This window comes from Hibiscus syriacus, unplaced genomic scaffold, assembly GCF_006381635.1.
Source record: "Hibiscus syriacus cultivar Baekdansim isolate YM2019G1 unplaced genomic scaffold, ASM638163v2 tig00110895_pilon, whole genome shotgun sequence".
In the NCBI taxonomy this organism is placed as follows: Eukaryota; Viridiplantae; Streptophyta; class Magnoliopsida; order Malvales; family Malvaceae; genus Hibiscus; species Hibiscus syriacus.
Genome location: NW_024062903.1, coordinates 233,854 through 305,942, shown reverse-complemented (window position 1 = coordinate 305,942; position 72,089 = coordinate 233,854). Strand labels below are relative to the sequence as shown.

At 33.7% G+C, this 72,089-nt stretch overlaps 5 protein-coding genes and 1 pseudogene across 5 annotated transcripts; 1 reads left to right on the top strand and 5 right to left on the bottom strand.

Annotated features, from left to right (window-relative positions):
- The first annotated feature begins 18,037 nt into the window (after positions 1-18,037).
- LOC120145989 (prolyl endopeptidase-like) lies at positions 18,038-22,111 on the top strand. The gene is made up of 12 exons (XM_039159668.1): positions 18,038-18,324; positions 18,433-18,652; positions 18,747-18,947; positions 19,035-19,105; positions 19,191-19,353; positions 19,599-20,192; positions 20,277-20,657; positions 20,755-20,830; positions 20,912-20,975; positions 21,220-21,355; positions 21,507-21,620; positions 21,847-22,111. Exons 1-12 carry the CDS (start codon positions 18,038-18,040, stop codon positions 21,910-21,912), a joined length of 2,373 nt encoding a protein of 790 aa, XP_039015599.1. The 3' UTR covers positions 21,913-22,111.
- A 2,016-nt stretch (positions 22,112-24,127) lies between these two features.
- On the bottom strand, positions 24,128-25,999 carry LOC120145913. The gene is made up of 5 exons (XM_039159622.1): positions 25,822-25,999; positions 25,368-25,484; positions 24,985-25,064; positions 24,496-24,904; positions 24,128-24,309 (listed from the first exon to the last, which is right to left on the bottom strand). The coding sequence occupies exons 1-5, from the start codon at positions 25,997-25,999 to the stop codon at positions 24,128-24,130; spliced, it is 966 nt and encodes a 321-aa protein (XP_039015553.1).
- A 2,136-nt stretch (positions 26,000-28,135) lies between these two features.
- LOC120145991 (phosphoprotein ECPP44-like) lies at positions 28,136-29,105 on the bottom strand. Its single transcript, XM_039159671.1, has 2 exons — positions 28,778-29,105; positions 28,136-28,688 (listed from the first exon to the last, which is right to left on the bottom strand). The coding sequence occupies exons 1-2, from the start codon at positions 29,027-29,029 to the stop codon at positions 28,305-28,307; spliced, it is 636 nt and encodes a 211-aa protein (XP_039015602.1). The 5' UTR covers positions 29,030-29,105; the 3' UTR covers positions 28,136-28,304.
- A 2,903-nt stretch (positions 29,106-32,008) lies between these two features.
- On the bottom strand, positions 32,009-33,205 carry LOC120145912 (transport and Golgi organization protein 2 homolog). Its single transcript, XM_039159621.1, has 5 exons — positions 33,123-33,205; positions 32,856-33,045; positions 32,568-32,774; positions 32,298-32,489; positions 32,009-32,164 (listed from the first exon to the last, which is right to left on the bottom strand). Exons 1-5 carry the CDS (start codon positions 33,203-33,205, stop codon positions 32,009-32,011), a joined length of 828 nt encoding a protein of 275 aa, XP_039015552.1.
- Positions 33,206-34,638: 1,433 nt separating this feature from the next.
- Positions 34,639-35,695, bottom strand: LOC120145990 (transport and Golgi organization 2 homolog). The gene is made up of 4 exons (XM_039159669.1): positions 35,597-35,695; positions 35,336-35,525; positions 34,856-35,254; positions 34,639-34,779 (listed from the first exon to the last, which is right to left on the bottom strand). Exons 1-4 carry the CDS (start codon positions 35,677-35,679, stop codon positions 34,654-34,656), a joined length of 798 nt encoding a protein of 265 aa, XP_039015600.1. The 5' UTR covers positions 35,680-35,695; the 3' UTR covers positions 34,639-34,653.
- An 8,717-nt stretch (positions 35,696-44,412) lies between these two features.
- Positions 44,413-49,028, bottom strand: LOC120145911 (annotated as a pseudogene).
- Between the last annotated feature and the right edge of the window lie 23,061 nt (positions 49,029-72,089).

The following is a 72,089-nucleotide window of genomic DNA, read 5'->3' as shown; positions in this document are numbered from 1 at the left end:
GTTGTGGCAAAATGGAATGACTGATGTGAAAATGGAATGGTGGTAGTGTGGTTGCAATTGAATATGTCGTGGCAAGTTGGATGAAATGTCATGGAAAATTCAATTGTGATAAGTGAAAACAAATATAAATATCAATGCAAAATAAAATGCAATTACTGGATTTAATATATATATATAGGGCTTTAGCTTTCTCACACGACAAGCTGATATGAGAATGAGTGATAGAAGTCACTAGGAAAGTCTAAGTATATTCTCTGAATGGTATTTCTTCTATGCCTAGCCTGCCCGACAGAGTCTACTGAGGTGCCCTATGCTATCTCTAGTAAGGGACTCGACAGATTAAAGATGCCCTGGGAAAACCAATTGGCGTAAACCCCTGTAGTGATCATATTGGTCCAGATAACAGGATATGTCTTGGCAATACCTTTTTACGACAGCATTAACATCTAACCTATCGATTTTGCACAACTCCTTTTAGTCGCATGAAATCCTAACCTTATCTCTAAGGTGGATTAGGCCTATTTACTACCTAGAACCCCTTGCTTATGTAGGTCCTCCCTAGTTTCTCTCGAACACTAAGGATAATTTGCCAAGGCATTCTCTCGAACCCTCAAGACCTTTTAAGGAAAGGTTACTCTCGTAGCTCCCACAACCTTAAGGCATTAAGTTTCATAAACAAAATAGATTAAAGCATAGCAAAGCAACCATTCATTGAAATAAAAACTTAAACATCCAAGTGAACTCCCACCAAATAGGATTAGTTCATATGGGGTTCAAAATAAACAAGCACAAAGCAAGTATCATTCATTCCTTACAACCCAATAACAAAATATGAAAGCAAAGAACTAAGGGAGGAGAGAAAGCCATCGACGTGCACTGCCCAATGCTTCCCTCGGCCACCAAGCACTGCTCCTAACGAACTGGCTCCTCTCGGATGCTCAGGACACCACTTCCTCCGACTTGTCAAGGAGAAATACCATGATAAGTAGGATTGACGGAGAAAGATGATACCTTCTCTCTCTAACTTTTTAAGCTCAAATCTGGGTGGAACCAAAGTCTTCAACAATGTGGCTTTATCCTCTATTTATAGGGGAAAACTAATCTTAGGACTTGGTGTTAACTTTCCTAGGAAACCCCAAAACCATGGTTAAGTTTCTTAAGAGTCGGGCTGAATAGGCTATGATACAGCCTGTGTAGTTGGCTGAGTGACCGGTATAATCCCGTTGCAGACGCCCAAGGATAGACATGATCTACAGGGTCATGCGGCGTCAGCAGCAGAACTAGTCCCTCCAGGCGAATCTTCAAGGTAGATTTCTCGGGCAAAGCTCTCGGAGAGTCGGATACAGTTGGCTTCAAAAATATCTTATCGTACTTTAAGCGCTTTCGAAATGCCGGTTGAACTTGGCATTTTCATTCTGCTCAACAATCTCCTTATGTCATGGCATTTCTTTTACTCTTTTCATTGCTTTCAAAATCTGCAATCATCAGACAAACACCTTGCCCATAAGGCAACACCTCTTTAAAAATAAAATACAGCGGCAAACTGAATTTCACCACATGCAACTAAATGCTTCTAAATGCATCTACATGGTCCTAAATGAGCTATTAGACACTCGATAACTTAAGTGAAAAGGTCCCAAAATGTGACCTTTTACGGAGTTATCATACCCACAAACTTAAGCTATTGCTTGTCCTCAAGCAATGGATAGTAATAAGCAAAACAAAAATACCATGACAAGTTCAGAAGCAGAATAGTCTATGGGATAAAATTTCAGCCCTCAACATATAGCTTCAACATGCTAGACTAGGTCGAGAAATCTAGTACTGTCCCCTAGGGCAAGATTCTTTGTGTGGGTGTGTGTGTGTTTGTATCCAGTCCATTCTTATCAAACTTAAAAAGTTTCTAAGCAAGTTTTCTTAATTTTCCATGACATTTAGAAATTTTTACTCCCACCTTGTTTTCTTTCCTTTATTTCTGCTACGAGGGGAGTCATCCCATCACTTTACCATCCTACACTTTAGGTGAAAGGGAGTATACCTTCCACCCCCTAGCTAGTCAGGTAGAGTCATCCCGTGACTACTTTCATTCACTCATATGCCATGGCATAGCGAAGTGTCCCTCTACAGATATGTCGAGGCATTTATTTATATCTTCTCTTCATTTCAAGATTTTTCAATTTTTTTCATCATTTTTAAGTGGGTTTTTCATTATTCAAAATTTTATGCCACAACATTTTAAGAATTCTCTTATAAAAAAATTCTAAGTTTCTCAAGCATGGAAAACATACAATCGTGTATTCAAGGATTTCAAAGAAGCAAGTCCTAGAGTTGGCTCTATCATCCTCAACCAGTCATGTATATTCTATCCTAGCCATCAAGATTCATCATCATCGGGCATCCTTAACTAATTCCAGAAAACTATTCAAACATTTACTAATGTAATGGCATATTTATTTTACTGATACTATTATGCAATGATGCGAGAACCCTACTTCCCTCAAACTTGAGAGAAGCATTGTCCCCAATACTTACTAAAACGAAAAAAAATGAAACTATATGCTATGAATGCAATGCAATGCAAGGTACCTTGACTTTAGGTGGGTAGTGGTGCAGCGGTCGCGTGATGAGTGTGCTTTCTCAATTTGGTGGGGCTAGAGTGTTCGGAGTCAGAAGCGGAGGCAGCCGAAGGAGTACTGGGACCTTCTGGGATGGTTGAGAACTGGGGCTCCTCGCGCTTAGCTGTCTTCTTCAGGCGGCGTCAGCTCCTATGCAAAGGAGCTTACTGTGGCATCTCAGATTGTGTCTCCTATGTTGACTCAGTGGGCTGCGGAATGAGCTCCATGAAGGCTATTGCCACATCTTCATCCGTCGCTTGATATAGGCAAATAAGGTCATCAGGTTGCTGGTCAGATTCGCCACTTGATCTTGGGTCTGCTTGGCTAGAAGTATTGTAATTTGTCGTGGCATTTGTGCATATGGATGGACATCATCAGCAATGTCATCGTTTGTGCCAACACCAATTGAGTCTTCTTTCTAAGTGGGTGCGACTTCTGTAGGGGCTTTACCATTGTCCACATGTTTGGGAGTCTGCACTTTCCGAAACATCTCAAATTGTTATGGCATTTTTGTCTCGTTCGATTGGAGCACCAGTGTAGAACAAAATGCCCTACATATGTAATAGTTTCGCCTTTAAAATATTTTTCCCTGACATTTCGGGTTTTTCACATCTAATTGTAGGACCCTTATAGTAGTCATATCTTCTTCAAAGTGCTCTTTTCCTGAAGTTGAATGGTAGTGGAATAAGATCTCCTTTCGCTCCTTTTTGCTATGGCAACTTGAAATCATTTGGGCAGCAAATTCATTGGAGAGGTTGAGGTCATCCCTATGCCAGTATCCACCATCGTGTATGATATTATTCTTTCCTAGGCTAGTTAAGTAAGGAAGCAAAATAACACTAACGAAGAAATTGACAATGTTAGCATACCACAAAATTACCGTGGAAAATAATAATTTCTCATTAGGGAATTTTTCCTTAATCTCCATTTCATTCCTTAATTCTTTTATAATTTCTAGCCTAGACAGATGATCAATCACTTGGGGTTTAGGATGAGTGAGTTTAATAGAATCCAAAGGTTCAAATTTCATACCTGGTCTAGCTATGGGTAAGCTAGACTGACTCATCTCCTTTGAATATCCTCGAGCTCCTCTTTATCTTCTTCATCAAGCTTCAAGTGACTATCACTGCATAAAAATTTGTTGCGGCAAAATTCTGCAGCTTTCCTTTGGTCATCAACTCCTACTGATGGGGGCTTTTCTTTTGCTGTGGAAATTTTTTGTGTGTCTTCATTGGTTGCACTCTTCGAACCCTCATCATTGTTTTCCAGTAAATATGAATCTTCTTGAAACTTCGAATCTTTGTGTACAGTCTCATGATCGGGCTCTCCGAGTATTACCCCCCCCAAACTTAGCATCTTTGTAGATTTTGGTGTCACTCCTTAAGGTGAATGTACCACAATGCTCCATGTCTTGAGCCTTAGTGACTTCAGTATCACTAGGAAGACTGTCATGTAGGCGAGACTGTAATGCCGTGGCAATTTGACTAACCTGACGCTCCAAGGCCCTTAAAGACGAGCTGTGACTTTGAAGTAAAACTTCTTGGCTTTTTATAGAGGTTGCATGGTCATGCAGCATGGTCTTCGTGGTTGATATAAAATCTAGCATTGTGGCCTCCAAGGAACTTGTGTTAGATGAAGATGGTACTCCCTCGTTAGAATTATGCCATGGGATATTCGTTTGAAAACCCCGGGAGTCACTGAAGTTCTGCTGCCTAGCGAGCTGACTAGCATTGATGGTTCATTGATTTCCCCAAGAGAAGTTTGGATGCTGACACCATCCAAGATTGTTAGAATAGAGGTGTTGTTGCCTCGATTATAGTTCTCTACATAGTTGATGGATTCCAGATTGGTCGGACACTCGCTCTCATTGTGATTGTCATGGCATAATAAACATGCTGAATTGGCTGCCTTTACTTATCTCACCTCACTTGGCCTTTGCAAATTCTTCAACATATTGGTGATAACAGCAAGTTGGGCTGACACTGTATCCTTAGAGTCTAGCTTGAAAGCTCCATTTGATTTTCGCCCAAGTCCAAGCCTTGTAGATGGAAATTGAAAATCGTTGTTGGCAATCCTATCCAGAATGTCAAATGCCTCTGCTGGTGATTTGTCAAGTAATGTCTCATTTGTCGAGGCATCTAGCATCATCCTCGTGGGTGTATTGACTCCATTGTAGAACATTGCAACTTGAGTCTAGTCGTGGAATCCATGATTGGGGCACTTGTGAAGCAAACTTTTGTATCGATCCCAGCACTCATACATAGACTCTTCATCGCCTTGGTGAAAAGATGCTATGGCATTTCTAAGATGGTTGTTCATATTGGGTTGATTATGCCGTAGCAAAATTTTTTTTCACAAGTCAGCCCAAGACATTATTGAGCCGGAAGGTAATCCATTGAGTCATGCCCTGGCGTGATCTTTCAAATAATATGGAAATAACTTCAATTTCAACACATCTTCATGCACACCTTGTTGTCTAAAGGAGTCACAAACCTCCAAAAATGTCCGAACATGTTACCTTGTATCCTCCTGAGAAGTACCACCAAACTGTCCAATAAAAGTCCAACATATCGAACATAATTGTTTGAGCTCAAAGTGGGTTGCCTGAATCATGGGTGCAACAATTCTAGGATTTAGGTCATCTATAATAGGGTTTAAGTAATCTCGAATAGACGAGGCCTAGCTGCATTCGCAGAATTCAGAATTGCCTCGACATTCTTATATTCCTCTTGACCAATTCCTTGATTTCTGATCTGATACATATTTTCTTGAGCACGTAAAATAAAAACCTGAAAAAGACAAGGAAAATTAACAAGTAAAACTATACAACAAATAAACAAGTAAAATAAAAATGTTTTGACAAAACAAATTAACTTCCAGTTGCCAATCCCCGGCAACGGAGCCAAAAACTTGTCTGCTCTTGTGGGTACTATAAAATGAGTGTGGATATATGTGCAAGTATACACAATCGAATAAGTAATACAGTGATAAGTTGAGTATCGTCTCCATAGGGAATTGGGGAAATCAAATAGGCTTGTCAAGACACTTTACTTTGTCACCTAAGTAAAGTTAGTGATGGTATGTACAAATGAGAATGTTGTGGCAAAATGGAATGACTGATGTGAAAATGGAATGGTGGTAGTGTGGTTGCAATTAAATATGTCGTGGCAAGTTGGATGAAATGTCGTGGTAAATTCAATTTTGATAAGTGCAAACAAATAGAAATATCAAGGCAAAATAAAATGCAATTACTGGATTTAATATATATATATATATATATAACTTTAGCTTTCTCAAACGACAAGCTGATATGGGAATGAGTGATAGGAGTCACTAGAAAAGTCTAAGTATATTTCTCTGAATGGTATTTCTTCTATGCCTAGCCTGCCTGACAGAGTCTACTAAGGTGCCCTATGCTATCTCTAGTAAGGGACTCGACAGATTAAAGATGCCCTGGTGAAACTGATTGGCGTAAACCCCTGCAGTGATCCTATTGGTCCAGATAATAGGATATGTCTCGGTAATACCTTTTTGCGGCAGCATTAAACATCTAACCTATCGATTTTGCACAACTCCTTTTAGTCGCATGAAATCATAACCTTATCTCTAAGGTGGATTAGGCCTAGTTACTACCTAAAACCCCTTGCTTATGTAGCACCTCCCTAGTTTCTCTCGAACACTAAGGATAATTTACCAAGGCATTCTCTCGAACCCTCTAGACCTCCTAATGATAGGCTACTCTCATAGCTCCTACAACCTTAAGGAATTAAGTTTCATAAAAAAAACAAATTAAAGCATAGCAAAGCAACCATTCATTGAAATAAAAACTTAAACATCCAAGTGAACTCCCACCAAATAGGATTAGTTCATGGTGGGGTTCGAAATAAACAAGCACAAAGCAAGTATCATTCGTTCCTTACAACCCAATAACAAAATATGAAAGCAAAGAACTAAAGGAGGAGAGAAAGCCTTTGACGTGCACTGCCTAATGCTTCCCTTGGCCATCAAGCACTGCTCCTAGCGAACTGGCTCCTCTCGGATGCTCAGGACTCCACTCCTTCCGGCTTGTCAAGGAGAAATGCCATGACAAGTAAGATTGACAGAGAAAGATGAGACCTTCTCTCTCTAAAAGCTCAAATATGGGTTGAACCAAAGTCTTCAACAATGTGGCTTTATCCTATATTTATAGGGGAAAACTAATCCTATGACTTGGTGTTGACTTTCTTAGAAAACCCCAAAACCATGGTTAAATTGCTTGAGAGTTGGGCTGAACAGGCTATGATACAACCTGGGTAGCTGGCTGAGTGACAGGCATAATCCTGTTGCAGGCGTCCAAGGACAGACAGGATCTGTAGGGTCAGGCGGCGTCAGCAGCAGAACCGGCGGTTGCAGCGCCAGTCCCTCCAGGCGGATCTTCGAGGTAGATTTCTCGGGCAGAGCTCTCGAAGAGTCGGATACAGCTGGCTTCAAAAATATCTTCTCGCACTTTAAGCGCTTTCAAAATGCCGGTTGAACTTGGCATTTTCATTCTGCTCAACAATCTCCTTATGTCATGGCATTTCTTTTCCTCTTTTCATTGCTTTCAAAACCTGCACATCATCAGACAAGCATCTTTCCCATAAGGCAGCACCGCTTTAAAAATAAAATGTCACGGCAAACTAAATTCCACCACATGCAACTAAATGCTTCTAAATGCATCTACATGGTCCTAAATGAGCTATTAGACACTCAATAACTTAAGTGAAAAAGTCTCAAAATATGACATTTTACGGAGTTATCAGCATGGCAACGACATAATTAAAGGAATTAAAAGTCCAGATTCAGGAGTTGTTAGATAAAAGCTTCATCTGCCTAAGCATTTCACCGTGAGGATCACTAGTCTTGTTTGTCAAAAAGAAAGATATGACAATGAGGTTGTGCATCGACTATAGACATTTAAACAAGTTAACTATAAAAAAACCTACCCGCTCCCAAGGATAGACGATCTCTTTGACCAGCTTAGAGGAGAGCGTGTGTTCTTGAAGATCGACTTAAGGTCAAGGTATTACTAGTTGAAAGTAAAGGACTTCGTTGTAGCAAAGATTATTTTTAGGAGAAAGTACGATCTTTATGAGTTTCTAGTAATATCGTTTGGACTTACCAACTCCCCGACGACATTTATGGACTTGATAAACCTAGTCTTTCACCCTTATCTGGATCATTTTGTAGTGGTGTTTATAGACGATATCCTAGTACCCCCGTTTGGAAGGGGAACATGATCAACATCTCTGCATTATTCTCCAGATTCTTTCAGACCATCAATTATATGCTAAGTTTGGGAAGTGCAAGTTTTGGCTCTCAGATGTGGCATTTTTAGGACATATTGTTTCAATAGACGACATTATAATGGACCCTCAGAAGATTCAAGCCATAGTCGAGTGAGAACCTCCCAAGAATGTATCAGAAGTGCTTAGTTTTCTAGGTTTGGTTGGGTATTATAGTTATTTTGTTCAAGGCTTTTTGATTTTAGTTACCCCGTTAACCAAAATGCTTCACAAGGGAATTCCCTTTGTGTGGGATGAGAAGCAACAGAAAAGCTTCGAGAAGTTAAAGATTATTTTGACCCAATCCCCATTTTTAACTAAACTAGAATCGGGTAAGGACTTCATGATTTTTAGTGACGCCTCGTTGAATGGTTTCGAGTGCGTCTTAATGCAGGAAGATAAGGTGGTGGCCTATACATCTCGGAAAGGTAAGCCTCCTGAGCGTAATTACCCCACCCATGACCTTGAACTAGCAGCAGTGGTGTTCTCCTTGAAAATCTTGTGACATTATCTCTTTGGTGAAAAGTGTTACATCTTCACTGATCACAAGAGTCTCAAGTATCTCCTCACCCAGAATGATTTAAACCTCAGACAGCACAAATGAGTCGAATTTCTTAAGGACTATGACTGTGTGATAGATTATTATCCGGGAAAGGCCAATGTAGTAGCAAACGTCTTGAGCAGAAAGTCAATGTCAGAGTTACGAGCCTTTTTGGAATGGTTGAGTTTATCCAGGGATGGTTGGGTTAGAAGCCGAGCTGTGAGTCAAGCCAGAGATGATTAGTGAGACTAAGAGATTATAGAGTTTAGATGAGCGGTTGAGGGCACGAATTGAGCAGGTTCGCCAAGGTGAGGCGTCGAGTTTTGAGTTGTGCGATGATGGTGCGTTGTACTTAAGTGGCCGGTTGTGTGTGCCCATAGATGCTCAGTTACGTAGAAAGATACTTCACGAGGCACATCACAACCCACTTTTAGTCTACCCAAGTAGCAATAAGATGTATTAAGAGCTTCAGTGATTGTTCTGGTGGTCTGGCATGAAAAGGGAAGTGTTAGAATTCGTCTCTCGACGTGTAGTATGTCAGCAGGTTAAGGAAAAACACCAGGTTCGCTCAAGGTTACTTTAGCCCATTCATATTCCTCGGTATAAATAGGATAGAGTGATCATGGACTTTGTGACTGAGTTACTGATGACTAGACAGAGACACGATGCAGTGTGGGTTATAGTCGATCGATTTACCAAATAAACTCATTTCCTCTCAGTTAGGATGAATTATACCTTAGAGAGGTTAGCTCAGTTGTACATCCGTGAAATAATGAGGTTGCACAGTGGACCCACTTCCATCATATCAGATAGAGACTCTTGATTCACTTCCCAATTTTGGAAGGCCCTTCATGAGTCCCTAGGCACCAAACTACACTTCAACACAACTTTCCATCCTCAGAAAAATGGCTAATCAGAGCGAGTTATTCAAATTCTAGAGGACATGCTCAGATGCAACATTATCAAGTTCGAGGGTAGTTGGAGACCACTTACCTTTAGTGGAGTTTGTCTATAACAACAGTTTTCAGTCGAGCATTCAGATGGCCGTATGAGGCCTTGTATGGGCGTAAGTGTAAGACTCCACTATGTTGGACAAAGCTTAGTGAGGGTAAGATAGTAGGTCCAGACTTAATTAGAGAGACATATAAGAAAGTTTGGTTGATTCAGGACTGATTAAATGAAGCTTCAAACAGACAGAGGTCCTATGCAGACTTGAAGCATAAAGATATTGAGTTCATAGTTGGGGACAATGTGTTCCTCAAGGTCTCTTCTTGGAAGAGAATACTTCGCTTTGGGTGCAAGGGAAAGTTGACACTGCACCACTGAACTGTTGTTAATTTCCTCCATGAACCAATCCACCGAACGTAAAAAATCCAAAATTGAATTTCCACTCGCACCACTGAAGCCACTTGAACCAATTATAAATCATCTTGAAATTTTTTCAGCTACCTGGACAAAATTAGGATACAAAAACATGATTGAACCTTTTTTTATTAAAATGTTGAGTTCGAATTAAATCAGATCAAAATATAAGATAAAATTATGTTATACAAGTCATAAGGTATTAGAAGTATCATGGAAACAAAAGCGTAGAAACTATTAAAGTGTTATTTATAATTCGATAAGGGCATAGTTATAACTACATGACTTATTATTAAATCAACTATATAAAGATGTTATGATTCTCAAGAAATATATCATCTCATATTTTATCTTACGTCAGGAGTTTATACTAAAGATAACTCTATCTTCTTCGAATCACAACCTAAGAAAGATTTAAAATTTTCAACTTATCAACTCATTTTGATACGTTTCCGAATCTAATATTTATTTAGTGATGATTTGACATAATTAAATCTTAATTATTTTTATATTTATTATGATTTGGTTCTAACAAAATATTATTTTGTTTTTCGTTCTTCCTATTGCATGCTCAATAAAAGTGTTTGTTGAATCTTAAATGATACATTTCACCGTAAAATATCTTTAGTGTAGTTTTTAGTGCACACCTCAAACAAATCCCATATTCAACCTTTATCTCGATTTAACCTCCATATTTTTACAACATTTATCACATCCATAATGAAACCTAATGCTTCTCCTTTGACTAATATCCCATTCAAATTTTCTTAAAATCCTTTGAAAACCATCAAAACTCTCATAAAACCATCATAAGTGACTCTTGACATTCAATGTGAACCACGGCCAAAACAGTAATGAAAGCAGCTTCCAAGACTGGAATTATAAAATACTAGAAAAATAATGTTGTATGTATAGAGAAATGCAATGAAGAAGGTGCATGAGGAAGAATGATAATTGTATGAGAATAGGGAGGTGGTCCGCATGCATCAAAAGTGAAAAAAAGGAGCTTGTAGCTTTGCCACAGTGAGCCAATAATCATGGATGCATGGTCACATATATAAATCCCAATTAATTATACATCCTAATTGGCTTTCAACCTCCTTGCAATAATTACAAGAAGTTTTAATTTTTTTCATTTTATACACAAACCAAACAATTTCAATGGTTAAAAAGAGGATTGTTATCCTTAAAGTCATGACTTGAGCACGTTTCCAGGATGCATGAACATTCAAAATCAAATGATTCAAAGTTTTTCAAACAAATATTATCTTATAATCATCCAAGCTAGTTTTCCTTGTAGGAAAGCAAAAAGAGTGAGAATAAAAGTTGACACTTGAAATATCAGAAGTTGCAGAGAACAAAGCGCATGAACCTTTTTTCTTTAGCAAAAGCTAGCCAAGATTAATGGCAGTTTTCAATTCTTCTGAACCAATCCATCCTGGATATTACCTGCCTGTGATACCCTTTTTCTCCCTTTCACCGATGAAATCTTTTTCTACCATTCTGAAAAAGAAGCAGACAAAAAGCCTGAACTACTATCTTGCAGTACTTATTGTTTATTGTAAGGAGAAAACAGTCAAAATTTCCATACGTTGTCATTCAAAGTTCATGAACTTTTCCTTTACAAATTTTTGATATGACATGGGTTTAATATAAGAAATAATTTAAGGTTGAATACAAGAACTTGCAATTGAGTTTGCTCTCAACGAGTAAATGAATGAACATTTGATAAATTATTCGTATAATATTCGTTTATATTGGTTTATTAACTTACATAAACGAGTATGAATAATATTTTTGTATTCATTTAATAAATAAAAAAACACAATTATATGTATATTTTTTTTTGTTTATGTTTACGAATAAACTTATTTATTTTTATATTTAAATATTGGCAAATGTAGAACTAAAGTGAACTTTGAAATTTAATCTTGAAGCCAAAGGAACTTAAGGACTAGTGACATTATTACACTATTTTCTGAACATTTATGAACATATAAAATGGACATTTCGTGGAAGTTAAACGAATATGTTGGGGGAACATATAAGAGAATATGTTCGTGAACTTTAAACGAACAAGTTTGTAAATGCTAAATCAACAAACTAAACATTAACACTTTAAAAATCAACAAATTATCATGACACAATCTTATTCGTTCAAGTTTTATTAACTTACACCCGTATTTATTAGGTATATGTACTCCCTCAGCATGGCTTGAGATGATATTGACATGAGATGGCATTTAATTGAGCATGCGTTTTGTTATACTATCATTTAATATAGTCATTAATATCCGTCTTAATGACAAATAAACAGTTACACACATTTTAGTTTGGTCACCAATTTCATTTTGCCGTGTGTGTAGTTTCATTTGTAGCTATCGGCAGTGCTGGGGTCTGCTGCAGTAAATTGTTTGACATAAATCCAATAAGATTGCATTTGGAAGGTTTTATCCGCAGTTTATATATCCAGCATCTACTTGTGCGGTGTTGCTATGATAAGTAGGTTAACACATCAAATTAGTAAACTTTGTCCGGATTTATCTAATCTCAAGATGAATTTTATACTCTAAAATTAATATAATCTTTCAAATATCATATATTCGAAGCGAAGAAGTAGAATCGGCTTGTGTTACTCATTCTATGGATCCTAAATGTTCCATTTTCCCAATGATTCAATCATGCTCTGACAGTATCTCGGTATGGCAACTGGTGTGTTCCTTTGGAGGGGCTGATGTGCAGTGATCATTGATGCTGCAATTTTCAATTTTCAAACAGATACCGATACCTTTTTTATCTGATTTTGTATACTTAGAAATTTCAAACTGTGTAAATCTGTAAACATTTAATTATTAGATATGGGTTGGGCATTGGGGGTAGATTTAAAGCAATAAATGGCGCAGTACTGTGTCATTACTAATCTTACACGTACATACATGCAAGTGTATATTTGTGGGAATTTATTCTCTCTTTTACAATTTATTAACCTTTGGAAATTAAAAAGGAAAATTTGACCGTTACAATACTAATTATTAGATCAGAACAAAATTACACACACAAACAGTCACTTTCATTTGTGTTTTTTCTACCATTGCTATTAGAGACTTTTTTAATCTTTCTCTGCTGCCATTAATTCTCAAATTCATGCTACTCTTGGATTTTGAAAAGTTTCAATGAAAAGAAATGAACTGTGAAATATGGTCGATATTCATCAGCATAGATGATTTGAGACAATAAAGCCATCATTTGATCAAACAAATATTCATATATATATATATTATGATAAGTTTCACATGGCAACCATTAGCCAAGATCATTTTCATCGTTGGGGGGAGCGGGGTTTATCCATTGAGATATACGTTTCATATAATCCCCAATAAGGTGAATACAAAGTGGAGGGTTTAGTTTCCTTTGTCAGTTCTATGTATAATGAAGAGTTTTTGTTCATCAGCAACGAGGGGGGTGAGATGATGAAGGGCAAGAAAAGACTGAATTAAAGGTGGGTGTTTTTTCCTCACCAATAACGAGGGGAAAAGGAGAGAATAAAATGATGATGATCCTTTGATTCTTCTAAATATACCCTTCATATAGGGGAATGAACCCATCACTCTCTTTCTCTCCCTTATTTACTGTCTTCCTTCATTGATTCTTAAATAGGATGGGCCCTTCGCTTTGCCATCAACAAGGGCTGGTTTTAGGCTATCATGGTGGTTTAGCAAAGGGATTCTTACAGAGTTTATTGGCATTCTGTCCACCTCCCAATCATGGAAAAGAAACACATTCTCTTTTACTTTCTGATCTGATCATCCATGGAGGTGGACATACTGTCAACTGAGCTCTGCTTGCTTCTCTTTGTAAAACCCTTGTGATGCATTTCTTCTACAATATCTCTCCCTTTCATAAAGATCCAGGTAAATACCAATATCTGTAGTTTTTGCTCTTTCCGTATGATATTTTTTCCTGGGATGAAAATGCGTGTATGGTAATGTTTGTGGCGACTTCACCCTTCTTGTTATCCATACTAGCCACATAACCTAATTTTCACTATTTATATTACACCAAAGGAATGAGAAAAAGGATATTAGAGTGAAACAAAATTGACTATCTGCTTAGTCTTCTGGTTATCTATACTAGCTAGATTATCTTTCTGTTTCTTATTCATTTTTCTTTGATTTTCTCTTGCAGTATGCTCAAGGGCTTTTATGGTTAGCTTCTTATTTTTGCTTGCATGCATCTGTATCAGGAAAAATGAATGATTAAACATTCGAAACCATTTGAAAATAGGAATGGTTAGTTTCTTGAAATAAATGCTTCTAATTCTAGTATACTACTGATATAATATTTGTATATATTCATGTTGATCATCAAATAAGTATGATATGTTCATGGCTTCATGCATGACTGCCACCAATTTCACAATATCAGATCATATCAACTGCACTATTCAATCTGTGAAGTTCTGATACAGCTATCTTTACTACATGATATACATATTTTCTACAGTCTCCCAAATGCTTTCGTTTCATGGTTAGAATTTTTCCAAAACGTTTTTACCTTTTAAGTGCCTGTAGGTGTTGAGGAGGAATGCGGTGTACTGGTTTTTCGGTGTTCACCTCTTCTAGTTTAGATGGAGAGTTTCCGAGTGTTAGAATAATTGAATACAACGATGATTAGTTGTATAGAGAAAAAGCCCGAGTAAGATAAAAAAGATATGGCATCTTATATCTGATCTTTAGTGTTAGTATCAAATATAGGGTTATGATAACTAATTGTAAGCTGATAGGATAAATTAATAGATATGAATAGCAGATTTAGCTAAGGAAGATCACAAATCACGTGGGTTTATCAAGAGCACATCAGGTTTATTAATTGCTCGAAAGACATGGACTTTTAGAAGTTTCAGAGAATTTCAGAAGATATGGATCTCCTAAAGTTAAGGAATTTCAGAGACCTCAATGCTCAACAAGCAGAGGAATGACAACAAGATGTTGCTTCTGGTGGAGATTCAGAGGAGATATAACCGTTGGTATATCACCCCCACCATATTGTCAATATTTTCACTCGTTTGATGCCTTTTCCTTCAATTTTCTCATTCTTGCCTTTCATTTTTGAACTCTGGTTATTTAGGTCAATATTAGGAGGTGTTTTGATGGGAGGATATTGGTCAAGGGAACGCAAACACTACGGAGTGCACCAGCGTGCATGCCATCAACGATTTTGAGGTTAATGGTGCGGTGGGGATGGAGCCACCAGACCATGAAGCAACAAGGATGGTCATAAATATCAATTAGTCAGAGTCGATCTGAAAGAACCAAGTAAAGTGATTGATGTTATACCGGAGGATGGAAAAGACGTGCTTGAGTCAGCATGTGTTGTGAATGACAAACAGATGATTGTTAGTTATTTGAGCGATGTAAAGTATGTGCTCCAAGTAAGGGATTTGGAAACAGGTTCCATGCTGCATAACTTGCCCATCGACATAGGAACCGTGTAAGGAGAACATGGGTGGACTGTCACAATACCCATCCACCCTGCTATTGACGCAGATCACGATGATCGTGTGCGATGTAAAGTATGTGCTCCAGTAAGGGATTTGGAAACAGGTTCCATGCTGCATAACTTGCCCATCGACATAGGAACCGTGTAAGGAGAACATGGGTGGACTGTCACAATACCCATCCACCCTGCTATTGACCGCAGATCACGATGATCGTGTCGTTCCGTTGCATTCATTGAGGATATTGGCAGTAAGTTTCTTCTTAGTAATTCATGTTGGTTCTACTTGTTTGATCCACCACGCGTAGGTAGCCTTTACTCGGTTTCTTTCTTCTTTTTCAGACGATGCAACATGTTCTTTGTACGGTCTTGGATAACAGTCCGCAGGCTAACCCGATCATTGAGTGTAAGTCCGCCGGCCACCGATCATAGAGTAACTAGTATATTCTCGCTTTTCGTGACGAAGAAGCGTCACTTTATATATATATATATATACTCTTATAAACAAGTACTATGAATCTCCACTTCTAGAACCTATTTCATTATTTGTTTTATCTTATTAGAATATTATACTGTATGATTATTAAGAAAGTCATATTAATTATTTTATTTTAATTAATAAGAATATAATATTCACTGTACGTTTATTAAAAATATTATTTACGTTTTTCGTTTTATTTGACAGAGATGTAAGCTTATATTATTTGGTTGTAAAATGTTAAGTTATTTTTATTTAATTTGGAAGACTTCCATGTAGGCAAAGACATGACTAATCATTCGACGTTTTTTCTAACATCACTCAAGGTTAAAATGAGAAATAAAAAATAATAGGTGAAAAATTGTTCAGATTTTACTCACGAACAAATAGCACATTAGTAAGAATAAAGTAATATCAGTGGTTAAAAGAATGATTATTATTCTTAAATGTTTCATATTCGAGCATCAACCGTTGTAGGGTATTTGAGTGGTTATTGTCAAATAATTGAACGTTTTTAAATCATATACTACCACTTATAATCACTTTGGATTAATAAAAAACAACATATTCATTATGTGTTGCACAATGATTTATAGTGCTTCAGCTTCTTTAACGAGGTTTACATCTACTACTTTAGCTTCTCACTAATAATTTATAACATATTCACTAATTTGTTCCTTCTTTTTCTAGGCTCAAGAGTAATCTTTTATAAATTCCTTAGTTTTCAACAATTGAATTAGAACTAAAACCCTTTTTATAAATGGACAAAAGATTGTGAACAATAAACCTTCAAAAGGTGGGTGTTTACGCAGTTAAGCTTATTAAACTACTATATTTATAAGAGAAAAGAAAAAAATAATAATGAAATAACTTTTTCTCTTGATATGGATTGTGTGTATAGGTGTTATAATATTCTTCAAGTATCTTTAACTTGTTTTTTTATGTTAGGATGTGTTTGTCATCGTTACTAGCTATTGGTAATTTAATTACTGTCCAGACCAAGGAGTATCGGTATTCGGAATAGGAGAATCAGTACTCTCCTAATAACTTTTAAATAAAATTGTCGTTTATGACCGTTGGGTTAGGTGAGTATCGGTACCAAAATTACTTATTGGAATCCTGACACCTTTGAAAATAACAAGCAGAATTGGTACTGCTATATGTGTATCGATATTTCTCTTACATTTGGTTTCGATACTGTAAGAACATTATTGGTATTATTCATGCATCGATAATGTAATCACAGTATCAATATTGCTTTACCAGAAAATTGTTGTGTTCAGATTTTAGTTTAATAAATTTTAAATTATTTTTGAAAATTTTGAATAAATTATTATATCAAAATAGATTTAAACAATATGTATAAACATTTTTTTTGGAGTATTTTAAATGCTATTTTGGTGAAAAGAAAGAAACGATATTATTTGGATAAAGTTGCCTATAACAATAAAAATAAAATATGATAGTAATATTTTTAAAATAATTTAATATAATACTTATTTAAAAAATTTAATTAATCTATAACATATTATACAAAAGTAAATATTTAAATCTAAATCATTCAAATAATAATATATGGGTTAAACTGCACTAAATACCATCAAACTTTAGATAATGCTATTTTGGTGAAAAGAAAGAAACGATATTATTTGGATAAAGTTGCCTATAACAATAAAATTAAAATATGATAGTAATATTTTTAAAATAATTTAATATAATACTTATTTAAAAAATTTAATTAATCTATAACATATTATACAAAAGTAAATATTTAAATCTAAATCATTCAAATAATAATATATGGGGGTCAAATGCACTAAATACAATCAAACTTTAGGTATTGTATCATTTATATCACTGAACTTTTAATTATGTCAAATATAATATTGAAATTTGATTTTCATTTCAATTAAACTACTGGCTTGTTAAATTGTTAACGGTCAGATCAAAACGACATAATTTTTATAATATGTCTATATTGACAATCGTCAGCCATTATCTATTATGTTGTTAAAGATTTAACAATTTAATAGTATAATTAAAACAAAATTTTAATACTATAATTACTAAAATTAAAAGTTTAATTATATAAAAATTCGACACCAAAAATTTGATGGTATGTACCCTAAAATTTAAAATGGGTACATATTGGAGAAAAATGGCGAAAACTAGTCTTCTCTAGGCGGCCTTAACCAAGTAAGCTGCTTTTGTTTTTTATTCCTTCTCCTATATATAGTTGTAGATGATTTCACACGCGAGCCACGCGATCCTTATCAGAGTTCCCCATTTTACGTGCCGTGTCGGAAACCTCGGTCCCAAATTACTTGCGAAAGTCTCAGCACGGCCAAAGACCTTCCATTTCCTCAAGCCTTCTTCTTCGAAGCTCCAAAAACCGTCTTTGTTCTCCACTGCTAGACTCATGGGCTCACTCTCTGCGTTGAAAGGCCCTTTAGATTATCCAATCGCTCGACGAGATGAATCCGTAGTTGACGATTACCATGGCGTTAAGGTTGTTGACCCTTATCGTTGGTAATACCTTTTTGTTTTCATTGGAATTTCCTTCGTATTTGCTTTTCATTTTATTCAATTTTCAGATCGATTGTGTTGAAGATACTATTCGATTATTTCCCTATCTAGGCTTGAAGATCCTGACGCTGAGGAAGTGAAGGATTTTGTTCAGAAACAGGTTAAATTAACTGAATCGGTGCTTGAAAAGTGCGAGGCAAAGGATAAGCTTCGCAATAAAATTACCAAGCTTTTTGATCATCCGCGGTATGAGGTCCCCTTCAAGCGAGGCAAAAAGTATTTCTATCACCATAATACTGGTCTTCAAGCCCAAAGTGTCCTTTACGTCCAGGTTCGTAATCCAAATATTCAAAAGGGGTTTCTCTTTTTGTATTTAGGGATTCAAGAACTGTCCTGATGTGGTGTCTTTGTTTCTTTTTTTCCAGGATAGTTTGGATGGAGAAGCTGAGGTATTGCTTGACCCGAATTCGCTTAGTGAGGATGGAACCGTGTCGTTGAGCTCATTATCTGTGAGTGAGGATGCTAAGTACTTGGCATACGGGCTTAGTTCCAGTGGCAGTGATTGGGTGACAATTAAAGTGATGCGAGTTGATGATAAATCAGCTGAGCCTGATACTTTATCATGGGTGAGCTAATTGAACTTTCAGTCTTATTTGTTTCAAGTGTCTGTTGATGATTATTCAGCTTACTTTGCAATTCAATTTGGTTCACAGGTGAAGTTTTCTGGTATAAGTTGGACCCATGATAGCAAAGGATTTTTCTATAGTCGTTATCCGGCACCCAAGTGAGTAATAATAATGTTTTGATTAGAGTATAGACTTTTTAGATTTTGAAAATTGAAATGAGGTTATTGTATATTTATTATGTAGAGAGGGGGAAGGTGTCGATGCTGGAACGGAGACCGATTCTAACCTTAATCAAGAGTTGTACTATCATTTTCTTGGTACGGAACAAAGTGAAGATATTTTATGCTGGAAAGATCCTGAAAATCCTAAGCACTTTGTGGGAGGTAGTGTCACTGATGATGGAAAGGTAAAAAGGGTTTCACGTTTGTGAAATGGGAATGCATGAATAACTTTATAGACAATCTAGATTAAGCTACTTTTAACTTAATTTCACTGTATTTTCATGTTTTCAAAGAGTTATATCATAATGCTTTTAATGAAACTACACTAATTCATTTTGTTAACCGTTAGAGAACCTGGACATCAAATGCCAGGAGAAAGTAATCTATTTTTGTTTTTCTCATTTTTTTTCCTTTTACTTTTGTTGTGCAGTATCTTCTCCTAACTATTGGCGAGAGCTGTGACCCTGTCAATAAACTATATTATTGTGATATGTCCTCGCTCGATGAAGGTCTTGAGGGTTTCAAGAAAAAGAACAGTCCTCTCCCGTTTGTTAAGTTAATCGATACATTTGATGCACAATATGAAGCTATTGCTAATGATGGCACAGTTTTTACTTTCCTTACCAATAAAGATGCCCCCAAATATAAAGTAGTTCGAGTAGATCTGAAGGAACCAAGTAACTGGTTTGATGTCATCCCAGAGGCTGAGAAGGATGTGCTTGAATCAGCATATGCTGTAAATGTTAATCAAATGATTGTCAGTTACCTGAGTGATGTGAAGTATGTGCTGCAAGTAAGAGATTTAAAATCAGGATCAGTGCTGCATCAGTTGCCAATCGACATTGGGACTGTTAATGGGATTTCGGCACGGAGAGAAGACAGTGTGGCTTTTATTGGTTTTACCAGCTTTCTTACTCCGGGTATAGTATACCAGTGCAATCTAGGCACCGAGGTACCAGAGATGAAGATATTCCGTGAAATTAGTGTTCCTGGATTTGACCGCTCAGAGTTTGAAGTCAATCAGGTTGTTAATTTATCAATTTGGGGAATTCGGACTTCCAATGGCATGCATTTAGTATGTTCTCTTATTCTTTTGTTTCTGTTTCAGGTATTTGTTACAAGTAAGGATGGTACCAAGATCCCAATGTTCATTGTGGGTAGGAAGAATACTAATTTGGATGGGTCACACCCTTGTTTGCTGTATGGATATGGTGGATTTAACATTAGTCTCACACCAACGTTCAGTGTGAGTCGTATTGTACTTACAAGGCATCTGGGTGCTTTTTACTGCGTTGCCAACATTAGAGGTGGGGGAGAATATGGAGAGGAATGGCATAAAGCTGGTGCTCTTTCCAAGAAGCAAAATTGCTTTGATGACTTTATTTCTGCTGCCGAGTATCTTATATCTGCTGGCTATACTAGGTCTGAAAAGTTGTGTATTGAAGGTGGAAGCAACGGTGGGCTTCTCGTTGGGGCTTGCATAAACCAGGTTGACTGAAATTTGCATGATTAATCCTCTCCCCTCCACCCCCTTGTATCTTTGTAACATTAAAGTTTTCATTACTGAGCTAATTTGTTCTTGGCAGAGACCGGATCTTTTTGGTTGTGCTTTGGCTCATGTTGGTGTGATGGACATGCTGCGATTTCACAAGTTCACCATTGGTTAGTTTGTTTTGCATGTTTTATCTTTATGGTATACTTGTTTTAGTGTTATATATATGATGATCAAGATTCTCTTTGAAGGCCATGCATGGATGTCGGATTATGGATGTTCTGACAAGGAGGAAGAGTTTCACTGGCTAATCAAGTGAGTGAATTTCTGTTGTATAAAACCTTCATTTAATTCAAATCCGTAACTCTGTAATACAGTAATATAGATCAGACTTCTACTATCAACTATCTGAACTGATGTCAAACATAGATGTAAAAGCTTGTCTTCTGCACCCGTGGGAGAAACAAAGCATAAAATGCTGGATGACCTGAAATCAAAGCTTAAACACAAGTTGGTTATTTAAAAACACAATTTCCAATTTATCTTATTCTTTTGCAAGGTACTCACCGCTGCATAATGTACGAAGACCATGGGAACAACATCCTGATCAATCATTGCAGTACCCGCCTACTTTACTATTGACTGCTGATCATGATGATCGAGTCGTGCCATTACACTCATTGAAATTCTTGGCAGTGAGTCCTTGAACACTTTTCATATATTTCACCCATCTATACATCACAAATGTAGAAGCTCACAAACATATTCTCTCTTACTTTGCTCCGATTGTAGCTGAGTAAGGCTGGTCCATTGATTTTTGTGTGTGGTGTTTTCTTATTTTATCAGACATTGCAATATGTTTTGTGCACAAGCTTAGAGAAGAGCCCCCAGACCAACCCAATTATTGGTCGCATTGAATGCAAGGCTGGACATGGAGCTGGACGCCCAACGCAGAAAATGGTAAGCGATTATTTTTAGTACTTGTTTGATAAACAAGCACTAGCAGGGATCGAGTTTAGTAAACGTAATACATCAAATGCAAAATAAATTTTTTTTATGTTTGGGTTTTGCCAGCCAGTGTTCTTAAGATATATGTCACATTAATAACTCGGCCTATGCAATGTTCATATTATTTATTCATTGGTGGAGCATGTGACATTGGCCTTGGGCTTTTTGTGTTGTGCAGATCGATGAAGCTGGTGACCGATATGGATTCATGGCCAAGATGTTGGGTGCATCTTGGATTGAGTAGCTTTTTTTGATGGAAAAGCTAGGATTGTTGGTCTGCTTGCTCCGACTGCAGAATTCTATTTTCTTATCTCATGCCTTTATACTGGGGATCAAGCAAAGATAAACTTGCCCTTTCCCTTGTTCAATGAGGAATTATTGCTTACAAAAGAGATTTTTGCTTTCATTTTTTTTACTGGATTATAAAGAAAATACTTTCACCATTTGTCATATGAGTCATTCTCCCAGTCAATGGGTATCGGCCGGTTGATTGTTAATCATAAAATATAAGAACACAAGTCTATAAGAAGAAAAACATGCGACCTCGAGCTGAGATCGAAGTTATATTCAAAGTAATATAAAGATTATAAGCCGAAAACTCTTGTATTCAAATATAAGCTGAACTTTCTCTGCCAAAACCTGAATATTCTATTCTGTGCTCGCTTAGAGGGGGCGGGTTGAGTGCGTTGGCAGCAGAGCAGAGCATTCTTGGGGATCAGGAATTCATCCCTTAACGAAGTTTATGTCGTGTATACTAGCAAATGTAGCTGTTGTCCCAGATACCGTCTTGCCCAAGACTCGGACCGTAAGTTCCACATAATTCTTTCACCATAAAATCAGATATCTTGTTCTTCCGAAAAACAAGTTTTATGCTGAACTAAATGAAGAAATATGTCGATTTTACCTGTCATACATCGTGAAACCGCGTCGCGGAGCCTGAGATTGTATCCCACCTACTAGCAGGCCCTCCATCCATAATGCAATCTAGAATAGTTGAGAAACAAATATTTATTCAGCACGTCTTTTGGATTATGGATGTGAAATGATTGTGCTTACCCGACAAGAAACAAGTTGTAGCCGTCGAGATGCCAACTTTGTACAATGCTGTCATTTTTCTGAAACACCATCTCCACGAAAGCCCTGTAGTCGGCCTGCATCACTGAAGTATCAAGGTAAATCTTTCCTCCATGAGCATTATCTGATATGCTTCCGTCACGATAAACTCCTCATATTTTGAAATAGTTGGCGAGTTTCAGAGGCTGGAACAAACGAAACACTGTTAACCGCATTTCGGATATGCTTCTGGTTGTGTTTATGAGACCATAGTGATATGAACCCTGTGGGTAGGCCTTGGTCCACCTGCTGTACGCTTCTTCCTGAATCAAAACCATGTGCATAAAAATTTTACAACACATAATAACGCTTACACCTCATTCTATATATTAAATACACTTCTTTCTCACCCATCCATTATAAGATATTAAGTGTTTAACATGTTTAATTATACTTCTTTTTATATAATTTATTCATAACAATGTCATCTCATTAAATTTATTTGATATTTTTTATTTTAAAATGAATAAAAGAAATACAACATATAAATTAGAAAAATACTTACTTTGTAATGATGTTTTGGCATAAAAATACACTTACCTTATAGTATTCACTTTTTCAAGTCAATTTAAAGACAATTTTAGTTAATAAAATAACTTATTTAGTGGTTGAAGTAGTTAAAAGGAATGAAATTCTCTTTAGAGGTTTTGGGTTCAAGTAGTTGTATCTCTAGTTTATGCGTGCGGATGAGGACAATTGTCTCTCCTAAAAATTTCAAATTCTTATATTTTCTTTATATTTTCAATTGAAAACATGTTTTCACCCTAAAATTATAAGTTCATTATTCTTTAAAATTTTATAAATTTGTCCCATAACATAAAATTCTACGTCAGTCCCTGATTTCACCCATTTATTAAAAATATATTAAAAAAATACATAAGTGTAAGTAATTTAGCTAATGGTTGTTGGTTGAGAAATGATTAGTTGATTCATTTACTATTTGATAGTATGTTTAAATTAAATTATAGACTACAAATGATAATTAAGTGCATGTGTCGTAAGTCCTAAGTCATAAACCATCTCTTTTTTGTCTTCCTATTATTAAAAGTTAAAAATGTTAAAAAAATAATTATAGGGTGTTATTTTATTGGGTTTTCCTATTATTAAAAGTTAAAAAATGATTCATCAATCATAAGGTGTTACTTTATTGAATTCCCTACTGTTAAAAGTTACAAAATGCAGGACCGGGGCTAGGAATTTGGAGGCCCTGTGCAAATTCTTAAAAAGATGCCCTTAAATATCAATTTTTTTTAAGATGACTTTATTAACTAGAAAACCTCTACTAAATTATAGAGAGAATGTCATATTACATGATATATATTAAGAATATAGAAATTCGTACATACTCACTTAAAACGTGATGCACGTATTACATTTTTTGAAACAAAATCATCTATAACACTTTCAGTATCAACTTCTTCCAAAATATTGCTCTCAATAGCCATTAAAGCAAGTCCATTTAGCCTTTCTTGTGACATGGTTGTCCGTAAGTATGACTTGATCAACTTCAGTTTCGAAAAACTCATTTCTATAGAAGCAACAATTACAGGAATTGTCAATAAGATTCTATATGCAATTGTGACATTTGGAAAGCAATTAAAACGCTTCAAGAACTTCAATAAATCCATTGTTCCCATTTTTTCCTTAGTTAAAATATCCCTAAGTAATTTTAATTCAATATACAAATCATGTCCATCACAATTTGATAACTCACCTTTCCTAAGAGCATTCTCAAAGTTAATACAACAAGATTGGAGTTTGATATCATCCATTGATTGCAACTTGTTAGAATTGAACAAAAATCCAAAATCACTCTCATACAATTCATACTGTTCAAACCTATTTTCCAATGACGGAATAACTTGATCAACAATGCAGATGAAATATTGAATTCTAAATGATTCCTCTGGAGATAATGATGTTTCCTCACCATTAAGCTCGTCAAATTGTCTTTTTCTACGTATCATACGCCTATGAGGAAATACTTGGTCGATTCCAATTTCAATAGCTATTGTTTTTGCAATATCCATGGCATTGGAAAATCCAACATCTCTATAATTCTTGAAAAAGGATATCAACCCTTTTATCTCACTCATAGCAATATCAATCAACATGTCTTTTGACTGTAAATATTTGCTAACCAAGTTCACAGTAGAGAGAATTCCATATCAAATGATTGTAGAAAGCAAAAATTCAAAACTACCAAGATTTCATTTGTAGCCAAGGATTTTGCTTCACTTTGAATTTTAGAATCATTATCAACATCAGCTAGTTGTAATAAGGCTTCTCGTAATTCAACAATTTAAAATCTTATAGCCTTAATACTATCAACTCTACTCTCTCATCTTGTGGCTGACAATGATTTGGGAGTATAATCATTCACATTTTCTTTCAAAATTTGCCACCTCTTTGTTGAATTAGCAAACAAAGTATAAATGTCCTGAACTATTCTAAAAAAATCTCTTGCTTTATTTGAAGTGTTTGCAATGTCACATAAAACCATATTAAGACTATGACAACCACATGGAGTATAGAAAGCTCTAAGATTCAAATCTAATAGTCTTTTTTCCACACCTTGATCCTTACCTTTCATAGTAGACCCATTATCACATCCTTGACCACTAACATTGTCTATATCAAGATCATGATAATTAATCACATTTTCTAACTCTTCAAAAAGCCCTTGGCCAGTTATATCATCAACTTGTAAGAATTCAATAAAAAAATTCTTTAATTTCAAAAGTATTTAAAGAGCCATCAACACACCTTATAATCAAGGTCATTTGTTCTTGATGATTAGCATCAGGTGTACAATCTAACATCACAGAAAAATATTTAGCCTCTTTTATTTTTTTGAATTATGATCGATCTAATTTTAGAAGAAAGCAAGAGTATCAATTCATTTTAAATATCATGACTGAGATAATGGTGACGAATCTTACCACTATTAATACGTTCAACATGCTCTTTCATCACAGGATCAAACTCGACCAACATTTCTATGAAACCTAAAAAATTTCCATTGCTTGTCTGATATAACCTTTCTTTTTTTTCCCACGAAATGCAAGATTATATGTAGCAAGATACTTCACAACAGCAATGATTCTTACAATAACATTTTTCCAGTACTCCTTTTCCTTTTTAAATTGTTCTTGAGCAACTTTATCAATTGTTTCACTTTGTTGCAACCTATGTCGAAGTTCACACCAAGTCGCCATACTCAATACATGATCAAGATTGGTTTCATGTTCTTTAAGTATAGTATTAAGATGCATACAATCATTAAACCCTTCATTTACTAAATGACCTTTTCTAGGACCCTTTTTAAAGATCTTGCAACAAAAACATAATACTTTTGTCAAGCTCCTTTGAATAAACAAGCCAATATCTATCAAAAGTTTCACCATTAGGCAAATATCTTGTATAAAAATATGAAAAAAAACTGCAAGAAAGTTTGTCGTTAGGGCCTTTTACAAGGGTCAAGTCTCTTTTGGGGTCATTTACAGCCAAAATGTCAATCAATTTTGAATCAAGAGAATCCCATTTTCTTGGATCATATATATCAACTAAAGCATATTCATTTTGTTCAGCATTATGGTCAATATGATCAGAATTATGCTCCAAATTTTGTTCAAAATCATTTGAAATATTGACATTTTCTATATTAACATCGTCACCTACATTCTCTATTGGTTCAACATTCTCATCATCAACATTAACCCCATCTAACTCATTTGAATTATCAGACTTTTCCTCAAGTTAGGGTTCCTTTAGAAAAAAATTATCTAGAGCACCTTTTTGAGATTGAATTAATTGTTCTACTCTCTTAGCTTTTTTACGCTTTTCATAACTAGATTGGTATTTTCGAACCATGTTAAACACAAAGCACACTCCTAGACTAAACAAATTATAAAATTGAAAATTACAGTAACTATATAAAAAGGGAGAGAGAAAAGATAGCACTAGAATTCCCGTTTTTCGCAAGATTAAGTAATCCAACTCTCCTCAATATAATCAGTAAATTAACCTCTGCAATCTATGTTAAAAAAATAATCATTTGCATTTACGAGCAAAACTATTAATGGTAATTACAAAAAAGTAAAATAAAAACGGGAAAAAAAATTACCATGCAATAAACTTTGTTGTTGTATTGTTGTCGTTGCTTTGCCAGAATGAGGAAGATTGAGCAAGTACTGACAATTTGTTTAACCTTGAAATATAAGAATTTATAGATCTTATAATTTCCTTAATAAAAATTGCAAAACTTGAATGCAATATATACAGGGAGATTGGTGATATTACTAACTCAAATCCTAACGGTATGAGATATGGAGATCATGAAGATGAGCTCATTTCTCGTAAAGTGGAGTTAGACCCAAAAAAAATAATAATAAAATTTATATATTTTTAAGATAGTTATATAAACGAAAATAAACAAATGAAATTAACAATAAAATTAAAAGTATATAAGTGAAAATTTTACGTGTTGGAGGGGGATGGGGCGAAGTGGCCTCCCATGCTAATGTTGCTTTTTTAAAGTGGGTATATTGTATTGCAGGAATTAGTGGTGGATGAATTTGTGACACATGAGGTGAGGTTTGAAGACGTCAACAAAGCCTCTGGAATTACTTCTGGAAGGAAAGTGCATCCGATACGTGATATGGATGGACAAATGAGTTCATTAACACGCTCTCACTGATAATAACAGGACTTTTACTTGCGTGCATGTCCACCTATTACTGCCATCAAGTATCCGAGTTTGCAACATTGTCTATATATTTTAATTTTCAATAAACTAGAGTTGTTTAAGGTTATCTCTATACCAAAATAATTATATAGATACATATAGATTATTATTTATGTATAGGTTGTATTAAATTTATTTATTTTAATTATATATCTTTAAATTTAAAATCCTAATATTCAAAACTATGATCTTAAACTCAAATTTTAAACCCTAAACTTCAATTCTAAACTCTAAAATATAAACCCATAGATTTTGAAGTTTTAAATAAGACGTTAAACCTAAACATGACCTTAAAACTCTAAAATTAACTATTGAAAGTGAACTATTAAAATATCCTCTTCTAATATTTAATTTTTTATATATAAATTTTCCTATTAAAATATATTTTTATACAAAACTTCCCAATTAAATATTAATTTAAACTCTCGACCCTATTAAAATTATTATTAAATCCAATATTAATTCACGATGTTGAAGATTTATTAGAAATAGTTGAAATAAACAAAATAGGTCTTAGGTTTTAATCATAAATGCATTTTCATTTTATAAATCTAATAAAACCTAATTTATGCCCATTGCCAAACAAATCCAAAATAATGATAAAGGAAAGGAAGTACATAATAGTTTATTACATATAATACTATTTCATTACAGTAACACACTTTTTTTTTACTTCAAACAGAAAAAAGGACACAAACATTAAATATGTAAGAAAAACAAAAAAGAAGCAAATTCCCATAGAAATTTTTTTACTTGAAATAAAGAGAGTTGAGTCTTCAGTGGGAAGCAGTGGTCTCTTTCTCCTTGTCTTTATCGTCCTCAGTTTTGGAGTGATAACCGGGGATCTTCTCCTTGATTTTCTCCAAGATTCCCTTATTCTCTTTCGACTCTTCTTCATGGTGCACCACCGTAACTTTCTCAGCTGGTGGCGGTGCGGTAGCCTCTTCATCTTTCTTGTGTTGCACGGGGAGTTTCTCTTTGATCTTTTCCATGAAACCCTTCTCCGGCGTTTCCGAATCGCACTTCTCCACCGGGACGGCGGTGTTATCTTCCTTCTTTTCTCCACCGATCTTCTCTTTAATCTTCTCTTTCAATCCTTTCTTCTTCTTCTTCTTCTTCTTCTTCTTCTCTCCGCTATCACTTTCTTCCTCGTCACTGGACTGCACATTCATAAAATACACGCATATTATATTTATTATGTGCAAATATGGGAAACTTCTTAAACATTAAAGACAATGAAAATACTTACAGAGCTGGAGCTGCTATCCGATCGGTGAAGCTTCTCGAGGAGACTGGGCTTCTTCTCACTCTCCTTGTGTTCCTCGCCTGTCTTTGTTTCTTCTATCTTAACTTTCTCGAACTCTGTGGCCACCGCTTCATGTTGAGGCTCAGCCTTCTGCTCCTCTTTCTTCCCCAAGAAATCAAACATCCCTCGGTCCTTGCTCTCCACTGCTCCTTGCTCATCGAACCCAGACACCTTGTTGGCATGCTCCTCCGCCATTTTCAGATCAAACAGAAACAAAACCACAAGAAATATAAACGATCAAAGCTACCTAATGTATCACTTCACTTAATACAAAGTTGGCTGCAAATTGAAGTTTCTGGGAGAACAATATTGGGGTTTTATAGTACTTGGAAAGAGACAATCGACTCACTGAACGCGGATCTAACGCAGTTAAGTAATAAAAATAAAAAATAAACGGAAGGAAGTTAAATGGGTTGGCAAATCGAGCGCCATCGTTTAAGGGATAGTCTAAATGTACCAAGTGTTTTACTAAACATACCAATTCTTTTAATAAAATAATAAAAAAGGAATGCTTTGTCAGCATTTGGACAGCAACCCACCTTTTTCTATGTTTCACGTGCGCTGAACTCAACGTACCCAACCGCCTCCCATTAATTCCAACCGGATCTTGCATAATATATATTTTCATAAATTAAATATTATAAAACATTATTACAGATAATTTTTAGCTCTATTTTTTATTCATTATATCAGATTTCAATCTTTAATTCTAATTAAAGAAATCAATATTATTTATAACATTGATAATTTAAATTAGGATAAGTCTACAACGTATGTTGTATACCACTATATATTATTAAAGCGACATATTAAAATATATTATTAACTAAAATGTTCTTATTAAGTAAATAATAAATTATACGTGTAATATTTACGCTATTATATAATTATACATACATGTATAAAAAAAAATATAAAACATTCATTGATAAATATCAAATTATTTTAAAAGTTTCGATGTTTGAATAGTTTATATTTATATTGCAAATTATTTACGTAATTGCCCACGACTCCCTTGGTAGGTCGTAAGCAGACTTCTTTGTCGGCTACGATTTGTCGAGCGGTTGATATCAGCGGTAGGGATGGACATGGGTCGGATAGGGTGGTCCAACCAAACCTGAACTTTGTCCTTAAAAAAATCTGACACGATCCGAACCCAATTTTTTTTTAAAAAAACCCGACCCGATAGTTTGAATTAAATTTGTCCAAATATGATTTGAATCAAACATCAATCTAGTTTTAATCTGGTAATTAAATTAAATCAATGAATATTTGATTTTTATTATTATATTTTTTAGTAAAATGATAGTGAAATGATAGTAACATGATAAACAAAGTCAGCAACAAAACGCCACGTGTAGTCTAGTAGGGCCTGGGAAAATAAAACTGAAAAAGGGTTAGTCCACTAATTGTTGTTTTCAACATGACTAAATTTTTTATTATTTTTTCGGTAGGTTTAGTAGTACCCTCGTTTAAAGTGTAACCGACATCTGCATTAAACTTTGCATAAATGTTTAAAAGATTTTCACACTCTCAATCTACTTGACTGTATTTCACTCGCTTTCTCCACCCGACAACTGTAAACATGCCTGTTGAAGACAGCGAGTATTTAAGCTATTTTATGAGATGCGCTGGTGGGAAAATAAAAGTCAAACTCCATAAAAGGAAAAATTAATTCAGCGTGTACTAGCTCAACCACTAAAGTCATGACAATGGGGTTAAGTTTGTCTCTGGTGGGACCTCGCTGGTTGGCTTGCGATGGTCGGTGTCGAGGGCCCCACAGAGGAGACTGATGTTAGGACACGTGTTGTGCGTCGTGAATACGTAAGAGGGTTCGAGATTTTGAAGTATTTTTTTCTGGGGGCGGTGAAACGGCTTCGTTTTAAATTAATGACTTGTTAATCTCCACTTAAATTTCGTCACTTGTCATTATCACACTGTGAGATGTAATTTAAAAAGATCACGCCTTTAGCTTAAAGTTGTGATGAGTTCGGACATTTATGGTTTTTGAAATTATCCATACCGACTTCAATGACATCATTTATTTATATCTATTCAAATGAGATATGTTAATTAATTGAAAAGGACGAGTACCAACTATGCCATTTCTGTAAGTTAAGGGACTGTAAAGAACATGCCTCATCATATGTATAATAGTGAGAAGTTTAATATTCATTAAGATTTGTATAAAATCAAACATTGTAGAAGCAGTGAGGTTGATTAATTGATATATAGTTAATTCAAAGGATTTTTTTTAATTGTTCGTTGTGATCAGACGATAGTATACGTTTAAACATAAAAAATGTATGATAGAGAAAAAATAACATGAATACATAATTATTCCAATCAAATTTTCAAGTGGAAGATTGTTCGTTGGGCATAGGAGGTAACAATAATTCATGCCAAAGTGGTGACTCTTCAAAGCCAATTAATTTCAAGTTCAAAGTAAGAGACTGGCAACTTGCAAAATAATTTGATGGGTTAATTATATTTTTATCCCTAAAACTTGAAGGCCATTTACAAGTTGGTCACAAGACCCGGTTATAAATAGGCCTTTTTTCATCCCAAACCATTCCAATCTTCTCTCCTGTCCTAATGAAGAGAATTCTCTTTGTTTTCTTATTGTATAATTGAGAGAATTTATAATTTATATTTTTTCTTAAAATGAATTTTTTTACCTTTATTTGTATTGTTTTATATTATTAAAGTATTTTACGTAAAATATCTTTATTATTATTATTTAAATGATCAATTATTACTTTATTCTGTTTGACGATCGTATATACAATAAGATACAATTATTAATGATAGGTGAAAATAATATATCTCTGGCCATTTATAAAATTTACAGTGTGACGTTACTGTCAATTTATTTTTCTCTATCATATTTTTTTCAAGTAATGAATTATTCGTAATTTATAATATGTAATCAGTCTCCACTCGAACCCTTCGTGTAGAAGGCTAAATAATCAGTCCCATAATGTGTGAAAAAATAAAAAAAACAACTGAGCAAATCATAATAATTAGTCTCTTGGCAGACAAATCTACGTTCTTAATACTTTATGGAAAGGACTTGAGTAATATGATCTGATGAAATATCAAATCTTTTAAACTGCCCCTTTTATTTAACTAGAAAATGATCAAAATAAGGACATCGAACGACCAACGAATCCTTTAAAAAACGTGAGCAGCAAGATCTACTTGCTTCTGGATATGATAGTCGATGGTTTTCTCAAACCACACACCTTCATCCAGATATTTATCATAAAAGCTAACTTCCACATCTGCACGTACGATCAATGCTGCACTACTCCTTGTGCCACAAAGCCCCTGGTTCCCAACAACCAAATGATTGTACAAGAGAGAGAGAAAATTAGGGTTTTTCATCAGCTTTAACATTGTCAGTGATAAAAGGAAATGCTATTCTTCTAGAGTATCCAAGGAAAAAGAAAGTAAAATTTACCCTTGGGGTGTCCATTTCAACAAATATAGAGCTATGGTTGAACTCCCAGTCGAGAGCACAAATGCCAGGTAACTTGCTTTTATCAGCTTTCACTTTGTCCTTCATAAGTTTCTCAACCATTTCTTTCACCACTACTTCGTTTTTACCATATTTGTTCAGTATTTGTTTGAAGCTTTTACCTAGCCGTTGAGCCTGCAGTGTGTGAAAGTATTAATCTTCTATTAATAAAGACCGAAGACTGGAAGAATTCATTTTCCTTTTGTGTTTTACCTTGGGCCATGGTGAGTCAAGCTTGGCATTTGAGAGCACATGAAGACCTGGAGAAACCTGTTGGATGGCAACAGGCTCCCCCAGTGGCCTGTTGGAGATATAAACCATTGATTTTGAAGGAATGTCAGCCACAATGAGGTTAAATCCGTTGTATAGATGAGCATCGGCAGCCAGTTGGTGGGCAAATTCCATGGGGCTCTTTGTGCTCTTTATCAACATCAATAGTTTCGTCACGTTCAATGAACCAGCCAGCACCATTGGTAAGAAAGAAGATAGAGATTTAATTACCTTGAAGAAAAGTAAAGGGAGATCGCCCCGTGTCTTGGCGTGGTGAAGATGATGAAGCTCCAACACATTGGTGAGAAAAGCTACTCTTCCTTGTCTGGTGCATGCAAGCCATGTCCCTCCAGCAACTTCGTCTCTTCCTCCCAATATCTCGCAACCATCAACATTCCACCATGCCAATGCCTTGGTAGGCCTTCAATGCCACCCATAGACTAATAAGATATACGAGGAAGAAGACAAAGAAGAAGAAGTAGAAGAGGAAGAAGATACCTGTTGTGGTATTCATCTCGGTTATGTAGCAGAAGAAGAGGATATAGTGGATGGGCTTGCCAAACGAAAGCAGCAATACACATGGTATTCAATTATTTGTGTTTGAGTGAATTGGTTCAACTCTTTAAAGAGAGAGCAGCATGGTCGAGAGACAAGACAGGGACCGTTGTCTCTAAAAACTTTAAATTATCATATATTCTATAAATTTTCTTTTAATTTTTATCAATAATCTATTGTTATTTTCAGCCATCTTATAATTTTATAAATTTATCTTCTTAAATTTTTTAAAAATTCATATTATTACCATGAAATTCTATATCGGAATATAATATAAGAGCATGCACCAAAGCAAAGAAAGCGGACAAGGGAAGAAAAAATCTGCAATTTGTATTGTACTAAAAGAATTGGTTTGTAACATGTAATAAAAGCCATCACAATAATTGACGAATGTCTCAAGAGCAATAATTACATCGAATTTGGAAGTTTATAGTGCGTTCTCTTTCATTTAAAATTATTTTATTACTTTTGTTTTATTATTTCTTTGTTTTACAATTTTAAAATAATAATTAAATTTTTATTTATAAATAAACAATTATATAAAGTGTTAACGTTTATATTTTAAATTTTAATTATTATCAAATATTTAATTAAAGATAAATCTTTATTAAAAAAGTTGGGGCCAAATTGCATATCAAAGCCAAAGTTAGGGACTAAATTATAGATCAAGACCAAATTGCTTCTAACAAAAAGTCGGGCAAATTTCAGATGAAGTCAAATTCATGGGGCAAAAGGCACACTAACCCTAATTGTAATAACAGCAGAGAGATCCTTGCAAAATGCAACAAGTAGATAGATTTGCTTGTATTGATATTGGATTGACCAAACACATCATTATTAGGTATGTAAACGAACCGAACGCATATGAACGGAGGTATGCTCATGTTCGTTCATTTAAATAATAAACGAGCATAAACGAACACGAACGAACGAACATAAACGAACAACACAAACACAAAAAAAAAACTTATTCGAACACAACAAACGAATGTAAAAAAAGTAAACAACAAGAATAACAACTTAAAATTCATTAATATAACCTGTAACTTTAGAGTTAATTTGTTCGAATACGACAAAAACATACATAAATCATAAATAAGCTATATGAACATAATAAAATCTTAAAGTTAATTTGTTCAACAAAACAATCTTCTTGAAATCCAAACAACTTCAATAATCTTCGTAACATATTCAACTTGCCATATGTTAGAACATAAATGAATGAACATAAATGAACGAACATAAACGAACATATAATCGAACATTCACGAACGTAAATGAACGAACGAACTCTTTGTTCATTTAATAAATAAACGAATTTCCCGTCGTACGGTTCATGAACGGTTCGTTGAACGTTCAGTTCATTTACTATACATCCCTCCGTTACTTTAAACTTAAAATGCTTATAAAATACAGAGGTAAATAAATAAGTTTGAGCACCCAAATTCCTTGCTTCGACCCACATGCGTTCAATCTAAATGATGGTATAATTAATGGTTCTCTCAAACCACACACCCGCTTCAAGATATTTCTCGTAAAAGCTAACCTGCCCACCGGCACGTATCGCCAATGCCGCCGTACTCCTTGTACCGTACATGCCCTGTATAAATCAAGTGAAGATTTCAAAGTTGTCGTATAATTTAATTTTTTTTTACATTTGAAACGGGGGATTTTACCAGTGGAGTGTCCACTTCAACGAAGACGGAGCTAAGGCTGAACTCCCAGTCGAGAGCACAAATGCCGGGTAATTTGCTTTTATCCGCTTTCACTTTGTCCTTCATAAGTTTCTCAACCATTTCCTTCACCATTACTTGGCTTTTACCATATTGGTTCAACATTTGTTTGAAGCCTTTACCTAGCCGCTGAGCCTTGGGCCAGGGTGAGTCAAGCTTGGCATTTGAGAGCACGTGAAGGCCTGGCGAAACCTGTTGGATGGCAACAGGCTCCCCCATTGGCCTGTTGGAGATATAAACCATTGATTTGGAAGGAATATCAGCCACTATGAGGTTAAACCCATTGTATCGATGGGCATCGGCTGCCAGTTGGTGGGCAAATTCCATGGGGCTCCTCGTGCTCTGTTTTCAACAGCAACAATTGTTGTTAACTGTGAGCTAATTTGGTTCAACAAATGAAAGAAGAAATCATTTTTGTTTTACCTCCAAGAAAAGTAGAGGGAGATCGCCTCGGGTCTTGGCGTCGGGATGGGGATAAAGCTCCAACACATTGGTGAGAAATGCTACTCTGCCTTGCCTGGTGCATGCTAGCCATGTCCCTCCTCCAACTTCATCTCTTCCTCCCAGTATCTCCACACCATCGACTTCCCACCATGCCAATGCCTTTGTCGGCCTGCAATGCCATCCATAAATTAACAAGATATTCCAAGAACAAGAAGTAGTAGTAGTAGAAGAAGAAGATACCTGTTGCGGTATTCATCTCTGTTTTGTATCAGAAGAAGAGGATAGAGTGGATGAGCTTGCCAAATAAATGCACCAATACACATGGTTCCAAGAGAATGAGAAGAGACTAGAAGATTAGACAAGAAAATAATGCAATTTATTCTTGTTCTTGCATGCATATTAATCAGGGTTGCGTCGACTATATATTATGCAATTAATTACCCTTACCCTTACCCTTTCTTTATTTGATTGTTTTACAAAGACTGCTACTTCTACTCCTAATGGAAAACGCTCTCTTTTTATTACGTATTAAATAGTGTTTGATTTTAAACTAGAATCTTGTAAGTGAAGTATTCTACCTTTTATTAATTCAACCAACTATTATTGGCTCATAAAAGATAATCTTAGTGAAAATTGATATTAAAATGTCATCAAGCAAAGAGTGAAGAGGAAGGAATAAGGATATTAGGGGTGTGCAAACCCGGGTACCCGATTACCGGGTACCCGGAATATCCGGGTCGGTGATTTCACGGCCCGTGTTCCACCCGGATTTTTTTCTTTAAATTATTAAATATAAAAAAACACAAATTTAAATGTTCGAAAGTTCGAATTACATAGTCCAACATCGAAACACAAAATTTAAAAGTTTGAAATATTAACATATCAATAAATATGAAGAAATAAAAATGGAAGATTGAAATAAGATTATGAGCATGCTGGGTGCAAGTATCGGATATGGGTATGTTAGATTTTTCAGAAGGTTTTTCAATGTATTCAAGGGACTGGGGTACCATATTAGTCATATCCCCATATCTATATCTAATATGCAATGGAAAATTAAATATATATATATATATATATATATATATATATATATATATATATAAACTAAATCGGGTACTCGAAAAAATCAATTTTTGCGACTCGAGCCCGACCCAGCAGGATAATTTTTAAAAAAACTTACCCGGTTTTTTTAAATCCGGGTCAGTGGGTCGGGTCAATCGAGTTTGGTATTTTTACACACCCCTAAGGGGTGTTTGGTTCAAGGATTGTGGGATTCTCATGGGTTGGGAATCCCACATTCCCATGTTTGGTTGGTCGGGAATCTCATTCCCGGTAATGTTTTATTACAAATAGTAGATTTTTTGGGATATATTACTGGGAATGTCATTACTTCCCTTCTATTAGGTATTGTAACATTACCGACGTTTTGGACTAAAATGCCCTTAAATTTTTATTTTTTTCAAAAATATCATTCTTCTGTCATTGAATAATAAAAATTATACGAAAGTTAAATTACAAATTTATCCTTAAATTATTTTAGATTTACAAAAAAAATCTATAATTAAAATTTTATATGAAGTTCAAGGGTTAAATTTTTTTTTACCCTTTCATTAAACCTTTTTTATATTTTTAATTTTGTAAAAAAAATTATATAAATATTATGAATTTAATTTTTTAAAGAAAATATATAAATATTTTACAATTTGTAATATTATACAAATATATAATAAGGACAATTTGGTCAAATATACATTCCAATAATCTTTTAACCAAACACGGTAATCTTACATTCCTGCTAAACCAACCAAACACAAAATACAACATTCCCAGTAATCCTATTCCCTGATAATCTTTTATTCCCACTGATAATCTTACATTCCGTGAACCAAACGCACAGATATGATTAATCAAACCCCATACTGCATTTCATTTAGAAGATGAAATCAGTAAGTAGATAAGAATTAGGGTATTATTACTTGTTTAGTTACCCATTTTAGTGTGTTTCTGTCATTATCACTCAATTTTTGAAGTTTTACTTTTTATTATTAAACTCTCAAATTTCGCTCTTTTTGATTACTTGATCTTTAAGTGTTTAACGCAAGCATCAAAATGGTGCATTTTAGAATCTGTGAAACTGACCTAAACTTTTAACCTTCTTCTTCTCCATGGTCGATATACTTCTCCACCATAATTCAACTGCAATCGATCATCCTTTACGACGTAATTGATACCAAAATAATATCATTTATACCATCTTTCTTCTTCTAAATTTTGTTTTCTTTGACATCAATGAAACTCAAAACAATGCTCAATCTTATGTTGATTTGATCTATAATTTTCATTGCTGGATCAACATGAATTCAAGATTCTCCTTCTTGACCTCCTCATCATTCGAATTTAAAAGAAAATTCTCCAACATTAATGAATCAAAGGAAGCCTAAATATCCAAGTTCAATAAAATTTTTATGGTTTTACATAAATTTACCCAAAAAATAAATGGCATTAAAGACTTAACGATATAGTGACATAAAATAATAAAATTTGGAAGTTAAGTGATCAAAATAGAAACATGTTAAAAATTATATGACTAAATATGTAGTTTAGCCAAAGAATAAATACCTAAGAAAAGAAAGTATCAACGCGTATAATAGAGTGAGTAGCGGCTGCAACTCTAAAGATAAGCGTAAAAGTCGGGTGGGCCAAATCAGTCGTATTTATATGAACTTTGATTACGCGTCCGGCTGGCCGCCGTTGTAAAAAAGTACCGAGCATGTTTTATTTTGGGTTAATTTAACCAATCTCTCTCAAACTATCGTCTATATTTTAAATTAGTCCTTAAAGTTATGTTCTAACTAAATCCTCAAAAGTATGAGTAATCAATCATGTCAATTAGGCCTTTTCATCAATTAGTTGTCAATTCATGTGTTAAATGCTAGTTTAGATCTAATATGGATTATATCTAAAGATGATAATAATTGTTTCGGATTCGAATATTTACATATATTAAACTTGTTTTTTATGGATTAAAATTATATAAATTCAGTTAATTACTATATGCTATGTATACATATATTAACCCTTAAACATCTATTATATGAATATTATTTTATTTTTATAGATGACAAATTCAAATTCATGCAATGGAAGCCTAATCCACTTTATTTTTTGGGATAACGATTAATATTCAGTTGTCTCAACCCATTATTTGCTTTGCTCTATAATTTTTTATTTAATTTTTGGGTAAAGTACATAGATGGTCCCCTGACTATAAAATATTATTTTATTAAGTCTCTTTACTATTAAAAGTTATAAAATAGTCTTTCAACTAAATAATATTCTTTTTTAAGTCCCTCAACTATTAAAAGTTATAGAATGATCACCTAACTATTCATTATGTTCCAAACTTATCCTCTTCTGTTAAAAATTGACAGTTGTCTTAGTTGGACGTTAACATGATGACTGAGATATGATAGTTGTTTGAGATTCTGGGATCATATTTTATCATATTACAATTAGTATGTTAATGTTCAGTTTAGAATAGCATCGATTTTTAATATAAAATGACGAGTTTAGAACATAATGAATAGTCAAGTGATCATTTTGTAAGTTTTAATAGCCTAGGGATTCAACAAAATAACACTCTATAGTCAAAGAACTATTTTGTAACTTCTAATATTTGAATTTAATGGGAATAATGAACTTGATTTTAGGGTATGTTTATAATTTATGGACTAATATTTAGATTTCTTTCTTTTAAAAAGATATTTAAGTTATATTTTAAAAAAAACCACAGTTATTTGATCTACTATATTAGTACAACATTTTTATTTAATTTTTAATTTATTCCATATAAAAAATATATTTCAACAAAAGAAAAAGAATAAATTTATTTTAAGTTGATTCCATGTGTAGAGTTTAGCTTTGATAGTGATGTTTTACCAAGTTTATCATTGCCCACATTTTCATCAAATTTATTACTTATACAATAAACCCATAAATTACGACAATTAAATTTACCAAACGAAGTTGATAAAAGCCTATCGTATGAATTAAGCAAATATATGCTTAATTCACCCAAATTAACAATCTCATAGTTAAATTTTGTAAATTTACATTTTTATCGTATTTATTTTCTTTTTAGTTTTTTATTGAAATTTGTATAGATATTTATTTATCAAATTATAGGCATTATCTTGCGGCCTATTAATTTTTTCACAACAGAATTTGTTAGGCCCAACCAATTTTGAGGCTTTTCTAATTAGAATTGTGATTGTGGATGCCTTCTCACGGCGGCAAAAGAGCTAATTCTACTAGATCACACTGCCACTACCCCCTCTAGTGGTGTACGGGATGAAGTAATGGGTAAGCTAAAGAAGTGGTCCCTTTCCTTTGAGTTCTGTAAACTTTTCCTCACCGAATTCAAGAAGCATAGATTTGGTCATTTTCGTTTTGTTTTAATTAAGATGTGGTCCCTTAATAGTTTATTGACGTGACACGGTAAATATATAAAATTAAAATTACATTATTTCCACATAGATAACACGTGGATTAAGTTTTGGTCACTCTCTTTTCATATTTGTACACTTTTGCTCACTAAATTTAAAAAAACATAAGTTTTGGCCACTTATGTTATAGTTTTATTAAGTTTTGGTTACTTGAACGTTGAATGTCGTTAGTTTGATGACGTGGCTCGTTAGTAAAATGATTTAATTTTTATTTTGACCCCTACACTTTAGACAAAATACTGATTATGAGTCTTTTTTTATAAATTCAAATTAGTTTGACAACATTTTAATTTATCCATTTTTAATAGGTTTTCTTCCCAACCTCATTGGTGGTCATCTTCTCTTTGCTTTTTCTTCAGACATCTTTGCTCCATTGCACCATTGCTCCATTTGCCTTCTTTCAAGGTACTTATGTTGTATTTCAAGAATTATGAAAGATTTATAAATTCTGATAACAAATGATAACACCATAAGTTCAAAGAAAAATGAGAACGTAAGAATCTAAAGATAAAATGAAGTTGAGTAATTTCAGTTATACAAACTAAAATTCAATTTCCAAAGATTGAGATTGCAGAATGCCTAATCCAACAACGAACAATAAGACAAATCAATTGATCCAAATAACCCGATAAACGAATATCACTCTTTCTAGTGATTTTTCCTTAATAAAACACCTCGAGTGAAACATAATCAATGGATCCAAACAACTCGATAATTGTATTTGTGAATTCATCCACTGAACTCAATTCGAAATCCATGATCTTCAACGTCGAATCTTTGTTTTCCACTAAAAACAAGCAAATTTTTAAATCTAGATCCCTATGAATCACCACACGATCTATTACACCACCACCTTCGCACCGACCTCCGAATACCTCATTTGTGTGACGATCCGATCAAACAACTCACCTCCAGAGTAAAGCTTCAATACTAAGTGAAAGTGTGTTAATATTTGTAAACATCATGGAGATCGATCACGTTCGGATATGACGAACGTTCTCGATGATCTTTTGCATCACGAAGATTTCGTTTATCAATCACGTGTCAGAGATGGAAACATGGTATCATGTCGTCAATAACGTTGCCATTGAAGAAGGTTTAATTTTCTCTACATGAGGCGGTGGCGTCGTTGTGGTGGTGAATCTTTTCAGAGTTTTAATGGCAGATTCTCTGTATTTTTCATGATCTATATTATATATATTTTTATACATTTTCTTACAACTGATAATCCACCTAATTTGACTTCAAATAATTCTAACTAACAATTATAAACAAGAAGGCTATCGTAATGGAGTAGAGATGTTTGAAGAAGAGGCGGGGAGAAGGTGAGCAACATTGGGGGTTCAGGAGAAAAATATTTAAAAAATTGAGAAATTGAAATATTATCCCTAAACTAATTTGAATTTACAAAAATATCCATAATTAGTGTTTTGCCTAAAGTTTAGGGGTTAAAATAAAAAGTAAATAATTTTACTAACATCTCATGTCATCAAACTAACGACATTCAACATCTAAGTGCCAAAACGTAAAATGATAATGTAAGTGACAAAAACTTAATAAAATAATAACGTAAGTGACCAAAACTTATACTTTTTGAATTTAATGAGAAAATGTGTACAAATATGAAAGTAACCAAAACTTAATCCACGTATTATCTACGTGGAAATGATGTAATTTTAAATTTTATATATTTACCGTGTCACGTTAACAAATTGTTAAAGATTTAACGGTCGTTAACCTTTAGTGACCACATCTTAATTAAAACTAAATGAAAAATGAAAAAAATCTTAATTAAAACAAAACAAAAGTAACTAAATCTTATGTTTTTTGAATTCAGTAAGGAAAAGTTTATAAAGCTCAAACAAAAATGATCATTTCTATAGTTTACACTAAAGTAATTTTCAGTTTTTGAATTCGACATTTTTTCTTTTATTTTCATCCATGAAATATTGTTTGATTTTAAGCCATTTTGATAAGGTAACTATTTAAGGTTACATCATGTAGTATTATCTAGATAGCCTGGTAAACTTGACCCGAATCCAATTATTCGAACCGATTTATCTGACTTAATATACGATATTAACCCAAATATAATGATCAAATTTGATCTGAAACTCAACCATACCCGATCCAAAATTTAGCTGACCCAATATGAACTCATAACCAATTTGATTCGAATCGAAAAAAATCCGAACCAAAATTAACCCGAACGGAAAACAAACCGAATCGAAAATAACTTGAACCAAAAAGCAATCTGAATCAAATTTAACCCGAATCAAAATTAATCTGAATCGAAAGCAATATAAATTGAAATTCTATATATACTTGATTAGACTTATAACCAAATTAAGCCTAAATGATAAGATTAACAAACGAAGACATATTTTTACAAGAATATACCAATAATTCTATAAATACTTGATTAGACTTATAACTAATTCAATATGAATTGACCTGATCCAAAAGTTGACCAAATCAAAAATCAATCGATCCAATATTAACCCAACCCGAAATCTAATCGATGCGATAATAATCCATCCCAAAAAGCAACCGATCCAATTCTAACAAAAAAACATATGACCTGATTGTCACCCGACCCGAAAATTGACCCGACCTGACCTTATTTACCATACACCCAAACTAAATCCAACCAGACCCGATCTAACCTGAATAAAATTAAACCGAATATAATCTAGACCTGAAATGACACGACCCAAAATAACTCAATCCAAATCTGAACCAAATGACCCATTTATCACCTCTAACCGTAGAGTATTACATCATTCGATATCTTTTATATTTTATTTGAAGGTTATGCAAATAGCACATTATGTTATGTTGACTCAATTCTATTTGGTAATCAAATTAAAATTTGTTATAATTTTAATTGTTAAAGATTATTTGATGATTAAGTTTATTTAAAAAATTATGAGAGGTTAAGTTTATTTTCTACATAAATATAGAATAAGTTTAATCTTTAAAATTATGAGAAAATTATTTTAGAAGTACATAGTCTTTTTTTATGATCTTGATAGCTTTTAGAATTTATAGCGTAGATATTTTTTGTAGAGATATTGAGATACAATGGTTTTTTGGGATACATTAGATTTTAAGATACATGAAATTTTATATATTTATACTCTTTGTAACCTCTACGTATGTAATGAATTTGTGCTTTCTTTTGTAGAGGTAGACAAGATCGAACCACATTAAATCTAAGAGAAGTTTTGCTTCAACAAACTTTAGTTGGGTGTAATTCTCAATTGATCAAATATATATGCAAAAGATATTATATAAGAATTGAAGTTGTTAAAGAATCAGTGATAGTGTTTCAATAAATAATTGATTTACATAAGAATTAAAATTGTTAAAGACTTAAAGATTTATGTCCGTATGAAATTTTAATTAAGAGAAAAGGTGTTACATATTAACTGAAATTTTAATTGGTAATTAGGTTGAATCTTATTGTAATTATAGTGATTGAAGATTTATTAAATTTATTTAGATATTTTGATGACTATTTGTTTTCTTTATAAATATAAAGTAAATCTCAACATTTAGAATTGTAAGAGAATTATTTTTAGAAATATGTAATTTGTAACACCCCTAACTCGTACCCTACCTAGATACGAGTCCGAGGTGCCATATCGACTTTTCAAAACTTGTACATCCATAAAACGATACGAAATTTTAAACTTTTATTAACACAAAAACCATATTTACATAACTAAGTTCGACACATTACAAAATTTATCAGAGCATGCATAAATTACCCTTTTTTACATGCCAAAACTTTTAACTCAACAAAACACATACGAATAATTTTCTTATGATATGATCCTTTAGTGAAGATATGCTGCTCCGCCAGTACTAGGGCTGCTCCTGTTGCTTTTTGATACCTATGTGTAAATCACTTACACGCTAAGTCATAGACTTAGTGAGGCATAATAAAATATAGAATAAAACTCTAGTTATTTAAACATGCATGAACATGTAATCTTGTAATGCCATACCAACAATATAACAGTAAATATAATATAAGGTATACATATACCTATCACACATTGTTTCCATCACAATCCTTACTATCATCTATATCTTGTAATTATAGCCTCTTATACCTAACCTTTTTAATCAACACCTGATTCATTTAACCTAGCAATACATACATCATCATAAATCATACAATTCATATCACAAGACATATACAACACATGTACACATGTGAGTCTATGTACACATGTGAGAACTGTAGATATGTGAGTCTATTGAGGTTATGCACTATGCTGTCACCACAACTCGTATAGGGTCCCACTAGAGGCATATGAATTTGTCCCGAAGGACCACTATGAAATGTCCCGAAGGACCACCAAGGCCGTCTTGTAAATTTTGGTGGCCCTATGCCATAACTTTAAAATAGGCCTTTTAAAACTAAAATATTAGATATATAAAGAAGTTCACTAATATTTCAAAATTTATTATAACTATAAGAAACGTTAAATAGTGGTAAAAAATATCTTCATATAATAAATTGAAATACAAAGTAAGCTATTCTCTAAATAAATTCGTTCTCCTAGCATTTTTGGAAGCAAAGTTATTGACTAGCTCTTTATAATCAAGACTCTCCAATAGATCGTTTTCAATAGCTATCAATGCCAATCCATTAAGTCTCTCTTGTGACATTGTGGACCGCAAGTAAGACTTCAATAACTTCAATTTTGAAAAACTTCTTTCTGCAGATGCCACCGTTACTGGAATAGTCAATAGTACTCTAAATACAATTAGTGCATTAGGAAAACAATCGACCTTTTTCATAAATTTTAAAACATCAGTAGGTCTCATATTTTCAGCTAGCAAGAAATTGTTAAGTAATCTTAGCTCCACATAGAGTTCATTTGCATCAATATCTGATCGTCCATTTTTCTTGAGTGCATCTTCAAGATGACTACAATATGACTTAAGGTGGTTGTCATCAAAGAACTTCAACTTGTCACAAGAGAACAAGAAACCAAAATTTTTCTCATACTCTTTGTATTGTTCAAACCTTGTTGTAAGAGAAGCAATTGCCTGATCAACAATATACAAGAAGTAGTTGACTTTAAATGACTCCTCTGCAGAAAAAGAAGCATCTTGATTAATTGAACTCTCGTCAAATTGTCTTTTCCTACGAATTACACGTCTTTGAGGGAAGACAGGATCAACATCCATTTTAGTTGCAATTTGCTTAGCAATATCGACAGCTTTCGAGAACTCCGTGTTTCTAAACTCCTCAAAGAAGAAGATCAAACCTTTCACTTCTTTAATAGCAACATCAATAAGCATATCTTTGGATTGTAAGTTTTTGCTCACTAAATTTACGGTGTATAATATATCGAACCAAATGACAATCGAAACTAAAAACTCAAAATCGCCAAGCTCATTTGTTGCTAAAGATTTAGCTTCACTTTTTATTTTGGAATCATTATCGTTCTCTGCAACTTGAAGTAAAGCTTCTCTTACTTCCACAATCTGAAATCTAATAGCTTTGACATTATCAACACGACTTTCCCAGCGTGTGGTTGACAATGACTTAAGTGTCAGTCCTTGAACATTATCCTTCAAAATTTGCCACCTTTTAGAAGAATTGGAAAATATGGTGTATATGCGATGTATTACTCCAAAAAAATCTCTAGCTTTTCCACAAGTATTAGCCATGTCACATAATGCTAGATTAAGACTATGACAACCACAAGAAGTATAAAATGCTCTAGGATTTATATCTAGAAATTTCTTTTGTACTCCCTGATGTTTACCTTTCATATTCGATCCATTGTCATAGCCTTGACCACGCATATCATCAATATCAAGACCAAGTGACTTCAATTCATCTTGTGTTGTATCAAAAAGTCCCTGACCAGTGGTATCATTAACATTTAAAAATCCTAAAAAAGATTCCTCAACACTGACACTTGTGGATGAGAAATTTACATACCTCAATATGAAAGTCATTTGTTCCTGATGATTGGAATCTGGGGTACAATCAAGTATCACTGAGTAATACTTTGCTTGCTTAACTTTTTTTATGATATCTGATTTGATTGCATGTACAAGTAAAGTTATTAACTCATTTTGGATTGTATGACCGATATAGTGAACATGGATGTTATCACTTGTGATACGTCTCACGTGCTCTTTAATAACTGGGTCAAACTCTTCCAACATTTTAATTAAACCCAAAAAGTTACCGTTGCTCTTTTGATACAACTTCTCGTTCGATCCACGGAAAGCTAAATTATGTTTAGCAAGGAACTTTACAATTGAAATAATTCTCTGAAGAACTTTCTTCCAATGATCTCTCTTTTTCAAATTGTTCTTGTGCCGCTTTATCAATTGTTTCATTCTTTTTTAATCTCTGACGCATATCAAGCCAAGTAGCCATGTTTGTGACATGTTCTAGGCCAACTTCATGCTCTTTAAGTCTGGTGCTAAGATGTTGCCAATCTGCAAAACCGTCATTAGCTAACTGACCTTTTGCAAGCCTTTCCTAAATATTTTACAACAGAAACAAAAAACTCTGTCAAGCTCTTTGGAATATACTAGCCATTCTCTATCCACCTTCTCATTGTTTGGGAGGATTCTAGTATATAAAGCGGCAGAAAATCGTATTGAAAATTTATCTTTAGGACCCTTCTCAAATGACATATCTCTTTTAGGACCCTCTGATACTAGAACCTTAATCATGTCAGAACTAAGATCATCCCAACGTCTCGGATCAATATATCAACATGATTAACATCAACATGGTCATTATTAACATCATCCGCACCTTGACCATCAATATCGCCATCATCGACATTAGCATTATTAGCATCATCAACATCTTCGCCATGTACATCAACATCATTAACATGATCATTAACAACATTTTGATCTCGAGAAAAACTTGTGGTTCTCTTTGAATAAACTTATTTAGAGCTCCACTCTGAGACTTAATGAGTTCTTCGAGTCTTTTTCTCTTTTGACGTTTTTCATGTCCTGATTCATGTTTTCTTAACCTAGGAGGCATAATCTCTGAACATGTTCAATAAATAGCCAATACAAATACAATTAGAAACTTCAAACATAAGATATGTGTATTCTAATTTCAGTATCTACATACTCATACATGGATCCATATTAGTATTCTAATTGATATATTCTAATTTCTCACTCCTTAGACTAGAAGAAAGACTAATTACATCTTTAATTTAAGGTATGCATCGGTACACTCTGTAGTGCATCGGTACATTCCTTAACTTGTGCATCGATGCACTAACTATGCATCGATACACAAATCACATTCGATGTTTTTATTCTAAGGGGTGCATGGATGCACTCCTCATGCATTGATGGACTAATTGCATTCGATGTTCATTTATTTGAGAGTGCATCGATACACATTGAAGATGCATCAATGCACATAACCCAAAAATTCCATTTTAAGCACGAAATTCACTCTCTTTTCATCTCAACTCTTCATCTTTCACCTCCTTTAATATACCTAACTTGCATACACCTACTTAAACTAATTTATACCCATTCAATATCTCTTAAACTTCAAAATTCAATCCTCCACATAAAATTCAAGAATCTCACTCAAATTCCAACGTGATCTAAATCCAATTTTAACGCTTCATATTTCTTAATTCAATCTTTGACAAGTCAAATTTATCTTCCAATTTAGCTTATTAACTCATCATCAAAATTTCACTTAAAAACTCCTTAACTTTAATTCCTCCCAATTCCTCTATTCTTTGTTTTAATGCTAGTTTAAGCATTCCTTAGGATTAAGTATCACTTAAGAATCATAAACCTGACTTAAATTCAATGAATAATTAACTGTCTAGGAAACTCACCTTATCAAGCTTGAGCTCACGGCTGGAAGAGGATGGAGAAGAGAACTCTAGAAAGCTTCTTTTTTCTCCTTCATTCCCACGCGTAACCCATATATATCCCCACTTAATAATTATCTTTCCCTCAAATTACCATTTCACCCTTCCATATTTCCTTCTTTAATATTTAAATCATATACAACATTTTTCATGTGAGTCCCCAAACTTTCAATTTATCTACTTTGACCAATAATTTCTGAAATATTTCAATTTAGTCACTAACCCGATATTGAGGATGTTACAAATCTCCCCTCCTTTAAGAAAATTCATCCTCAAATTTTCACTGTATTAATAGATTAAAATATTGTCTACACGTTTCTTATTCATATTCACATATTACCTCTTCAATTAATCTCTCAAGTTATCATAACCTGACTTCCATTATCTTTTTCCTTTATACATCCATATCATTTATATTTATCCTTAAACAACACCCTTATCAAAATTTCATAATTTCCATAATTAATACTATTTACACAAACTTTTCCTTTGTAAAATCCTTATTCCAATCACAAAATACTTATCCCTTTCCATTGTCTTAAACTTTAATGTTAATCCTTAACTTCTGTTATTATACCAATTCTTAAACTCTTCTAAAACCATATTCTCATCACTTGCTCTTTCAATATTTTTTTTCCTCCTAACATCTATCCTCTAACACTGACATTTCCAATCCGTCTGAGCTGATTAGTTGTACCTCTTTGTAATCTATAATCGTTATTTGCATGCTAATTATATAATTAGTTCATTTCCAATATTACTTCCAATCCCTTGAAGAATAACTCCATTAGATTAACAGAGAATTCAATTCCCTGAATCCAAATGGAACACCTTCCACATATCTTGTTCACTTGAGTACTATATCTTACTAGATTTGTCACTTCAATATTACTACAATGACTTCTAACTAAATTATCCATTCTCTTACCCATTCACTATTTATATATGGACATACTAGCTCAGATCAACCAATATCATAACATATTTACTGTACACTAAAAAAATACATGCTATTGTCTCTAGATCATCACAGTCATCATTGATCTTAAGATTGTATACTCTAGCTGTGGAGCGTATTTCCTGTTGAGTAGAAGATTCGGTCTGATTTCTTCCTCTACCTCTACCCCATCCTCTCTGAGACATCGAAGCAAATCGCTTTGACTGTACAGGCTCTCCGGCCCTCAACGGACAATTTTTCATGTAATGTCCTATTTCTCCACATCGGAAACAGGCACCAGTGACCACTCTATACATTCCACAATGATTTCTTCCACAGATTTGACATTGTATAATTTGATTTTGATGTGTTCGCTTATCACCAGACCCTCAAGACTGAGAATGTCTAACTTTCATCTGATTTCATTCTTTAATAAAAGATGTCATTGATTCTGATGGTGCTTGAGATCAAAAACCCAAATCTCTACCTTTATTGGATGGTACTGTGCTCGATGAAGCCCCAGTTCTTTTAGAAGATTGAGCTCTTCGCTCCCTAAACCGTTCATTCTGAGTTCTTTCAAGAGCTTTCGCACGATTTACTACCTCTTAAAACGAGGACAAATTTAACACGATTAACATCTCTTTTAATCTCGGGTGCAAGCCCTTTACAAACCAGTCACACTCATCTTTCTCGGTTGGAATCAACTCAGTTGCAAAACAATTGAACTTGTTAAACTCGCACTCATACTCATACACAGTGCGATTCATCTGCTTCAGATTCAAAAATTCTTGCTTCATTTGCCTGATGAACTGATCTCATATATACTCGTGCTTAAATTCTTCTAAAAACAATTACTAGTTTATCTGATCACTTGGCATCCTCAAAGTGACATTCGTCCACCAAATTCTCGCTTGCCCACGCAGCAAGGAGACTACTACATCTAACTTTTCCATATCAGAACAATGAAGTCCTTCGAGTATGATTTTCACATCGTTAAGCCAAAGTCCACAATAACTGGACCTTCACCGACTTCACCTTTGAATTCAGGAGCTCCTAATCCCTTTAACTCTTTTGCCACATTCATTTTATGCGTTGAGGAGACAGGAGGATGGAAACGCATCAATACCGCGCCCAACGTCCTAAAGAACACATGTTGATCAGCTACAAGCACTCCAGAAGGTGCCCGTTCTTCACATTGCCTGGTCAAGGCAGGTGAATCACTACTGTCAGCTAATCTATCATCTCCCGCTTCACCTCGGGAGCTATCTTGTCCGGAAATCTAATAAAATATAACCAAATAAGTCTATTAATATAACATCGTATTTATTACTCAGATCAGATCAGAAGTTATCACTACTATGTTGGTATGTACATATCTAAAGACACTCTAGACTCAGGTTTATGCCTAGAATCGGCTAAACCTTAGCTCTGATACCATTAAATGTAACACCCCCAACTCGTACCCGACCCGGGTATGAGTCTGAGGTACTACATCGACTTTTCAAAACTTGTACATCCATAAAATGATACGAAATTTTAAACTTTTATTAACACAAAAACCATATTTACATAACTAAGTTCGATACATTACAAAATTGATCCGAGTATGCGTAAATTACCCTTTTGTACATGCCAAAACTTTTAACTCAACAAAACACATACGAATAATTTTCTTATGATCTGATCCTTTAGTGAAGATATACTGCTCCGCTAGTACTAGGGCAGCTCCTATTGCTTTTCGATACCTACATGTAAATCACTTACATGCTAAGTCATAGACTTAGTGAGGCATAATAAAATATAGAATAAAACTCTAGTTATTTAAACATGCATGAACATGTAATCTTGTAATGCCATACCAACAATATAACAGTAAATATAATGTAAGGTATACATATACCTATCACACATTGTTTCCATCACAATCCTTACTATCATCTATATCTTGTAATTATAGCCTCTTATATCTAACTTTTTTTGTTGAAAACATTTTGATATTTCGATATAACAAATTAAGTTAAATTAATTTTAAGATTTTCCAAAAAGATTTTCTAAGTATATTCGATATAATTATTCGAATATCAAAATATTACTCCAAATCTTTCAAATATCATTTTTAATCCTTACTCAAGTGTAAAATTAAGTTTTAATCTTAAAATAATTTCAAAACGATTTTACAAAATATTTCGAACCATTTCAAAGCCAAAAATTCCAGATTGCTCAGAGAGAACGATTCCCCCCCAATGTGGTACCGATTCCCCCTGAATGGTTTGGCTCTGAGAATTCCAGTATGCTCGGAGGGAACCGATTCCCCCCACTGTTCAACGATCGAAATATTTGAATTTTACACTTAGGGAACTGATTCCCCCTATGGGGTACCGATTCCCCCCACGCTCCAAGCTATTTTATTAATTGATTTCACACTAAAACAGCTATATTATCTTCATTAATAATCCCCAACGTCCAGAAGTGATTCAAGGTGTATTTAAGCAAGCTTAGAAGCCATTGATCAAGAGCAAGAAACATCAAGCAACTAGAATCAAGAGAGAATCAAAGAGAAAGCATCAAACCTCAAGTTTGAGCATTTCAAGCCTATTTTTCATTCAATATTCATTTTGCTTTCAAGAACACTTATTGTTCTCAATTTTATTCATTCTTGAGTGTTCTTTTCTTTGTTCTAGAATTGTGCAAACAATCTACCTTGTGAGGATTTCCTTGTAAGTTTACAAATTTGTATTGTTCTCTTTGGGAGAGAGTGTTCTCAAGAATTTAGGGTATAATTCTTGAGGGTTTGTAAGGTTACTCTTTATCCTTAAAAGAAAGACAAATTAGTGAATTTGTAGAAAATCCTTAGTGTGGATAGCTAAGGTAGTGGATGTAGACTTTGGTTGAGAAAGTCGAACCACTCTAAATCGCTGTGCAATTTCTTTCAATTTTCTACAAAAGCTTCCACCAAAATTTTTATTGCCAATTCACCCCTTCCGATTCCGTCAATCGATTAACTCAACAATTGGCATCAGAGCCTAACTCATTTGAAGGTTTAATCACCTCTTGAGTCGATTCAGGAAGAGTTACTTCGATAATCAAAGTCATCAATGGCCTCTACTTCAAACTTCGACTCCGGTCTCGATTCGATGCCCGTCAACAAGCCTCCTTTCTTCAATGGGGCTAATTATGCCTATTGGAAAAATAGGATGATGTACTTCATTCAAGAAAGTGACATGGGAGCATGGAATATTGTAGAAGAATGATACTTCAAGCCTCTCACTCATCCAAGATTATGGAGTGAAGGAGAGACAAAAATGTTCCAGCTCAACTCTAAAGCCATCCATATCATATTTTGTGCTCTTGGACCAGATGAATACGAAAGAGTTTCATCTTGTACAACCGCCAAAGAAATATGGGACAAACTTCAAGTCACTCATGAAGGTACCGATGAGGTAAAGAAATCTAAAATTAGTATTCTAACGGATAGCTATGAAAATTTCAGGATGAAACCAAATGAAGATATCAAAGCTATGACGGATATATTCTCAACGATTGTAAATGGTCTCAAATCATATGGAGAGATCATTTCAAATGAAAAGCTTGTGAGGAAGTTAGTCTACTCCCTCCCAAAATCGTTGCAATCAAAGAAGACGACAATCATCGAGTCTAAGGATCTAACGTTCTTAACTCTTGAAGAGCTAATCGGTTCACTCCTCACTCATGAAATGATACTTGAATATGAGGTGGACCTTGATAAGATTGAAGAGACACCAAAGGATAAGGAGAAGAAGAAAAACATTGGAGTTGCTCTCAAATCCACAAAAAATGAGAGTGATTCGGATGAAGATGACGAGGAAATGGCATTGTTTGCCAAACGGTTCAGAAAATGATGAGACCTTACCGAGGAAGAAAATTCAAATGAAATGAAGGCCTCAAAAATGAACCAAAAGAGAAAGACTCAATCATTTGCTATGAATGTAAAAAAGCCGGGGCATATCAAATATGATTGCCCACAATTAAAGAAAAAGGTTCAATCAAAGAATAAGCACAAGGCTCATGTGGCTACATGGAGCGATGAAGAAGGTTCCGATGAAGAGGAACAAGAAGTAGCAAACTTGTGCTTGATGGCATTTGGGGAAGATTCTAAGGTAACCTCTGACTCATCTGATTTTGATGATTTATCCTATGATGAGTTATTAGAGGAATATAATGGGTTGGCTTCGGATTATGAGAAATTATTTTTAAATATAAAAATGATGTTTCAAAATTGAAAAATGAAAATAAACTCATATCCAAAACCAACAACGATCTTGAAAGTAAAATCAAAGATTTGCAAATCAAACTAGAAGAGTTTGAAAAGAAAATTTTGGATTTGTAAAATTTACTTTCAAAGGTCAATGATGATCATCAAAAGAAAATTTATGATCTTAAAACTTCTTTTGATAAAGTTGGTTTGAAAATGGAGAAAATTCAAAATCCAACTTTGTTAGAAAAAGTTTTAAAAACTACAATCATAGAGGTCCCCAAAGAACCTCTAATAGAAAAATCATTAGAAGTATATGGGTTCCTAAAGAGCTCATTACTACTAAAGATAAGGATATCCTACACAAATGGATACCTAAGGGGACTAGGATTTTGGAAACTAATGAATATGGATCAAAAAGAATTTGGGTACCAAAAATTAGAAATTAATCTATGTTTGTAGGAAAATGAGCATTACTACAAGGCACGGGAAACAAATCCAAATTCATGGTACCTTGATAGTGGATGCTCAAGACATATGACCGGAGACAAAAACTGGTTCATTGAGCTTAATGCCAAAAATGGAGGAGAAGTGACTTTTGGTGATGATTCAAAAGGTCACATTGAAGGTATTTGTACTATTGGTAATACCTCTTTCATACAAATTAAGAATGTTTTATATGTGAATGGATTAAAGCATAATCTATTGAGTATTAGTCAATTTTGTGATAAGGGATTCAATGTCATGTTTGATATTAATAGTTGTAAAGTCATTGACATTGCATCTAATCGGATTATGCTTGTTGGTCATAGAATAGGAAACATATACATGGTGCATTTAGATTCTATTGATATGACTAATTTGTGCCTAGTTGCTAAGGATGAACATGACAGTTGGTTATGGCATAGGAGACTATGACATGCTAGTATGAGTGTTTTACAACGGCTAACTCAAAGTGATTTAGTTCGAGGGTTGCCTAAGCTTAAATTTGATAATGATAAAATCTGTGATGTTTGTGCTAAAGGAAAACAAAAGCGAGTTTCTTTTAAATCCATTAATGACGTATCAACTAGTAGAGTATTACAATTGATCCATATAGATCTTTTTGGGCCAAATAGGACTACTAGCTTGGGTGGAAAACAATATGCATTTGTCTTAGTAGATGACTATTCTAGATATAATTGGGTTCTATTCTTAAGTACTAAAGATGAAGCATTATAAAAATTCATCACGTTTTCAAAAGTAATCCAAAACGATAAAGGTTACTCTATAACTAGTATTAGGAGTGATCATGACACTGAATTTGAAAATCTTGGATTTACTGATTTTTGTAATTCTAATGGTATTAGTCACAATTTTTCAGCACCTAAAACTCCTCAACAAAATGGAGTTGTTGAGAGGAAAAATCAAACTTTAGAAGAAATGGCTAGAACCATGCTTTGTGAAAATAATTTGCCAATGGGCGGAAGCCACAAATACCGCTTGTTATATTGTAAATCGAGTAATGATTAGGCCTATTTTAAAGAAAACTCCATATGAAATTTTCAAAAATAAAAAGCCTAACATTAGCTATTTTCATCCTTTTGGATGTAAATGTTTTGTTTTAAACAGCGGTAAAGAAAACCTTGGCAAATTTGATGCTAAAAGTGATGAAGGAATTTTTCTGGGTTATTCCTTAAATTCTAAAGCTTATCGAGTATTTAATAAAAGAACTTTAGTTGTAGAAGAGTCTATACATGTTGTTTTCGATGATAATCCCCTTCCAAGGAAGGATTCTTGTGTGAATGATGATGTAGGTATTATAAATACAAATGAAGTTAGACATGACGTTGAAGAACCATCATCAAAGGAAGAAACAAAAGATGAGGTAACTCATGATCCTCTTGAGAACCCAACCATCGAAGAAAGGGAAGTATCTTATCCAAGAGAGTACAACTATGTCAAGGATGGTGAGATTATAGGTGATCCATCCAATGGGGTAACAACTCGATCTTCTATTAGAAATATTTTTAATTATGTTGTATTTATTTCATACATAGAGCCTAAGAATATTAAAGAAGCATTAAAAGATGAACATTGGATTATGGCTATGGAAGAAGAATTAAATCAATTTGAGAGAAGTAAAGTATGGACATTAGTTGAAAGGCCTAGTAATAAATCTACTGTAGGTACTAGATTGGTATTTAGGAATAAGCTTGATGAGAGTGGTAATATAGTGAGAAACAAGGCTAGACTTTTTGCTCAAGGGTATACTCAAGAAGATGGCATAGACTATGATGAAACATACGCTCTCGTAGCTAGGATGGAAGCAATTAGAATGTTATTAGCATTTGCATATTTTCATGAATTTAAATTATATCAAATAGATGTTAAAAGTGCATTTTTAAATGGTTTTATAAAAGAAGAAGTGTGTGTGGAACAACCTCCAAGTTTTGAAGATTCAAAATTTTTGGATCATGTTCTTAAATTGACAAAAGCACTTTATGGTTTAAAATAAGCTCCAAGAGCTTGGTATGAAAGATTGTCAAACTTTTTAATTGAAAAATGTTTTTCAAAAGGGAAGGTTGACACTACATTGTTTTTAAAGCATAAAGGTAAAGATTTATTAGTAATTCAAATTTATGTTGATGATATAATATTTGGTTCTATTAATGATGTTCTTTGCCAAGAATTTTCTAAGCTAATGCAAAGTGAATTCGAAATGAGCATGATGGGGGAACTCTCATTTTTTCTTGGGACTCCAAATCAAGCAAAGAAAAGATGGCATCTTCATCAATCAAGCTAAGTACGTCAAAGATATGCTCAAGAAGTTTGGACTGGAAAATGGAAAACCTCATGACACTCCAATGAGCTCTTCAACAAAGCTTGACTTAGATGAAGGAGGTAAATATGTAGATGTTAAATTATATAGGTCAATGATTGGATCTCTACTTTATTTAACTGCAAGTAGACCGGATATTATGTTTAGTGTTTGCTTATGTGCTAGATTTCAATCATGCCCTAAGGAATCACATTTACTAGCTATTAAGAGAATCTTTAGATACCTTAACGACACTCCTAGTTTAGAACTTTGGTATCATAGAGACTCTAGCTTTAACTTGCATGCTTTTTCTGATGCGGATTATGGATGATGCAAATTAGATAGGAAAAGCACCTCCGATACTTGCCAATTCCTTGGAAATATGCTGATTTCTTGGTTTTCAAAGAAACAAAATTGTGTTGCATTATCTACCACTGAAGCCGAATACATTTCAGCTGGTAGTTGTTGTGCACAAGTTTTATGGATGAAACAACAACTTTTTGGTTATGGAATTGAAGTTGGTACAATTCCTATCAAGTGTGACAATTCTAGTGCTATTTGTCTCACTAAAAATCTCATCCAACACTCTAGAACTAAGCACATCGAAATAAGACATCACTTCATTAGAGACCATGTCACTAAAGAAGGTGTAGTTCTAGAATTTGTTGATACTTTGCACCAATTAGCGGATATCTTTACAAAACCTTTAGACAAGGAAAGATTTTGGACACTTAGGAGAGAATTAGGTTTGACCAATCTATCTTCACTTAGTGTTTAAAATAATTTTAGCATTTTTTAGACTAAATGAAAAATGCTTAGAATAGTATTTTTTTATTACATTCATTGCTATTAGTTAGGGGGAGTTTATGATTCTTGATAAAAATCAACTTTATGTTCAAATATAGTTTAAATATTAATTTGATTGTTTGAACATGATTAATTTTTCATTGCCCGATTAATTCTCAATATATGAGTTGCCAATACCACTAGAGAAAGTTAATTTAGCATTTTGTGTGTTTAAAATCGGATTTTAGCATTTTGGTACAGAGGGAATCGATACCCTCATGAGGGAATCGATTCCCCCTTTGAAGGGGAACCGATTCCCCCTAGGGGAATCGATACCCCCTGGGGTTCTGGAATTTAACACGGGCAGAACGCCCAAAAATCCTAAAACCCTATTGTTTCTCTCATTGCCGCCGTTCTTCCCCCTTACTCTCTCAAATCTCCATTTTGCCTCGAATCAACGATTTTAATCGGAATTCACTTCAAATATCATCTTCTAAACTTGCTAGCATCATTAAAATTGTGCAAACAACATCAAAATCCACTCAATCTCATCTTTCAAGGTAAATTTTTCTAAACTCTTTATTTCATTGATTTTGAACATAGAACTAGTTTTAATTAGTTCTAGATAGAAATAATGACCGGGCATTGATTGTTTAGTTATTAGAAACTAGATATTACAACTAATTTCATCAAAAACACAAGAATTTTCCAAAAATTTATAAATTTTCGAAATAAAAAAAAATGTTTTTCAAATTATTGTGTTTTAATTGAATTATGTTGTTATGAAAACTATACATATATTGTTTTTCAAAACCTTATTTTTCGATAGTTTTCAAAAACTTTTCCCATTAGGATTGATTTAGAGAACCTTGAAATATTGAGGACTCAATTGAGTTTTGGGATTGATTGAATTCCATACATGTGTTTTCTAAATTGCAGGTTATCCATTCTATCCTGATTTCCTAAACCATGTCCAATCCTAAACGTGCTAGGTCATCATCTAGTCGCTCACACCGTCAACCAAATCCACCTCTAAATCCTCCTCATATTCCTGAAATTCCAATTCCTAATCTTAATCCAGTTGATCCCAATTTAACTATTCAAAATTCATGCTTCAATCATCCTGGTCCCAGAAATCATCGTTTTTAGTATTATCAATATTTCGATTCTTACAAAATTAGAGAAGAACGTATCCCTTCTTGTCAAGCTATGTTATATATTAATTTTAAATATCTTCCTATTTTACAAGAGTGGAAAATCGATAAACTTTGTGACCTTGAACCTATAGTTTACCATCAACTTGTTCGCATCTTTTATTCTAATGCCGTTTGTGTCAAAAACCAAGCTCAAACTGAGACCATAGAAGTTCGTTCCTACCTCATAGGACAATTCTTACGTATTAACTTGGCTTATGTAGCCAAGGCATTAGGATTAGATAACGATGGTATTTCAAATGAAAAACAAATTTTAGGTTCTCGTTATAAAAGAAGGGATAGTGCGAGTATCTTAGACCTTCATGAACGTTTTCTTCATCTAATGATTTCTTTGTGGTTTCGACCATCCGGAGGTCATTATTCTACTCTTAGAGCCTTGGATCTTTGGTGGTTACATTGTTTCGAAAACAGTATTAAAATAAACCTACCTCGGATCATTTTTGCTGAAATTGTTGAAACCGTAAATCTTGTTCCTAACAAGAAACTATGTTCATCTCTAGTTTACGGTTGCATTTTGAGTAATCTTTTTACTAAAGCCAGGCTTAGAGTTGGTCTAGATGCCTCCTTTCCTCTAAAGAAACAAATTAATTTTCTTTCCTTAACGAGAGCGGGATGGATAAAGAATAAGGAAATCGGTGAATGGGTTCGATCTTCTGAAAAATACTTCGGGAGCTAGTTCTTCACGAGCTCCACCAGAAGGTGACGATGATCCCGAGCTTCAACAATTAATGCGAGACATCAATGAAGCCGAAGATGAGACTGAACAGCCCGAGGAGCAAGTACAACAAACACATCAAATGCCTCCATATTTTTAATCTTTTATGGAGACATTCGATTTCCGATATGCTACCATGGATTCGTGCTTTACTTCTATAGAGTCCCATTTATCCACAATGGGAGCTCAACAATTAGAAATCCTCCGAGAGATGCGCACAAACAATGCTTCGATGAATGAACGTATTGATGCACTCTCTCATGAGATGGCCGCTATGAGAGCTCGTTTTCCTCCTCCCGATCCGGATGTTTGATTATGTGTTTAGCTTTAGAACTTTGAACTAAAAGATTATTGTTTCAACATTTTGAATATTTTGGAATGTTTGATTTTGTGGATTGTTAGACTTTGGATTTGTTTGGATGTTTAAATTTATATATTTGGTTTAGTTAAATTTATTGCATCATTTACAACATGTTAGATATATGACCAATTTTGCCATGTCACATTGTTTATGAATATTGATTATGAAACTAATGGTAACGTTTCTCTTGATTGTGATCTTAGCAGCTTAAACTATATATATAATCAATTGGCTAAATGATTTCAAAAAACCTTGTTTAAAATCTTTTACGAGTCTTTTTGATTTAACAAAAAGGGAGACAAGTGTTAAATGGGAGAAGTGTTAAAGTAAGGGGAAGTAATTTTTCAAGTGTTAAAGTAAAAGGAGTAATTTTTCAAAAACGTCGTTTTTGATTTCAAAATCTTAAAATTACTAAAATGTTTTGTTATATCAAAAAGGGGGAGATTGTTGAAAACATTTTGATATTTCGATATAACAAATTAAGTTAAATGAATTTTAAGATTTTCCAAAAAGATTTTCTAAGTATATTCGATATAATTATTCGAATATCAAAATATTACTCCAAATCTTTCAAATGTCATTTTTAATCCTTACTCAAGTGTAAAATTAAGTTTTAATCTTAAAATAATTTCAAAATGATTTTACAAAATATTTCGAACCATTTCAAAGCCAAAAATTCCAGATTGCTCAGAGGGAACCGATTCCCCCCCAAGGGGGTACCGATTCCCCCCCTGAATGGTTTGGCTTATAAAATTCCAATATGCTCGGAGGGAACCGATTCCCCCCAGGGGATACTGATTCCCCCCACTGTTCAACGGTCGAAATATTTGAATTTTACACTTAGGGAACCGACTCCCCCTATGGGGTACCGATTCCCCCCACGCTCCAAGCTATTTTATTAATTGATTTCACACTAAAATGGCTATATTATCTTCATTAATAATCTCCAACGTCCAAAAGTGATTCAAGGTGTATTTAAGCAAGCTTAGAAGCCATTGATCAAGAACAAGAAACATCAAGCAACTAGAATCAAGAGAGAATCAAAGAGAAAGCATCAAACCTCAAGTTTGAGCATTTCAAGCCTATTTTTCATTCAATATTCATTTTGCTTTCAAGAACACTTATTGTGCTCAATTGTATTCATTCTTGAGTGTTCTTTTCCTTGTTCTAGAATTGTGCAAACAATCTACCTTGTGAGGATTTCCTTGTAAGTTTGCAAATTTGTATTGTTCTCTTTGGGAAAGAGTGTTCTCAAGAATTTGGGGTATAATTCTTGAGGGTTTGTAAGGTTACTCTTTGTCCTCAAAAGAAAGACAAATTAGTGAATTTATGGAAAATCCTTAGTGTGGATAGCTAAGGTAGTGGATGTAGACTTTGGTTGAGAAAGTCGAACTACTCTAAATCGTTGTGCAATTTCTTTCAATTTTCTGCAAAAGCTTCCACCAAATTTTTTATTGCCAATTCACCCCCCTCTTGGCCGATTCCGTCAATCGATTAACTCAAAATTTTTAATCAACACCTGATTCATTTAACCTAGCAATACATACATCATCATATAAATCATACAATTCATATCACAAGACATATACAACACATGTACACATGTGAGTCTATGTACACATGTGAGAACTGTAGATATGTGAGTCTATTGAGGTTATGCACTATGTTGTCACTACAACTCGTATGGGGTCCCACTAGAGGCATATGAATTTGTCCCAAAGGACCACTATGAAATATCTCGAAGGACCACGTAAAACCTCGACTCTTGGCATGCCAACTATACCTCTAGCCCTCATGACATATAACATGGGAATTATTAGTTATCAATTCACAAATACATATCATTGTTCATATGATTTCATATTCATATGTCACTTATCTTATAACACTTCTCATGTGTTCATATAACATGTATATCATTTCACATATTAATATCGCATAAGTCATGTATTCAAGTAACTCATAGTCCTATATCTTCTCATAAATTCTTATATTATCATATGTATCTTTATACTCATTCACAGTTACCATAACATATATTCACATATATCATATAACATATTCAATAACCAATAACACACATATATCATGACAAACATATACTCATATTAATGCATATAAGTCATATCACACAATATCAATCCTAATCATTATTCTACTCATGCAATCATATATTTCAACATGTAGGAAACATACTTATCGCAAGTCTAATTTCCCATCGAGTCATATTTAATATCTGTATGCACTCACCTTGGCCTCACTGACTATTAATTATTCCTATGACTTCATTCCTTTCGATCGTATTCTAACTCGGTGATCGTTCCAAAGCTTGCTCGATTTTGATATCTACATAATCATACATGGATCCATATTAGTATTCTAATTGATATATTCTAATTGCTCACTCCTTACACTAGAAGAAAGACTAATTATATCTTTAATTTAAGGTATGCATCGGTACACTCTGTAGTGCATCGGTACATTCCTTAACTTATGCATCGATGCACTAACTATGCATCGATACACAAATCACATTCGATGTTTTTATTCTAAGGGGTGCATGGATGCACTCCTCATGTATCGATGCACTAATTTCATTCGATGGTCATTTATTTGAGAGTGGATCGATAAACATTGAAGATGCATCGATGCACATAACCCATAAATTCCATTTTAAGTACGAAATTCACTCTCTTTTCATCTCAACTCTTCATCTTTCACCTCTTTTAATATCCCTAACTTGCATATACCTACTTAAACTAATTTATACCCATTCAATATCTCTTAAACTTCAAAATTAAATCCTCCACATAAAATTCAAGAATCTCACTCAAATTCCAATGTGATCTAAATCCAATTTTAACACTTCATATTTCTTAATTCAACCTTTGACAAGTCAAATTTATCTTCCAATTTAACTTATTAACTCATCATCAAAATTTCACTTAAAATCTCCTTAACTTTAATTCCTCCCAATTCCTCTATTCTTTGTTTTAATGCTAGCTTAAGCCTTCCTTAGGCTTAAGTATCACTTAAGAATCATAAACCAGACTTAAATTCAATGAATAATTAACTATCTAGAAAACTCACCTTATCAAGCTTGAGCTCACAGCTGGAAGAGGATGAAGAAGAGAACTCTAGAAAGCTTCTTTTTTCTCTTTCATTCCCACGTGAACCCATATATATCTCCACTTAATAATTATCTTTCCCTCAAATTACCATTTCACCCTTCCATATTTCCTTCTTTAATATTTAAATCCTACACAACATTTTTCATATGAGTCCCTAAACTTTCAATTTATCTACTTTGACCAACAATTTCTGAAATATTTCAATTTAGTCACTAACCCGATATTGAGGATGTTACATAATTATTTTGTGATATCGACAATCTTTAAGACTTATGTTGCAGAGTTAGATTTTGTAGAGATATTATGAGGGCGTTTTGAGAGATATCGAGTTTTGAGATACATGAAATTTTATTATATATTTTTACTCTATGGTCTTTATGTTTTATATTAAATTTATGTTCTCTCATTCTTAGAGAACTAGAGATAGATAAAATAAAATCATATTAAATTTTATATCCTATAGTGTCTAATTTTATATTGATAATTATATTGGTTATTATTCAATTTTTATATTCCTAACACGATATTTTAACGGACTTCATAATTTAACTGTTGTCATTTTATAAATTAATTGACGAATCATTTAAGCAATTAATCCAATCTATTTAATTTTTTGGTATAATCAACTATATCCAAACTAATCCAAATCGAATGTTGTAGAGGTGAAGGAGACCCTCTCAACCCAGTTTATTTCATTCACAAACATCTAACCTAATTTATTTATGAATAAAAAATATTTAATCTATCAAGAAGCTACGGAAACATTAAGATATTTTTAATTTAAATGTGTTATCTCTATCTACGTTTTCCTTTGATATGAATCTATCAAACGGTTTTAGTGGTTAAATAAAATATTATTCTTTCTAGGAGTCATGGATTTAAGTAGTCGTGTCTTAAGAAAAGTGTGCTATCGATGATTGAAGAAAATTTTAAACTTATCAAATGAGTTCAATGGTAAAAGGAAATGTTGATATTTTTAGAAGTTCTAGATCCGAGCAACAATGTTTGCATGGTGTGTGCATTGTCAATAGATTAAGAGAGTTTTGAACATATATTATTTTATAATCACGTTAATCTATTTTAAAAATAAAAAATAGATATAAATATTATCTCGTAATCGTATTAGAATATTAAAATAGAGTACAATTTATTAAATCAAATAATTGAAGATCTATGATTTATACACAAGGGTAAACCTTTATGGGGATCAAAAGAAGTATTGCCCCGCCAATTATTTTTAAAAATATTAAAAAATATTAAAAAATATATTTTTAAATAATAAATAATGAAAATTTTATTAACTCATTAGTTAAAAATTACATTTATGAAAAATATAAATACTTTAACCCGCTATAATAATTTTTTAGTTCCACGCTTATTTATAAAGAAATTTATGAATAATTATATTAATACGTAAGTTTATAAAACAAATTATTGTTATTCTTTGAGATTTTAAATTCGAGTAAAAATATTAAATGTACAAATATTTAATGTCAAACGATTAAAAATTATATTTAAATAGATAATATCTTATAGTTACCCTAAATTTATCAAAAAAATATATGAAACTAAATTGATATTATTCTTTTTAGAATAAATGAGAAAATTATAATATGTATATTCGAATCATTTAGAGAAAATGTACTAAATATTTATTTATTTTGTATAAACCAAGGCATAAAAGGGAAGTGTTAAATAATATTAAAATAGGCTCTTTAAGAACAGACTTCTCCAAACACAAAGCTAACCAAATATAGTAAATTAATGGGGCGTGAAAATGGGATAATACTTGAAAGCAATGTTTTTAAAATTAGATTGGACCTTAAATCGGTGAAGGTATTGGTTTATTAGTTTAATTGTGGTTTAACCGGGTTGAATCGGTTTATATAAAATAATATTTTTTTAAAAATTTTACATAATGTTCAAAGCAATATTAATATATACAGTACTACACAAAAACCTCTAAAGAGCATATAAGAGCAAAAATAGGAGAACAAAACAATCACACATGACTAAAAAACATAGAAGACCATCCCAAAAGTCTAATGAGTAAAAATAGGAGAAAAAAACAATCCCACAAGACTAAGAAACATAGAAGAACATCCCAACTGACTTCTATAAATAATAGAGGTAATTTGACATTCAAAATCACGGAGCCTTGTGGTGAGCACATAGCAAACTATTCATTCGCTTCAATCGAACTCGAGTTTCGGGCTTCAATCGAGCTTCTGAAATTGTTTTGAGTTCGAGTTTTTTTAAATTCGAGTTTCAATATTATATTTCGAGTTCGAGCTGAGCTTGATAATTTTTAGCTCGCGAGTTTTTGAGTTGAGTTGAGCTTACTTTTAAAGTTTTCGAGTTCGAGTTGAGCTCAACAATACTCGAGTTCGACTCAGCTCGTTTAACAAACGACGTCGTTTGATTTAATTTAAAAAATAACAGGACCAACAGTACACACTGATTTTCAGTCGGTTCACACCGGTTTTATCAGTTTTCAGCCGGTTCTATTGGTTCATTGCAAAACTGGTTTTTGAAGTTGATTGGACTGGACAAACAACTTATTTCCGGTTCAACCGATTGAATCGATCGATCCGGTCCGTTTTTGATAACCATGCTTGAGAGTTAGATATGTAATTTACTAGAGTATAATCATGGTTGTAAGCTGACAAGGCACGCCACTTTTAGCTCATTAGAGTACAATAATGATTATTAAATATAGATTATCTTTTATAATATTTAACAAATACAAGTATTAAATTTATAATGTTTCAAAAATATAAGTAGCCAATTAATTAAATAAAAATACATGTATTATCTTAAATTTATAATGTTATTATTTTTAGAAGTTTTAGTTCAAATAGTTGTGTCAGAAATAGGGATGGACATGTGACCTGACCCGACTCGATCCGGTCATTTTATTTTTTAAAAACAAAATTCGGGTTCGGGTCGGGTTTATGGTCAAAAATACCAGACCCGAAAAAAATTATAATTTACTTTATATATTTAGAAATAATTACAATAATACCCCTCTATATATTATTTTTTTTCAATTAAGTCATTATTTTTATTGAATAAAAATAATATTTTTATTATTTCGGTTCGGGTCAGGTTGGATTTTTAAGTTATATATCGGGTCAGGTGAAATCTTGTTTTGGTCGGGTCGGGTCTCGAGTAGAGGATTCCTTGATCTCGGGTCGGATTGACTAAAAACCTGACCCAACCCGACCTATGCCCATTCCTAGTCAAAAAGGTGTATATATATTATTAATTTATTTAAAAAATTTAAATAAATATTATATTATAATCATTACATACTATTAAAAAAATGCGTTTACTACATTTACATTTACAAAAGGTGACGAAATGAATATCAAAGGTATAGTGCTTGAAAAATTTAGATACCAAATCAATTAAAAATATAAATATCACGTTTATAAGAAAAATCAAATACCAAATATATAGTGTTTGAAAAATATAGATATTAAATCAATTAAAAATATAACATGACGTTTATAAGAAAAATCAAATACCAAATAATAACTATATTTTTACCAATCTACCACTTCCTTTTTTTTTTTTTGAAGACAGTTGTTATATTGTTCTCCAAGTTTATGTATGCAATGAACATAGCCTTATCACTTTTCACCAAATGTCAAATTAATTTAATCTTCAATTAATTTTTTGGGGGACATATGTAGGAGCCTCGATTATATTTAAATTCAAGAATTTTATTATTAAAATAAACTCAAATTAATAATGTTGTTTATATTTTTCAATCATATCAATTGTCTTTGAAGTTAATTAATTGTTAAAATTTTAATTAAAATTAATTATGTCCTCAAAGTCGGTTAAACCATTAATTGAGTTATGCAATATGTCATTCTATCATTCACGTTAAATAGTGGTGAGTATTCAATTGAGTCGAGTAAAAAAATCCAAATTATTCAAATTGACGAGTTATATTTTATGACTCGAATTTAACTTGAAATTTTTTCTAGCCGAGTAGAATTTAAGAAATTCAAGTCGAGTTATTCAAGTTTTTATACAAATTTTATTATAATTATTCATAATATTATGGTAAAGATTGATTCCAGTTTTTTTACTTGCTCTAGCCATATAAGATATATATTTCTTCATATTCTTTTTGCATTATAATATTATTTAATATATCAAATATAATCTAAAATTATAAAATATATTTATAATATTTTATTTTAAAGAATGTATTTTGAGCAGTGACGAGAGTAGGCGATCGAGGGTGGGGTTTTTAGATTTAGGATTTTGAGACTTTTTTAGATTTTAGAATTTTTTTAGACTTTTAAAAATAATAATAATTTTAAATTTATTAATTTTTTTAAATTTATAAATATGCCACTTATCTCATTTTGAGTGGTTAACAAAAATCTTTTGAACGTCTGTTACGGTCAAGACACCTAAATGATAACATTGGTAACTTTAGACACGTGAATTGACAAAAAACATTAGGCACCTAAAATGAAAATTTAATATAATTGAAAAAATTGAAAGTTCAATGATACGAATAATACAATATCTAACGTTCGGTGGCATCTATTGTAATTATACTAAGAATTGGATCGGGTCTTTTAGGTCTCAGGGTATTGAGAGTGGTTCACACATGGTTTTAGTTTAGGGTGCAGAAGTTGTTAGAGGGTTGTTAGCTAGTCTGTTTGGGTTAACAGACTATGAGAAGTTACATGCACTGTGCACAGAAGTGATATAGTGTACTCACAAAAGTAATGAATATACAATGCATTCTCTTCTATATTCATTCATTCTTGACGTTTCTCAACATGGTATCTTTCGCTTCTGATCTTGGGGTTTCTTTGTTCGTTTCCGTTGTTTGATTTATGGGTTGGGTCTTGCTGTTGGTAGTGATGGATATCTCGCTTAGTGCTGTGAAAGGCTTCTCCAGAAAGAAAGTTAATGTGGTCTTGGATGATATAAACTTCTTGTTGTGGAAGTAACAGGTGATGCTCACGATTTGCAGTCACTGCTTTGAGACTCTTAACCGGTGCTGTGCAGGCTCCTCCTCTGATGATCACTGGTGAGGACGGTGAGGAACGACCAAATGAGGCTTATGACGATTTTATTGCACAAGACAGTGTGTTGGCTTCGTGATTGCTTTCCATGATCAGCCCTCAACTTCTTCTCCAATTTGTTGGAGCCGAGACTGCAACAGTAGTCTGGAACACAGTGTTGTAGTTCTTATCGAACCGTTCCACGACGGTAGTGATGAGCTTGCATTACAAGCTTCAATCGATGAGAAAAGGTTCAGATAGTATGCACGTTATCTCTCCCGGGTGAAGGAGGTCTGTGATGCTCTCTCTTCTTGTGGGAATGCTATTCCACATGTTGAGCATATTGTAACTAAGTATCTTGAAAGGATTACCCAGGGAATACTAACCTTTCATTGCAGTAATCACAACGATGAAGGAAACTCTCTCGTTGGAAAGAATCTATTCGATATTTATAGATATTGAGACGCAGTTAGCAGGTTTTAATGAGCAGTTTGAATTATTACCGATGAGTGCTAACTTTGTTCAGAGAGACAATGGGCGTTCTGGTGCTGTGCATGGGAGGACTGAGCAGAAATGTTCTCATGCTTCGAGTGCCACTGATGCTAGAACTGTTGGTAGGGGTTATAGAAGAGCTCGAGTGCCAACTTTGTGGTAAGATTGGTCATTTAGTTGATCGGTGTTGGCACTGGTATGATGAGAATTTTTCGTGCTTCTCCTCTAATAATAAGGAAGAATACAAGGGTCGCTCTGGATGTGCGACTGCTCATTACTCCATCGCGGATGGTAATGCTTCCGGTTGTGAATGTTGTTCTAGAAGGCAATCTGGAAGTCAGCCACAAGTCAATACAACAACAATTAGTGCTGGTCATTGGGTAGTTGATTCTGGAGCTACTCACCATGTTACCCCTGATGCTTCTAATATCACGGGGTCTGTAGAGTTCGGTTCAGGTAAACTTACTAATGGTAGTGGAGAGTCTCTTGCTATAAATATGGTTGTGTATACATCATTTTTTTTTCATTTAAATTTTATTATTATTATTAAATTTATTATTATTAAATATTATTATTATTATTATATTATTAAATAATTATTACAAGCCCAAATACATCATAAGCCCATAACCCTAAACCCATTTACAAAGCCCAAACAGTAACCCTAAACCCAACTAGGGTTTCTCATCTCATGCCCCAGCCGCCATTGATCTCCACCGTTGGATCTGGCAAGATCCAACGGTCCAAAGCTCTCCAGCTTTAAACCCTAGGGTATCATAACCCTAGGGACCACACGGCTGCCGCCGTTGCTTCCAGACGTTCCAGCTGCCAGCGCTACAGCCACGAAGCCGCCGCCTCACCAGAAGCTTCCAAAAGGCCAGCTGCCCCCCACATGTCGCGGCTATGGGGTGAGTCACCACATAGCTCGGTGACTCACCGAACTTCCCCCTCTAAACCGGTCCGAGCATGGCTCGTTGGTGGCTATAAAAGCCACCGGATCCTGCAAAACAAAAAAAAGGAGAGGAAGAATCGGAGATAACCAAAACAGAGGGGCAACCAACACACAAACAGAAAACCACGGCAAGAACAGTGAACCAAACAGAGAGCAGAATACGAGAACAAATCGACACCCAATAATCAGAAAGAAGAGGAAAATGAGCATCTTACCATCATAAAAGCCTCCAAACCATTTGGAACCACCGGAATCATTGTAAAACCGAAGGTAAAACCTTCGATTTATTTTAGATCTAGAACGATCTAAAGCGTTTTAGGACAAGTGAAGGCCATATTCGGCCTTAGGAGGTCGAGATCTACACTCTAGGGTAATTTGAGAATTCCGGCCACCGGCGGTGGCGGCCGGCGGTGGTGATCGACGCCGTTGGTGGTGGCCGGCCGGCGACAGAAAACTAGAGAGAGGCGAGAGAGTTTCTCTTCTCTCTCAGCTAGAGAGAGAAGAGGAAAGATGAAAGTGAGAAGCTGGCCCTTAAGGGCCGGCCTTAAGGGATTTTTAAACCCTTCCCCAAACGACGCCGTTTTGGGGAAGGGGGTATATCGGTAATTTCTTGCGTGGGTAAACTATACCCGCTGCCACCACAGTTTTGTAACTTTTCATTTTGGTCACTGAAATCAAATCTTGAACCTTTTAATTCGATCTTTCAATTTTATTTAGTTTATAATTTAGTCCCAGCCTGTATACTTATATATTTAGGGTAAATACCATATTTAGTCCTTACAACTTTAATAACTTTTATTTTTGACATCTAATTAATTAATTAAGGATTAATTACATTAGTAACACATAGTTTTCATAATATTTTAAACTAGAGCTTTTAATCTTGATATGTCATAATTTAGTAACCAATTTTAATTATAAGTTTTATTACTTTTTATATTTAATTTAAATTTTATTTATTTTACTCATTGTTTATTTATATTTTAATTTTATATTTTTAAATTATTATTTTTATAATTATTGTTATCTTATTCATATAAATATATCTACATTCTTTTAAATAATAATTTTTATTTATTTTCAATATCAAAGAAAATGGCAGTCTTAAAACAACTGGATGTCATATTCTGATATTTTAAATAATTAAACATTATAAAAATTATAATTTAGTTTTATTTAAATTATTAAAATTTTAATATTTATTTTTTTTGTATCGAAGAAAAGAACTGTCTTAAGGCACCTAGAAGTCCTTTTCTGATATTTCTAAATAAATAAATATTTTTATAAATATATTTAAATTAATATATTTACTTAAAATTATAGTAATAAATTATAAATTAAATATTTTTTTTTTGAATTTTTAAATTTCTAATAATAGAGACAATTAATTATAATTAAAAAGTAACAATTTTGGGCGTTGTAGGGGTGCTAATCATTCCCTAAACGTAACTGACCACGAATTCCTTTTTATTATAAAAAAGAAAGAATTTTTTGTTATAAACGCAGATCAGCTCATCTTTTAACTGATGTTTTCTTAAAAACTCTGTTAAAAGATAATTCTTAGGTATTCAACCTACCTGACCCAAAAGGCTGATGGTGACTCCCAAATTATTTAAAAAAAATATTTATTCACATCACTTTTCCTGCCAAATAAAAAATTTCGTGCCCGGACGAAAAACGGTTACGACAGCTTGGCGACTCCACTGGGGACCGGTCAAACTTTTAAATTGTCTCTATTAATTATAAATTAAAAATTCATATATTTAATTTATAATTCTTTCTTTTCAAATTTTTTATATACTTATTATTTTATAGTTTTTATATATTTTCTTATTAATATTTCATTTTATTTGCAAGTATTTTATTTTATTATTTATTTTTCTGTTAGAGGTTTGAACATTTCTCCTCACACACAACACTTGCATTGCATAACATAAAGCTCTATAATTGAGTTTGTCCCTTTTAAGTGGGAGTGAAAGCGACGCCTTCGTGAGAATTTATTCTCTGTGTCAGACCTAGCAAGTAACTTTCGGGGTTCATATGCTCTATGTCTTCGTGAGAATTTATTCTCCGTGTCAGGTATAGAGAAATGTGTGTCCCCTCGAATTGAACTCGATCCGTTTAAGTCTGTAATGGACTAGGATTGAGGGTTGACAGCCCAAGGGGGCATCAACAAGGACAATTCGAGTACCTTTACTCCTAGAACTGAAACTCTGCATATAATAAACCCTAGAAATTCACCTAATCTAAGACAGTACTGAACCTCTGTTCATAGGTGTACACAAAGGAGAAATAAGCTCTAGCTTTTAATTTATTTAATTATTATTATTTTTCTCCCTAAATGCATGCGAACTAGAAATCATGCGGTTAGGTTAATTTTTCCAAACAAAGCATGGAACTAGAAAGCATGAGGTTAGGATTTATTATTACCATGATAAATAAATTTTTTCTTTCAATTGGTATTAACCATTTTATTTTTTCTTATTTTCCCATGTATGTTATTTTTGCTCTAATTTGTTTAATTATTTTCTTTTGTTTGCATTGCATGATCATGACCAAAAGGTGTTAACTGAAAAGACTGTTCATCAAATTAGAAAGAAATCATAAATGGACAAAAGTTCTATGATCAAACAAAAATGATGCGGCCAAGAAAAGACATCCTGAGGGAACTCTGAAGATAGAGAAGAGCTATGCACCCAAAGATTGTATGCCCATTGAAGAGCAAAAGGAGATACGAGAAATAAGAGAGCAGATGTCCAAATGATGGATAGAATATCTGTTTTGGCCAAAAGAGAAGAGATTCCTGCACAGAAAGAGACAAAGCTTAATGAAGATAATCCTGCAATTTCATATATGCAAGGGACTTCGGATCTTAACCAATTTGAGAAATTACAGACATCATTCATATTCACCAATCGTCTGGAGACCAAAGAAATGGGACGACTGTACAAGCTCCCAGAGAGAGAAGAAATCATGTAACCTGAATCATTGAAGTTTAGTATGCTCCCGGTATCTAAAACTCAGGTTCAATTCAAGACAAAAGGCGGTTCTCATGTTGATGCTATACCTATATCATATAAAGATTTGTATGAAAAGTTACTTGAAGCACGAGAAATAGCTCCATATTACATAAAACCATTCCAACCTCCGTATCTAAATTGGTATGATATCAACGTTCATTGTGAATATCATGCCGGAGCTCAAGGACATACCATCGAGAATTGTCTTGCCTTCAAACGTCGAGTCCAAAGTCTTTTGGATCATGGAACCTTACAATTTATGGTAGATGATCGACCTAGTTTGGTAACCAAAGGTCCTCCTAGATTAATACCAAAAGTCTTCAAAGGTAAGAGTATCAGTAGGGGCGCCCAGAGAGAATAAGATTTACTGAGGTTTGAAGCTCAAATACGTCATTTAAAGATTGAAAACGATAAATTGAGCACCAAAATGGAAACCATACATGAAGATTTCCAGAAGGTCAGTCAAGCCTTTCAAAATACTGGCATAGGGAACACCCCAAAAGAGTGGATAGCAGGGGTCACCAAACTAAAAAAAAAGTTGCAACATACATGAAGATCTTGTCCAAAAACTTTTTGAACACAAATGTTCTCTCACAAGGGAAAATGAGCAACTCCGAGAATTGACATAGGAGATGAA

Bases quoted from the DNA above. Each gene is read 5' to 3' on its own strand.
- LOC120145989 (XM_039159668.1), top strand. From the start codon at position 18,038: ATGATTTCACACGCGAGCCACGCGATCCTTATCAGAGTTCCCCATTTT. The intron at 18,653-18,746 runs GTTCGTAATCCA...CTTTTTTTCCAG, and splicing joins AAAGTGTCCTTTACGTCCAG to GATAGTTTGGATGGAGAAGC. The intron at 19,106-19,190 runs GTGAGTAATAAT...TTTATTATGTAG, and splicing joins AGTCGTTATCCGGCACCCAA to AGAGGGGGAAGGTGTCGATG.
- LOC120145913 (XM_039159622.1), bottom strand. From the start codon at position 25,999: ATGGCGACTTGGTGTGAACTTCGACATAGGTTGCAACAAAGTGAAACA. The intron at 25,065-25,367 runs GTAAGGATCAAG...AATTACGAGAAG, and splicing joins TAATGGGTCTACTATGAAAG to CCTTATTACAACTAGCTGAT. The intron at 24,310-24,495 runs GTGAGTTATCAA...TTGCTTCTATAG, and splicing joins TGAGAATGCTCTTAGGAAAG to AAATGAGTTTTTCGAAACTG.
- LOC120145991 (XM_039159671.1), bottom strand. From the start codon at position 29,029: ATGGCGGAGGAGCATGCCAACAAGGTGTCTGGGTTCGATGAGCAAGGA. The intron at 28,689-28,777 runs GTAAGTATTTTC...ATGAATGTGCAG, and splicing joins CGGATAGCAGCTCCAGCTCT to TCCAGTGACGAGGAAGAAAG.
- LOC120145912 (XM_039159621.1), bottom strand. From the start codon at position 33,205: ATGTGTATTGCTGCTTTCGTTTGGCAAGCCCATCCACTATATCCTCTT. The intron at 32,490-32,567 runs GTAAAACACAAA...CACACACTGCAG, and splicing joins TTGACTCACCATGGCCCAAG to GCTCAACGGCTAGGTAAAAG. The intron at 32,165-32,297 runs GTAAATTTTACT...GTTGGGAACCAG, and splicing joins TTGAAATGGACACCCCAAGG to GGGCTTTGTGGCACAAGGAG.
- LOC120145990 (XM_039159669.1), bottom strand. From the start codon at position 35,679: ATGTGTATTGGTGCATTTATTTGGCAAGCTCATCCACTCTATCCTCTT. The intron at 35,526-35,596 runs GTATCTTCTTCT...ATGGCATTGCAG, and splicing joins AGAGATGAATACCGCAACAG to GCCGACAAAGGCATTGGCAT. The intron at 34,780-34,855 runs GTAAAATCCCCC...TGATTTATACAG, and splicing joins TTGAAGTGGACACTCCACTG to GGCATGTACGGTACAAGGAG.